This window comes from Sorghum bicolor, chromosome 10, assembly GCF_000003195.3.
Source record: "Sorghum bicolor cultivar BTx623 chromosome 10, Sorghum_bicolor_NCBIv3, whole genome shotgun sequence".
In the NCBI taxonomy this organism is placed as follows: Eukaryota; Viridiplantae; Streptophyta; class Magnoliopsida; order Poales; family Poaceae; genus Sorghum; species Sorghum bicolor.
The window spans coordinates 9,654,203-9,725,266 of NC_012879.2; the positions used below are offsets into that span (position 1 = coordinate 9,654,203).

Below are 71,064 nucleotides of genomic sequence, written 5' to 3' on the forward strand. Positions count from 1 at the left end.
CTTGGCTTGACTGGAGCCAAGAATAGAGGAGCACCGAAAGAAAAATCATCTCTAGGAGATCAGCACCGATTAGGAGCAAAAGACAGAGCCACATCATGCCACGTAAGGACGACAAGAGCCAACTTGCCAAGTCACTGCCCAACTTGCCCGGTCACATTTCAGGTACGGTACCACCGCCTTCTCCACACACTTCCTTTTACCCAGCGCACCGCTTTTCCACCGAAAAAACTGGCCTCGCGAAGGTATACCCCACGCCATCGCCCATCGCCCATCGCCCATCGGTAGCCGCCGGGTTTCCAGACCCAGAGCAAACTGCCGCAAAACGGCAAAAAAAACTCCCGCGAGACCCCGCGTAGGTAGCGTCCTTTGCGTGCCGCCGCTCTCGCGATCGCGAGGACGCAACCGCGCCGCCATCGCATCGCCACGCCACGTGACTGCGCGCGGCCCCGGTGGTGGGCGCCTGGCCGAAAGGCGGCAGTCCTTCCTCGCCCGTGCGGGGCGCGTGAATAGGGTGCTGCCGTGCCGTGGGGGCCCGCTGGGACGGTAGTGATGCGCTACGCGCGAGACTAGTCCCTCCGCTCACGCGGCCGGCCGTGGGCTCGCGCGGTCGCTGTTTCGCAGAAGCGGGGTGTCCCGCGGCGTGATTGGACGGACGGCCAGGATCGTGCGGGCTCCATTCCATTGCTGGTGACAGTCGCTGATTAAACCAGGTGGTCTGTGAAGTTGGCAATAATCGCTTTTTCATCATGGAAGACTCTGGTCTTAGTTTTAAGTTTGAAAAAAAAAAAGTCTATTTTTCCTCCCCAAATTTCATAAAAGTCTGATTTTCTTTCCTCAGCTCCAAAACCGGACAAACCATCTCTCATAATTTTTCAAACCATATGTTTTATCTTTCTAGAGTGGTTTCGAATGCGGTTTTGCTACCGCGAACGAATGGTGGTTTTGGTACAGTAACAGTGGTTTTATCTTTTTAATTTTTTTAATTATTTCGGCTAAGGCCTTGTTTAGTTCGCGAAAATTTTTGGATTTCGCTACTGTAGCACTTTCGACTTTATTTGGCAATTATTATTCAATTATAGACTAATTAGGCTCAAAAGATTCGTCTCGCAAAATACAGGTAAACTGTGCAATTAGCTATCTTTTTTATCTACATTTAATGCTTCATGTATGTGTCGCAAGATTCGATGTGACGGGGAATCTTGAAAAATATTGGGAACTAAACAAGGCCTAAATCTTTGAAAATCATAGTAACTCACAGAAAAATCATAAAATAAAAAATCTAATTTTGTTGGACTCCATGTAAGTAGATATACACAATGAATATATAATATGCTATGCTTTAGTACACAGTTTTTGCTATAAAGGTTTTGTCTTTTTTTCTTTTATATTTATTCCGACTAAATCATTGAAAATCATAGTAAATTATAGAAAAATCATAAAATAGAAAATCTATATTTTTTAGACTCCACAGGAGCATATCTACACATTAAATATATAATATAGTATGCTTTAGTATAGTTTTTTTGTTATAGCTTTAGATCTATGTTTTTCTGTAATTAATTGAAATAATTCATAGTTACAGCTTTTATAATTATTTTGTCGGACTAAAGCACACCCATATTATATGTTTATTGTGTATATATACTCATGTGGAGTCCAATAGAATTATATTTTCTATTTTGAGATTTTTTTATGATTTTTTAAAGATTCAACCAAATAAATAAAAAAGGAAAAAACAAAACCTTTATAGCAAAAACTTTGTACTAAAGCATACCATATTTTATGTTCACTGTGTAGATCTACTTATGTGAAGTCTAAAAAAATTGGATTTTTCATTTTTATGATTTTCTGATGATTTACTATGATTTTTTTAAAGATTCAACTGAAATAATTAAAAAAGAAAAAGATAAAACCACTGTCACTATAGCAAAACCACTGTTCACTGTAGCGAAACCGCCTTCGAAACTGCTCCAAAGAGGTAAACTTCACGGTTTAAAAATTGAGGAAGATAATTTACCTGATTTTAAAGTTGAAGGGGAAAAAGTGAACTTTCGTGAAAATTGAGGAAGAAAAGTAGACATTTTCCTTAAATTTTTTTAATGAGCTGCTTGCTTGTGGATCTACCATGGCCCATGGGCTCATGGGGTGGTTCCTGGAGGCACTCCTACGTTTTTGATACATGACGGCAAATAAAAATTTTGTCTGCCTTTTGCTAATCCTCGAGACTGATGCTGACAGACTCAAATAACTGAGGCCTTTTAGAACGCAGGAATTTCCCATAAATTATACAGAAATTTTGTAAGCATCAGATGATTTTCATAGAAAAAAACATAGGATACAGAAAAATTCCAGCGCGTATGCCAGGTCACTTGCTGGTAGCACGAGTGCATCATACCTCACAGCTCGTTACGATCCATTAATCGACTCGCAGGATCACGGCACTTTTCAAAGAATCCTTAACCCTAAAAGCTAGCACACCAATTGACGTCCCAGTAATCAATTCTAGTAAAAAAGAATCCATCCGGATTGTCTGGTAATGACCCTTTGAGAAGAAAAATAGTAAATGTTTACTACAGTCTATGGTGTGCTGTACATGAAGCGAAGCAACGCAAACATTACCCTCATCTTAAATTTCAGCCTTTTCCTCTTTACCGGAGGAGCCAAGCCAAGGTTTTTACAGAGGTGCTCGTCAGGCTGCAGCGTCTTGGGAACAACACCAAATGCACAGACAAGGCTTGGTGCAGGTAAACTGAGGAGTCCTTAAGTTCTGTTTCAGTTTATGAGTTCTTACAAAAGCAGACACTAAAGCCCTCGAGTTTTGATGGGTCCTGGACTCCGGCACATGAGGATTTCTATCAGCAGCCTCAATGAATCTCTCAGTAGAATGCAGAAAGATTTGCCCAATTTGCAGCCTCTTTAGTAGAATGCAGCACAGACTCTGAACCTTAACAGTTCTGATTGGCTCAGCACAATGCCCCATTAGTCTACGGCTTCACATACTTGTCGACATACCCCTGAAGAAAAATAAAACCAAGTCAGTGGAGCCAGATATTTATTGAAACAAACATGTGCTGAACAAGAAAAATAGCACGGTAGAGAGCTAATGGAGAATATGGTACCGTTGGTTTGGAAATATTAGATTTGGGGGCTGAATCACATTTTCTTAAGTAAACATGGTGATACAAAGCTCTCATTCCAGAAAAAGTATGTGAGCTCAAAACTTGCAAGCACAGAATCAGATAGTTTGAAACATTTCTATTTCTAACTTGACATGTATGCCATCCACTTATGTGGGGCCTATTGATCCAGACAGATTTTAAATCCCATGATGGAATTCAGAAACTTAAACCAAGATGTCAGTCCAAGTGATGAAACAAATTATTGCCATATGATGACCAAACAAGATAAATGTAGACAATATACTCAATTAAGTGACATTACCGAACTCCACTAAATAATTACCAAATTTCTGGATGACAACATAACACGGACTTCAGGACATCAGAGCTTAGGAGCTTAATAGCATGACACCAACTAATTGTGACTTGTGTTTCTCAGTATCAAATATCAAGGGCATGGCATAATTTCCACTTCTCCATGATGTTCACATGCCATGAACAAGACTATTGCATAATATTGTCACAGAATGCTACAAACATATGAACAGAAATAATATGTACGCAAATAACCAATATTCTAGACATGTGACGATAGACATACCATTACTAATTTGGTCACCTTCTTTTGAGAGGATTGTACATAATGTTTAATCCTGGCAGGTGTTTTCGGAATATGACTGCTAGGGACTGAATTAGAAACCTTATCAACTGTTTTCCTGACAATAGTTTTGAAAGCCTCTTTGCTCATGTTACCTTGCCTCCATGATGGCTTAAGAACTTCCTTAACAAAATCGGCAATAGCAATCTTAAAAAGTTTCATTGACCTGGAGTCTTTACCCTTCTTATTTGTGTCCAATGTTTGGTCATTGTCAGCATCACCAGGGATATCTGAGTTCCAGTCTTTAGCACCCAAAAATTCAGGACTTGCATTCTCCACCACACCTGCCTCAGTATCTGCTGCCACCTCTCCAAGTCCCTCAACTTCTGACTCAGCAACAACCCCCAGTCCATACATATTTTCACTGTCCACTTCTAGGTTCATAAGTTTTGATGCATCACGACTATCAGCAGCACTCCAGTTCTTCTCTTTACGAAGATCTACCTTGTTGATTGAACTGCTCGATGGTTCAATACTGTCAAGCAATGGATCATATGGAGCACCAGAAGCAAACTCCTGACGGAATAACTTTTGTTTAATGGGCACAGGTTCTGCAGAACTTTCATGGGCATGTGTTCTGGATCGACCAAAAGGGGACACTGTATTCATGTGTTCTGTTGTGGAAACAGAACCAATTGCATTAGGGCTTACAGGATCCCCAATATCTAGACTTGGATCTGTTTTATCAAAGGTTGATGCAAATGGATTGTAGTGGGGTTTGATAGACGATTTAGTCAAATCAACATCAGATAGGGGACCAAGATTGTTACTTCCTGGTACATTTGATGGAAATCTCTGGAAAGAGGGATAAACCAAGTTACTTCCTGAATCCAGATTCCCAGGAGGTTGGTGCTGACCATATGGAGGCTGATGAGATGAATAAGATAGACCTACACCAGAAGGCTGCTGGTTAGAAGGAATTGCTGGTGGGAGAGTATGATGATGGAAATTGAATGGTCTGGGATGAGACACATCTTGTGGAGGGTAGCTTCTCATCTGGTTCTGCAGGAACTCATTTGCTGGTGCAATAACTTTATGCTGGAACTGCATTTGAGGGAATTCTGATGTTGTAAATGTTGGTTGTCCTGGTGGCTGAATCATATTTGAGGATGACATGTGTTCAGGAGGACACAAACTCTGAGGATGAGACTGGAGAGGATCAGATGCCATGGAGCTCTTGGTAGTTTGTACAGACATATACGAGACACCTGATGCAGGTTGGCTCATAAGAATTGGGTCACCTGCTGATGAAGACACATTTAAGTCCGATCGAGATTCTTGCATCTTATGAGTACCAGCAGAAGCAGCCACTGGTTGTGAATGCTCAGAAATTAAATTGTCACTGTGACAATGCTGCCCAAGGGCAACATCAAACGCACCATTATCTCCCACTTTGCCAATTAAATCATTAGAAGAACTATCCAATTTTGATGTCAATGCCAGGCCCTCTTGCTGAGCAACTTTACCTCCTGAATCATTGCCATCACCAGCAGGATGAACCCGCTTAGCAAATGGTGGCCTGCTCTGCTTTCCAGGTGAGCAACTGAAACAAGTTTAATACTGTTAGACTCCCAAAGGGAGCAAGATATACATATCGAATGCCATAACTTATAACAAATATAAATACAGAAATACAATTACACAGATGAACTGATGCATCTATTTAAAGTTCAAGGTAAGGTACAAGGCATCGTACCTTTGGGATGGGCTGCACTTGTTTGCCCCCACTGGACTACCACTTCTACCCAGAGGTGACTTGCTCCGGGTTCGTTTCTTTTGTCTCCTCCCATGCCTTTCACTACTTTGACTTCCCTCAAATTCACTATCACTTGTATCTTCTTTGGCCAGATGCCCAAGCACATCTGTGCCATGCTTCACTGGGTTGCTCTCATCCTTCAGATGATAATTTTCAGCCTTACCATTTTGCTCAGTGCCATGAGGGGTACTCACATTTCCTTTTGCATCAACATGTTTCTGATAATCGACCTCAGTATGTGGATCACTTGAATGACTGTGCATGTTATCTTCATGCAATATCACGAGGGTGCTGGTATCCTGAGGACCAGCATCGGCCTCATTTGCACTGTCATCGGAGGCATAACCTTGTATTAGTCGGAATGCGCTCCCACCATCCTCAGTTGCATGCACAGTTTTAGCATTCTCACCACTACCAGGTGGCAAATCCTTGCCAGGGCTTGAAACATCACTGATAGACTTCGACACATCAACATTTTCAGTACATTCAGCAGTCACGAGCGAAGAATTCTCTGGGGTAAGGGGCTGCCTTGATGGAGAGTCGTCATCCCCTGGAAATTGCCATGACAAAATAAATGTTTAGAAACATGATGAAGTGAAAATTAAGCTGAAATGCCAAAGTCAGGTACAACATTCATGCACAGTGATGTTTTTCATCGTACGAACTATCAGTTGTCATTGCTGTGACGCCAAATGCAGCAGTGTGAATAAAATGCAAGTTTCAAACAGAGTAAAAGTATCACTGTACTGAGATGGGGGAGGAGGGAAAGGGGAGTGCTAACCATCCATATCCATATCTGAGTCATCAGAAACAATTAGCTGAGTAGCTGGTTCCAGAGTTTTTGCAAAACGACCACCATCAGAAGCGCCTTCTTTTGCTACGGCTTCAGTGTCCCATGACTGTGCAGCAACAGGTGCATGAGGAGGAGACTGTGATGCTGGTGGTGGTGGTGGTGGAGGAGGAAGAGGAGGAGGAGGGGGAGGAGGAGGAGAAGGCGGTGGGGCAGCAGGTCGAGGTGGCGGTGGAGGGAGGGGCGGATACTGTGGAGGGGCCTGATGCATAGCTTGTTGCGGAGGCAGCATCCCTGGCATTGGCACCGGCGCATAACCTCTCTGCTGTGGCAGCATTGGCATCTGGTGCATCTGACCATGCTGCCCAAATGGGTATGGTTGGTTCTGCGGTGGCAGCACGCCATGCTGGTACGGCCCAGGCGGAGGCCGAGGCCGCAATCCAGGGTGCTGTGGGTATGGTGCAGGCGGCGGTGGCACAGGTTGCTGGGGAAAGGACCCAGGCACCCCAGCTTGCTGCTGGGGCGGCGGCGGCGCGCCAGGGCGATAGTGTGGATTGAAGCCCCCTCCCTGCCCGTACATCTCTAGCTCCGGAATCAATCAATCCCTCGCGCGAAACTTCCTGCGAAGTTCAAATTCCAATCAGGCCTTGTCAACAGTCAGCGCGGAATTAAAACCAAAACGAAACCACAAGCGGATAACGCGGTTGGCCCGCTGAAATCACCTCGGAAATTTCCAAACCCTAGATCAAACCGAAGCAGGGATCAAACCAATCGTGGTAGCATCGGCTGCATCGCCACAGACAGAGCTACCAAAGAGGAGGACGAGGAGGAGGAGGGCGGGCTCCGCGATTACCTGCTACGAGTCCGGAAAGGAGACCCCGCAGCGTCCTGCGGGAGGCTCGGATTCGGGTCGGAGCGGAACCCCCAGCTGCTCGCGATGGCCTGCGACCCTCTGGGGGCCCCGGCGCGACGGGGCGGGATCGAGCGACGACGGCGCTAGGTCGCTGCCGGCGCTGGGTTTGGTTAGGATTGCGAGATTTTGGTTTCGCGGTGCGCCATGGGCGATATGGCCCGGTGGAGTGAGAAATTACAAAGGACGGCGGACGGGTCCGTGCTTCGTGCTCTGCTTTTGCCTTGGCTTGCCTGGACCTCCCTGGAGAGTGGAGAGGCGTAGGTAGGACCTGAGGGGTCCAGGTGGGGGCCATGGGAGCAGAGAGAGACTTAGCGTCTTCAGACCATGGCCGCGCAAACAGGATCCAACGGTCCAGATTACCTCCAGACCGGACAGTAAACGGAATGAAAATACTGTCCAAATTTTCCCAACAACGGAGCATGCTGACATAGTGTATATTCTGCTAAGTGGTAATGGGTTCACTAGTTAAGGTTTTTATGGTCAGCAAATAAACATCACTTTTACTGTATGTATGTACTTTCTAGGTGCAATGACCAAATGTCCGAATCAAACTAGGGCTCGTTCGTTTGCCAGATATTATTGAGCCCCTAAAATGATTCCAGCTGGAATTGCTTCACATTTGTATAGTTATCATCATCTGGAATTGTTCCTGGGCTAAATCCGAGGTAACCGAACTTAGCCTAAGAAAACTCCACTTATTACCGGGGAAATGAAATGCATGTAGGAAATAAGCTTAGTGCTCAACTTTATGTGGCGACTCCACGTTTCATACTCCACACAGGCTGCTTTGGGTTTATAATGAGGGAAAACGCAATGATGGGGGGATGGTGAGAGAAAATTTTTCTATGTGACACTGTTGCATAGCACAACTTTGCGACATCTTATACCGATTAACACGTGTGCATGCAGCAATTCACGTAGGTCCAGAGGGACACGTGGGTGTCGCACAGTTGCGTGTTGCGGATCTCCTAAGGTTGTGGGGATTGGAGAAAGAATAAAGGGCGAAGTAAAGGCCTCTCTCTGAACCATAGGATTCAATCCTATAGAAAATTTTCTAAGTGATCTTCTCATCTTTGAAACAAAAGGTTGGCCATCCTAAAATCCTACACAACTTCAATGGAATGGTTCAATTAACAATAATTTTGGGGGAAAATAACCTTTTGGAAACTTTATTTTTGCCTATCTCTCTTCTAATTCTTGTGTTCCTCCTGTATTCTATCTTGTGTTTTCAATCTATAATCTATAATCTATAAATCTCCTATACCTAAATAGGAGATCTCCACTATAGTAGATAGTATCTCTCTTGCTTCTCATGCTGCCACATCATCATAAATCCTGCACACACTGTCATAGCTTCATTCCTCCACTACGTGGCCACCTTATCTTCTCCACTAAATGCAGATAAAATAAAACTATACCAGATGACTCCCATGCCTTGGACCGATTATCAGTTTCAAAAATAACTCATGCGGAAGGCAAACAGCCGCGTCTGGTTTATCACTGCAATTATGGCTTCTCGCCATCTCTTCAATTCCTCTACCTCCGGCTTAAATATCCCATAAAACATTTGTGACAGCCAAACAATTTTCGCCCATAAATTAAAAAAAGTCTAAATCTCCCAACTGCGACTCAGCCATTGGTGCTGGGCGCCTTCCTTCTACGAGCATCAGAGGGCACTCACAATGCAGACTCTATCATGGAGTCTAAAGTTGTTTATTACCTCGAACAATGTCGACTTGGAGTCTAAATAAGACTTGGAGTCTTATTTTTTCTACATCTTTCTTCAATAAATACGGTGCCACATCAGCAAAATACCATAAATAATATGTAATTAATTGTCTTGGACTCTGTGATAGAGTCTTGCATTGGGAGTGCCCTAAGAGCACTCGCAATGCAGAAACCATTGTGGTTTATATAGACATTAATTGCGTGCCACCTAAGCATTTTGCTGATGTGGAGAGTAAAAATCATAGAAACTAGGTCTAAGTTAGAAACCATGTCTACACAAAATCCAAGACATGAAATGGTATGATTGGCTAAGAATGGAGAGAGAATGAATGTGATTGGATATAAAAATATTATATAGAAACTATCCATTAGGACCATAATTTCTATATATATAGTGTCTATAGAAATTAATAGGTATAGAAACTATATGTAGTTTCTAGTATTGGGAGTGTCTAAGGGTCATTCCAATCGCACATGTATCCATCTGAATTCCTATATATGATCTTTGAAAATGTTACCTCTGTTAGGAAACAAGATATGTAACAAACTTGGATTGTAACACGGCATATGACTTTGACCATGTGTACCAAGGTAGCTGCATTCGGTTAGAGTAGATATAATCTAGTTAGCCTGGTTTGTTACGATAGAATCTATCTCAACCGAATGCCTTGTAACTCAAGTTGTATTATATATATATATATATATATATATATATATATATATATATATATATATATATATAACATGAAGACGTGACAAGCCAAGATAGGCAGTCACGGTTGCCATCTCTTTTACATGGTAATCAGAGCACCTCTTCCATAGATTCATCCAACAATGGCGTCGTCCTCTTCCTCCGCCAACCATAGCCACCATTCACCCTTTGGGCCCTCCATCTCTGAGAAGCTCACACGTGACAACTTCATCCTATGGAAGGCGCAGATCATGCCGGGCATCCGGGCAGCGCAGTTCGAGGGATATCTTGATGGAACTCGCGTTGCTCTCGCCAAGACCATTGATCTGGTGTTGGAAGACAAGACCAAGACGGTCGCCGTCAACCCCGAGTACGAGAAGTGGCTCAAGGAAGACCAACAACTTCTCACTCATCTCAACAACTCCCTATCAAGGGAGATACTTGTGCAAGTGGCCACCAAGACCACGTCGGCGGCGGTCTGGGCAACGCTCGGGGACATGTTCTCTGCGCAGTCCCAGGCTCGTGTGACCAATCTGCGCATGCAGTTGGCTAACTGCAAGAAGGGTGGCCAAACTGCTCCTGCGTACTACGCCAAGGTGAAGGCTATTGGAGACAAGCTTGCTGTTGCTGGACGGCCGGTTCCTGATGAGGAACTGGTGACATTCATCCTGGTCGGCCTCGACTTCGACTACAATCCGCTGGTGTCCTCAGTGCTGGGGCGTGCAACTCCGATCTCCCTGAGCGATCTCTATGCTTAGATGGTCGCCTACGACATGTGCCTCCAGATGCTGCAAGAGAATCACAACAGCGGCAACAACTCCTCCGTCAACGCTGCTGCACGTGGACGCGGCGGAGCCTGTGGGCGCAACCGCGGTGGCTTCGGCCGTAGTGGTGGCGGTCGCGGGACTGGGAACTTGTCCAACCAGTCTAAGGCTGGAGGACAAGGAGCGCCTAGGCCAACGTGCCAGCTCTGCAAGAAGAAAGGCCACGAGGTGGTCGATTGTTGGCATCGTTTTGAGGAGGATTTCCAGCCCGACGTCAAGACTACTGGCGCAACGCACACAAACTACGGCGTCGACACCAACTGTTATGCGGACAGTGGGGCTACCAACCACATCACAGCAGAGCTGGAGAAGCTGACCGTCCGGGACAAGTACAAGGGCGTGGATAAAGTTCACACTGCTAGTGGTTTAGGTATGCAGATCAGTAATGTTGGTCGTACAATTTTACATACCCCACAAAGTTCTTTCCATCTAAGAAATATTTTGCATGTTCCCAGTGCTAACAAAAGCCTGGTTTCAGTTCATCGATTCACATCCGATAATAACTCTTACATCGAATTTCATCCTCATTATTTTCTCATCAAGGATCGAGCCACGAAGAAAATTCTCCATCACGGCAAGTGTGAGGGTGGTCTCTACCCACTGAAAGAGACTGGAGCACAACACCCTAGGCAAGCTTGTCGTGTCAGTCGACCATCTACATGGAGATGGCATAGTCGTCTTGGTCATGCGTCCCTTCCCATGGTTGAGAGAGTCATTAGAGAGAATTTGCTTCTTTGTTCAGTTAGTCATGATGTCGAGTCGGTGTGTGACTCTTGCCAAAAAGCAAAGAGTAAACAATTTCCCTATACCAGATCAGATAATAAAAGTTGTGCTCCTCTTGATTTGATCCATTCTGATGTCTGGGGTCCTGCACCTAGTTCTGTTGGAAGCTATTTATACTATGTTTCTTTTATCGATGATTATAGTAGGTACACATGGATCTACCTACTTAAACACAAATCTGAGGTGTTCAGTATCTTTAAAAACTTCCAAAACTTTGTTGAGAGGAAGTTTAACCGAAAAATTGTGCATATGCAGACAGATTAGGGTGGTGAGTACGAGCGACTAAATTCCTTCTTCAAAACGCTTGGGATCTCCCATCGGGTATCCTGTCCCCATACTCATCAACAGAATGGTAGAGCAGAGCGCAAACATCATCATATAGTAGAAGTAGGTCTATCTCTGCTTGCCCAAGCTTCCATGCCTTTGAAGTATTGGGATCAAGCTTTCCTCACTGCTACTTATCTGATTAATATTCTACCGGCCAAGATTCTTGACAATAAAACTCATGTTGAGCTCTTACTCAAGGAAAAACCAAACTATAACTCTCTTCGGGTGTTTGGGTGTGCATGCTGGCCAAATTTGAGACCATATAATACCAGAAAACTTGCCTTTCGATCCACACAGTGTGTGTTTCTGGGTTACAGTTCCGTTCATAAAGGCTTCAAATGCCTTGAGCCAAAAACAGGACGTGTTTATGTCTCAAGAGATGTAGTGTTCGATGAAGAAGTGTTTCCCTTTGCAACACTTCATTCTAATGCAGGCGCTCGCCTTCGAGAAGAAATGACCCTTTTGCCTAACTCTCTTGCTCCTGTTAATTGTGGGGATGTAACTTGTCACGCACCTAATGTTACTGATGCTGTTGTTACTAGCGATTCAGTTCAAATACAGGAACACGGTGATGTACAGGTTGTTGATGATATACCACCAGATGAGGCTATGAATCAGGCTGTCATAGAAAATCAGGACACAGGATCTGATGATAATGTACCAGCAGAAGCCGCGTCTCCGCCTGCGCAAATCTCCAAGATGCCGGCGCCACCCCGACGTCGTCGCGTGGGGGGGCAGGATCATTATCGGGATCGCAGTGTGTCCTCCCGCCACTGGACTCTGATGGATCTTCTGCAGAAGAACCATCAGAGTCGCCCGATGCAGCTCCAGTGCCTGATTCTCAGCGGCTTCGACCACACACTCGGCTTCAAAGCGGGATTGTTAAGCCCAAAATCTACACTTACGGGACTGTTAGGTATGCAAATATTGTTGCAGATGGTGAACCAAAGTCTGTTCTTGAAGCCCTGAATTGTCCCAAGTGGAAGTGTGCCATGCAAGAAGAATATAATGCTCTGCAATGAAATGGCACGTGGACCTTGGTACCACCACCACGGGGGAAAATCTGATCGTTTGCAAGTGGATCTTCAAAATCAAGAAGAGAGTTGATGGACAGATAGATCGATATAAGGCAAGGTTAGTAGCAAAGGGATTTTCGCAGAGGTATGGTATAGACTACGAGGACACATTCAGTCCTGTGGTCAAAATTGCAACTGTCAGACTAGTACTCTCATTGGCAGTAACCAGGGGGTGGTGCTTGCGACAGCTGGATATGCAGAACACGTTTCTTCATGGTGTTCTGGAAGAGGAGGTTTACATGAAGCAGCCCCCGGGGTTTGAGAATAAGAAGTGTCCCTCCTTTGTATGTAAACTTAAGAAAGCAATCTATGGCCTTAAACAAGCTCCGAGGGCATGGTACTCTAGATTGAGTTCAAAACTCCTTGATCTTGGGTTTGTGATGTCTAAGTCAGACACCTCCCTCTTCATCTATAGAAAAGGCAGCGTGGAGATATATATGTTGATCTATGTTGATGATATTATTGTTACTAGTTCATCTCATGAAGCAGTTAGGGTATTATTGCAAGCTCTTAAGCAAGACTTTGCCTTGAAGGATCTAGGAGACTTACATTATTTTCTGAGTATTGAAGTAGAGAGAAAGCAGAATGGTGATCTTCTTCTAACTCAGAGAAAATATGCAAAGGATATTTTGGCCCGAGTCGGTATACTGAATTGTAAACCTGTTTCTACTCCCTTGTCATCTACTGAGAAGTTGTCACAACGTGATGGTGATATATTAGGAGTTGGAGATAGTACAAGGTATAGAAGTGTTGTTGGAGCATTGCAATACATCACTCTCACACGACCTGATTTAGCTTTTGCAGTAAACAAGGTTTGCCAATACTTACATTCTCCCACAACTGTTCATTGGTCAGCAGTAAAGCGCATCATAAGATATTTGAAGTGTTCAATGAATATTGGCCTATTGATTCGGAAAAGGTCTCCTACTATTGTGAGTGTGTTTTCAGATGCTGATTGGGCTGGTTGTCGAGATGACAGGAGGTCAACTGGTGGATTCGTTGTCTTTCTTGGCTCAAATATAATCTCATGGAGTGCCAGAAAACAACCCACAGTTTCTAGATCAAGTACTGAGGCAGAATATAAGTCCATGGCAAATGCAACAGCTGAAATGATTTGGGTTCAGCAACTACTTGGTGAATTGGGAGTAAAACTTAAAGTTACGCCTCGGCTCTGGTGTGATAATTTGGGGGCAACATATCTTGCTGCAAATCCGGTGTTTCACACTAGAGCTAAGCACATTGAAATTGATTTTCACTTTGTGTGAGAGAGGGTTACAAGGAAACAACTAGTTGTGAGGTTTCTACCAACCGAAGATCAAGTAGCCGATGGTTTTACCAAAGCGCTGCCTCGTGTGAAGTTTGAAGAGTTCAAGAACAATCTTAATCTTGTAGAAAAGACAAGTATAGATTGAGTGGGGGTGTTAGAAAACAAGATATGTAACAAACTTGGATTGTAACACGGCATATGACTTGACCGTGTGTACCAAGGTAGCTGCATTCGGTTAGAGTAGATATAATCTAGTTAGCCTGGTTTGTTACGATAGAATCTATCTCAACCGAATGGCTTGTAACTCAAGTTGTATTTTATTATATATATATATATATATATATATATCAACATGAAGACGTGACAAGCCAAGATAGGCAGTAACGGTTGCCATCTCTTTTACAGCCTCCACTCGAATGGCAACTCGGCGAGCCGCCAAGCCCATCGGCGATGTTGCTGGCCACTCGACAGGCTACAACAGGAAGCCTTCACCACCATGAGCAGCCTCTGGAGCACGACGGTGACCATGCACAAGGCCTCATACCATTCTGCACGGTGCTGCTGCAGCAGCAGCAGCACGACAGGGAGCACATGTTCCTGCTGCTCAAAAGCTGTTAATATTTTGAATTGGGTCTTGTTTAGTTGTGAAAAGTTTTTAGATTTTAACATTATGGTATTTTCGTTTTTATTTTATAAACATTAACTAATCATGGAGTAACTGGGCGTAAAAGATTTGTCTCGTGATTTACACAAACTATACAATTAGTTTTTATTTTCATCTATATTTAATGTTCCAAACAAGTGCCGCAAGATTCGATGTGACGAGAAATCTTGAATTTTTTTTTTATTTTTGAGGTGAACTAAACAGGGCCTTGGTAGGTTTGCATCTTCACCCGAGATGAGTTGCTAGAGTGTGCAGGAACTACAAGATTACCCAAATAAATAAATTATTTATAATGTATTCCGTATTTTGCATCTGAATCTCATCTAAATGTTGGTCAAATTTAATGGTAAATGAGTTAGCTGAGAGGGAAGTGCATTTGATCATGGTGCGTGTTAATATTTGAACTGTCCATATGCAAACAATTTAGGCCTTGTTTAGTTCTTAAAAATTTTCAAGATTCTCTATCATATCGAATCTTGCGGCACAATGCATGGTGCATTAAATATACATAAAAATAAAAACTAATTATACAGTTCGTCTGTAAATCGCGAGACGAATCTTTTAAGCCTAGTTACTCCATGATTGGACAATGTTTGTCAAATAAAAACGAAAGTGCTACAGTGTCGAAATCCAAAAATTTTTGCAAGCTGTGAACAAGGCCTTATTACCCGGGCCGAGAGTATCCTATCTCTGTTCAACCTGAATGTAAGGTTCTTTTTTAGGCATTTGTATTTCAAGTTTCACTGTCTCGACAAGGATCAGATCAAAGCTGTTGGGTTGTCTAATTTCATCAGAAAAAAATATTGATTACATATGTTACTACTATTATCCTACAAAATTTTCCTATCTCTGACCCCTAATAATATTTATGTCATAATCTATTATTCTAATCAAATATTATACTACTTAACGTTTTCTTCATTCATCATATACACATCTAAAATTTGTTGTAAGAAAATTCCTGCAGTAATGCGCGAGGAATTATCTAATTATCAAATTCTTATAAAGAAAAATCCCACTATCCATTTCTCTTGACATACAATGCATCCAACTCAGCAGTTCACTCCCAATCCCGCTATGTATTTCTCTTAAAATGCAAAGCGTACACCTCAGTAGTCCACTATCATGTGCCACTACCAGTTTCTCTTGACATATAAGGTATCCACCTTAGCAATCTACTATCGTTTGCATTAAAGTTCACTAGCACAAGAATTATGATATCCACATCAGTACACACACATCATCCACTACAGATACAATTTTCATAATTATGCTAATAAAAGAGTTATATATTTATATTTCTCTTTTATACCCGTGGCAATACGCGAGGAATTCTCCTAGTTCTTGTAGAATTGTAAGTGCTATGTAACTCTGGTCATATGTTTTAGATACCTTGTGTTCCAAAGGGACCCTAAATATCTTTCTCCTTCCTTTTTTTGTAAAAGTTTTTTTTTCATCATTCATTAGATAAAAATTATAACCTTAACGGTTTAGAAACCCACCATCTATTAAATTTAGAAAACCACGCGGCTTACGTCGAAAGAGAGAGACCGCTAAAAGCCCTAGTTTGGTTTTAGATAATTAATGAAACCTAAAGTACTAACCTCTGTGCTAAGTATGTGGATTAGATGAGGTTGGTACATACCAAGTGATAGAGCAAGAGATGTTTATGGTGATGATGGTGATGGTGCTCAACTTGGAAAATAAGAAAAATAAAAATAAAACCTATTTGGAGATCAAAGGAAAGGTATTCTTAGGGGTTTTGGTTTCGGTGATCAAGACACCATAGAGGGTGTGATTATGTTTAAGGTAGATAGTCGTACTATAAAGAGAGAAATTCTTTGGCTAAGCGGTTATCGAGCGCCACTAGGTGATATTGTTCATGTCCATGCATTTAGAACCTACTGAGCTAACTTAACTCCTTCGAAGAAAATGATTGTGAAAACGCTAACACACTTGCACATGTTGGTACGCACATGGTGGTGTTGGCACACTTTAAGAAGGATGTGGAGTTTAAAGGATAGAGAGGGGTTTGGGTTTGACGCTTTTGTGAAAATAAAATGTATATTTTCTATTACGCTGGTGGAGAGTTTGGAGAAGTCATGGGAGTATTTTTTTCACTGAAAAGCACTCACCGAACGCTAGGTGTGCCGGCGTCGGATGCTGGCCCAGCGTTCGATGTATAGTGGTTGAGCAGCGTAGTGTTGAACTGTGCATCAGAGCGTCCACGGTGAGTGTCGGACAGGCTCCAACACTGTTCCTGCGTCCGGTGAGTACTGACGTCAGCGAGTGCGCGAGCGAGCTTCTCTAGGTGCGATTGTCGGATGCCAGGGAGCGTCCGATGAGACAACGTCTCTAGGTGCGATCGTCGGATGCTAGGGAGCGTTCGATGAGGCAGCATCGGAGGTCCAACGCTTGTGCATTTTGCAGAGCTCCCTGAGTAGTGTCTAGTGTTGAGGGGTGCGTCCGGTGTGTACCACCTAACACGTTCGATGTTTTGAACTTATGAACTCGATCGTTTAAGTGACCATTAGAGATCGACGCACGAGATTTAAAAACTAGACACGTGGTTGTTTTCTGAGCGTCGGACGCTGGGTTCTGGCGTCTAACAGCTAACCGTCTGTGCGTCCGATGCCCCTGTTTTATGTGCATGAGAGAGCCAACGAGTCTATTTGTTTGGGGGTGTCTATAAATAGCGTTTGGCTGACTTGAGACTCACTCTCTTGGCATTCTAGCATACTTGACAACCTTGTGAGCCTAAGCTAACTTCTCCCACTCATTTTCTTTATAGATTAACCATCTTTGTGAGATTGAGAGTGATTTAAAGTACATTTGCTTGAGTGATTGCATCTAGTGGCACTTGGGGATCGATTTGGCTGCGTTTTTCTTATTACTCTTGGTGGTTGCCGCCACCTAAACGGCTTGGAGCAGTGGAGGAGTGTTGGCATAAGTTGGTGATTGTTCGTGACCATCTTCCGGTAATTTGAGGGGTTTTGTGCCTTCCTTGACAGATAGCCAAAGACAACTTTAGTGGATTGCGCGTGTCATTGAGCTACCTCGGTGTCCTAGTGAGGATGAGGTTTGTGCAACACCTCTTAGCCGCTGAACCAGCAAGTGTTGGTCGACACAATGAGGATATAGTGTGCCGACAAGCACGTGAACCTTGGGAGAAAAATCGATGTCTCAATTGTGATTAATTGGTATTCTCCCAATGCTTGATTGTTTGTATTGGTGCTTGGTTCATCCCCTATACAAGGGTATAAATCTCTCATCCTCTCTTTTACTTTCCCCGCAAGTAGTGTAATTAGTTAGTTGCTACTTTAGCCTTGTGTAGTAAACTCACTGTATAGCTTGTAGATACTTAGTATTTGTGTGGCTAGTGACAATAGCAACTAGAATTGTTGGATAGATGGTTTACAAATACCCCATTAGAGCTAGAGAAAAAAAACTTTACTTTGTTATTTACTAACCTCTTGCGCTAGTGAGTTTGCAGAATTTTTAAATAGGCTATTCACCCCCTCCTCTAGCCATATTATGACTTTTCAAGTGGTATCGGAGCCGTGGTCACCGTTTTATGAAGGAACAACCTCAGTGTTTAAATTATGGCTCAAATAGTGTTCAACCATATTGAGGACAAACCACCATTTTTGATGGCTTGTTCTGGCCGTTAGGATAACGAGCTAGCTCGACTCGGCTCATTACCTTAACGAGACAGAAAGTCGGCTTGACTTGGCTCATTACGAGTTTAAGCTGGCTCGTTAAACTCACGAGCTAGGTATAAAAAATATACAAAATCTAATATTTGTATTTATTTAAAGCATAAAATAGTAATCTATACCTAATACTGTATTAGGAGGCAAAATTTCAGCCGTATTTTTTCGTCTGTATTTTCGTCTGGCTTATCTGTATCCATCTCGCTCGTTCTCCGTCATCGTACAGTCTACGACCCGTACGTCCTTGGCTTATATATATTTCTTCCGCCCGCCGGCGCCGCCGAGCTCTGTCCTCGAGGCCGGTCTCGCAGCAACGCTGTCCGAGTACCCAGAGTGGGCGGGGCGCTTGGCTTTGACGCGCGTGGCAACCGCGCCATCCTGCTTAATGGCGCAGGCGCGTGCGGTTCGTCGAGGCCATGGCCGACGTCCCGCTCGACAGCGTCATGCCACTGCAGCCGGCGACTCCCGAGACGCTGAGCCTGCACCCAAGCGGTGACGGTGAGGACAACGCCGCCGTCGATGTCGACGGAGTGCTCATGCTTGTGCAGGTCACGCGGTTCACTTGCGGCTCCTTCGTCGTGGGCTGGGCACTGCCGCGCAGCATCCTGCGCATCTCGTGCCCGACGGCCTCGCCTTCCGTAGCTTCGTGAACGCCTGGGGCCGGCCAGGCCACGCGCGGCGCCGCCGTCGACCCCATGCCCGTGCACGACTGCGTGTCCTTGTTCGTGCCTCGGGACCCGCCCTGTGTCGAGTTCGAGAACCGCGGCGCCGAGTACAAGTACAAAGCACCCCGCCGGCGCAAGCAGGGAGTCAAGGAGCAATGTCGACGACAACAAGGTGGTGATGCATAGGGTGAACTTCAGCCGAGAGTTCGTCGCCGAGCTCAAGAAACGGGCATCGGCGGGCACGCCGCGGCAGTGGCGGCCGTACAGCGCGCTGCAGTGCGTGGCGGCGCACCTATGGCGGTGCGTCATAAAGGTCGACGGGTGCACGGGTACCGAGCTCCACATCTCCGTGAACGGGAGCGCACGGATGCATCATCCGCGAGTGCCCGAAGGGTACACCGGCAACGTCGTGCTCTGGGCGCGGCCGACGACGACCGTGGGCGACATGGTTAGGAGACCCCTCCCGGCCTCCGGGGAGTCGTGGAGGTGGTGTCCAAGGCGGTGCCCACCATGGACGACGCCTATTTCAGGTCCTTCATAGACTTCGCAAGCTCCAGGGTAGTGGAGGAAGAAGGGCTGATGCCGACATTAGAGGTAGACCCGTTGGAGACGATGCTGAGCCCAAACGCGTCGAGGTGGAAACCCTGCTGGGGCTCCCGTTCCAGGACTTCGACTTTGTTCTGTGGGCCGCCATTCTTCTTCATGCCAAATTACCCGCCGGTGGAGGACGGTATTTTCATAGTGTCGTCTTTCTCCGGCGATGGCAATATCGACGCCTACGTGCCTCTCTTCAACCAAGCAATGGACATCTTCAAAAACTGCTGCCACTCCCTGTCTGCAGCAGACACACGACTTTAGGCATGTTCACTTTCGTGTTGCAAAATCGAGTCAGAAATCATCAAGTAGTTACTATTACTCGTTCGGGTTTTATTTATATGTCGTATTATCTTTGTTTTAAGTCAAACATTTATGTCTTTGACTATTTGATTTTAAAATATTCTAGAGATTCTTGACATACGATTTATCTAGATAATAAAGCAAAAGAGACAAAATTTCAGCAAAAATTTTTCGTCTGGACTAATTTTTATTTGGCCTCTCTCCTGAACTAGCTTGGACTCGCTCAGTAAAGGGTGGCAATACTCCGGCTGGCCAGCTCCTTCTCTCGTCTGCCCCCTCCCGTTCTACTGCTTTTCCCTTGCGCGCATCGCAGTTTCTCCCCAACCCTCGCCGCGTGCCCACTCTCGCGCCGCCGCACTCTCCTCCTTTTCTCCTCTTTTGGCATCAGGCCCCTCTCCTGTTACCGCGGCGCTTCCTTCGTAGCGATGGCGGCAGCGCCGCCGGTGGCCAAGAAAGTGCCGCACCAGCTCGTCGAGCATGGCGACATCCACGTCGACAACTACTACTGGCTCCGCGATGACTCCCGATCTGACCCGGATGTCCTGCACACCTCTGCACCGGAGAACAACTACACCGTCGACATCATGTCCGGTCAGTTGGGGACTTGTAACGCCAGATGCATTTGCTTTAGAACGACACTTTTAGTTATATATACCTTTTAGTTATTTGATTTTTTTTTGTTATATGTTGTCTACTATAAGCATAGGTATTATATTGTTTAATTTTACAGTATTATTATCTTATCATGCGATTCATGTGTTTGTAGTACAAAGTTTAGATGTCCTGTAGCGGGCACGCTACCTAGTAATATAAAAATAATATATCTAATAGTCTTAAATTGAACAAAATAATCATGTGAACTAACATATCAATCATTTGTAAAGTATAAGACACAAAGTAATTTAAAACTAATATAAATTATAATGACTTTTTTCTAAAACCATAGATCGTTTGGTTTATGAGTGGCTCACAAGCTAGCTCATTATAGCTAATGAGCGACTCGTTATAATAATAATGAACCGAGTCTGAGCGAGCCACGTGCCTGGGGCATCCAAATTTTGGGCTCTAGTCTAATATATACTGTAGTTACGTAGCCCATAGGTCGAGCAGACAGCCCATACTCAATTAGCCCTAAGACGAGGCCTGTCAGCCCATCAGCCCACCACCAACTCGTGGCCCTTCGTCTATCTCTACAACGGCAGTCATCACTCAGATCGTAGCGGGCCGCGCCGACAGCCTCGAAACGGCGAAACGTTCCAAGGGTTTTAGGCAGCAGCAGCCGGAGGGAGATGGGTGAGCGGGCGAAGGAATGGCTCCTCGCCGCCGGCGCCGGCGTCGCCGTCGGCGCGCTCTCTGCCGCCGTCATGAATCACCTCTCGAGGTAACCGGCCCTACTTCCCTCCCCCTTCCCCGTTCCGCACGGCAAGCTGGGACCGGGGTGCCACAGAGCGTTCTGCTGACGCTTTTGCTTCGTTTCGATGTCGCAGATCCAAGCGGAGAGAGGGGTACGCGCGCAACCTGCTGGAATCCAATAGAATGACGACTGGTACGCTTGCGTTTAGCTCCTGTTGGCAGTTTAGCAATAGGATAGCGTGTACTAGTTGTAGATTCTGTCCTCTTGGAAAATGATAGCAATTTAAGATAGGTTTGTGTTTTTGTTGTTGCAAATCACTGATTCTTAGCGATGTTGGTTGTGTATTCCGAAGTTATGGTATCTTATATTGTTCGCTTCTTCAATCAGGGAACGCTCAGTCCACGAGGCATCTGGGTGCTGTTGGTAGCTTGGATCTTCTCTCTGATGAAGTGGTCTCCGAACAGCTTACAAGGTTTGCACGTTTTGGTCCCTAACTACAAACCATCTCTTGCTGTCTGCTTGATTGACCCAGTTACTTGTTGTTTGATATTTATACTCTGCAACCAGATAATTCCACATTTTGTTGATATAGATATATACAAATTTGGGATAACTGCATTGCTTGATATGCTACTTATTGCTGCCATCAATCAATTATGTTTTTCATCATTTGATTCTATATTCCTGTGTAGAAAGTGAAATATTGTGTTCTATTGTTTTTGTGCATAGCTTACTATTACCACTTACCAGTTCACCTGTTTCTTGATTTTCACTATAAACAAAACATTTGCCACATCTTCTAATGTTCTGAGTACCTTAAGCCGAATATGCTCAGGCTATTACTGTTTTCATGCTGTGTTTGTGATTACCAAAATCTGTTACTTTTCTGTAATTGTAGGAATATACAATTTTTTGGCATTGACTCTCAGAAGAAAGTGACTAAATCCTATGTTGTGGTCATTGGTCTTGGAGGGGTTGGCAGTCATGCAGCTTCAATGCTCCTGAGATCTGGTGTTGGCAGGTTGCTTCTTGTGGATTTTGATCAGGTGTGGATTGTGTGTGTTCCAGAGGTGGATACCTCGTATAGTTATGAAAACATGGAAACATGGATGCACTTCGTTTATCTTTTTGTTCTCTATAAGTAATTAGAAATATGTCTAGCTAAACATAGTTCGTGGTTTAACAACCAAAAAACTTGTTTGGTTATGACGGATTTAACTAGGACTGAGAAAAATCTTGATTTGACTAAGATTCATATTATATACTACCAATCTTAGTTATTTTAACTTAAAACAAATTCATCTCATGTTCTCAATGGTTAAAGTCCCATCTGAGCAAGGTATTATAAACTTATTTGAAGAGAACAACTGCAAACTAGTTTTCTTATAAAGAATTAAACCAACCTTTTCTAAAGTCATTTCTGATTAACCACATGGTTCATACAACAACTTAAGCAGTTCAGACTCTTAGTTCTTTTTTAGAGAATTGTCAAGGCATTAAGAATTTATTTGATCTCATTTTATGGAATGCATGGTCGTATGCTGGATTCATTTTCGAAACTCTAACCACATCAGATCTAGAATCATGGAATCATCTAGTTGGTTCCCTTGCATTATTAGTTAAAACTAGGATAATATATAACCATGCAAAGTATACTAAGTAGCTTTTACAGCTGTATCAAATGGGTGGGTGAACATTACAATTTTTTAAGTGACATCTTGCATTTATAATAGGTGGGCATTAACAAGGCACTCATGATATGTTGAAAGGTATCACTCTCATCACTAAATCGGCATGCTGTGGCAACCAGAGATGATGTTGGAACTTCAAAAGCATTATGCCTCAAGAAGCATTTTTCAATGATATACCCAGAGTGCCAAATAGATGCAAAAGTGCAATTGTATGATGCATCGTCTGAGGCGGAAATTCTTTCTGGACAGCCTGACTTTGTTCTTGATTGCATAGATAACATTGATACCAAGGTAACAAATACTAGCATTCAAACTTCAACTTTCATTTTTCCGTATATGCAACCCCCTATTTTATGTTACCCCCACCCTCCTTTTTGTACTGGTAGTTATAGGTTGCAAGTTTTTGTACTGGTAGTTATAGATTTAGAAGTTGTGGTTGGCTCGCATGTGATTTAACTCCTTAACGAAAAATGTCCTCTGCATGTTTTGTGGAAATATTGAAATGCATAGGTCCTTCCATGCATTTCATGCTTAGATACAATATATTCAGGTATGGCTGTGCTTTAAATCTTTTTCTGGATGTTCTGTTTTGCTTTGCTTCGGACGAAAATGTTTGTTTCTTATTAAAACTCAATACTCCATGTAACACCACATGCTTTCAGTTTGGTATAAGTCTTGGCAGTATAGTAGTTCCACTGTTTGAAAAACTAGTTCCTATGTAAACTCAAATTTCTCTTACCTCTGTATCTGATGATCAAGGTACACAAAGCCACCCTGCATAGACAGTTGAAACCTGTTTTTTTAGCCCGAATGGCTTCATTGAACATTACTTACGAATATATCATTTGTAAGCTTGTCAATGTTTGTCTTCATTGTTTGTAATCGTTCAAATATTCTTGCCCCTTAGGTGGCACTCCTTGCAGCTTGCGTGCGCAGAGGTTTGAAGGTACTTTCTGCAATGGGGGCTGGAGCACGAGCTGATCCCACCAGAATTCGTGTTGCAGATTTAAGAGAATCAAGCAATGATTCCCTCTCTCGATCGGTTAGTTTGATACTTCTTCCAAAAACTCTGTCCCATTGTAAGTTGCCATTTCATTTATTAGCTAACTGGCATGTCAACATGTGCTGCAAATGAGTGTTGTGATTGCTACTTTTAGGTGAGGTACAGGCTCAAGAAAGAACATGGAATTGAGGGTGGAATACCAGTAGTTTTTTCATTGGAAAAGCCAAAGGCAAAGCTGCTTCCTTTTCAAGCTTCAAAAGAAGAGGAAACTCCATCAGATTACCAGGTCAGCTCCCCTAGGACTTGTATTACCACCCTCCTGCTACATGTTTGTTCCATTTTCTGAGCAAGAAGTTTTTGTTACAAAGAGTTAATTAAATTCCTCTAGAACACCCAGTTGCTTATATATTACAGGAGTGCATGATGTGTGTGTACATAACTATTGACAACATGCTATGCATTATTCCACAGATTGTGCCAGGATTCAGGGTTCGCATTATACCAGTACTGGGAACCATCCCTGCAATATTTGGTCAAGTTATGGCCTCCTATGTGATTACTCAGCTTGCTGGATTAGATTTTCAAACTGAACCAGTTGTTAACCTGGATTTGGATCATTACCGTATACTTCATCAGCGTCTTATTGAGCATGAAGAGCTGATTTATGGGACAGCCGAGCAAGTTCTGGTACTATGTTTCTTGCTATGTAATGTCATATCCTGGAAACAAGATATTTTCTTCGAGCATTATGTAGTTGAGGTGTTATTTATTTATGTTGATTGTCACCAGCACATGTGAAAAAGGAATTCTTCACCTTCACTTGTTTTGATATCCTTTTGTACGTTTGTAACATTTTCTTTTACAATCTAAAGGTAGATGCTGAAGAGGTAATGTACATTGTCAAAGAATTGTGGCGAGGTCGAAGTGCTAGAGACCAAAGTCAGAAGGACACTGGTCGGAAAATGTGGAGATCTGTCAATGAACTAATGCTTGTTCGGTATGCTTCCTTCTCTAACTGAGCGTGGCTTGACTCTTGAGATCATTTTGCTTTTTGTGGCACTACCTAAGTTCCCAGCATATCTGATTTGGTAGAGCAAAATCAAAATCCAACTTGCATTATCTCTAGCATAGGGTGACTGTATCTTTTAAGTTGTGCAATATGAATTATAACGTGGCTAATTAGCTATGTTAGCTTGTAACTCTGAAGTGGCCTGGCATTGGTAATGTCTTGAATTTTGCCGAGATTTTTTTTTTGACATTAATTCCTGTAATTACTTTGTTATAGGTGGGACAAATCAAAGGCTGCTGGCATCTCAAACTTAATACTTCTCAAGTTTAGTGAGGTAACAAGTCACGAATACTCATGGAACATTGAAGTTGAATTCCAAGATGGCATATGTTGCAGACGATAGGACTGGAGGCTTTTCATGTTCATTGGTTCACCTTCTCCTATTTATGCAGGCTGACGCCCATGAATCCACCACACTGGAGCGAATACAAGAAGAAGAACCTGAATTCTACTCTATGGTTTCACGTGTCCTGAAACGAGCTGAGATGGAGTTTGCCTTATGACTCAACGAGTAGCGAGGGTTGATGATCTTCCCTCTTGGAGGACTCTCACGGTTGCTATTCAGTGGTGGCCTTGGAACAATGGATCAGCATTCAGTTTGGTCATTTGGTGGGATTCATATTTGCGAGTACTTGATCGGTATGCTATGGTGAAAACGACGTGCAAAAGTTTCTTCCTGTGGCAGCCGAAACATCAGCTCTCTGTTATCATAGAGTTGTGCACTTGTGGCCATCTATGTATGGGTTATTTTTCTGCACGATCCGTGTGACGCCAAATCTGATATTTTGTTTTTAGTCTGCGTGGCTGATGCAATTTTGATGTAATCTGATACCACGAACGTAGCCGCTTCTTGAATCACCGATCACCGATGATATTGACATTTGATGATATTGATATATCACTCATATGCACGGAAATTCTTGGGCAGAGACCGAAGGCAGGTCTTGCAGTGGAGACACAGAACGGGTCTGCTGCCGTTTTTTCGTCAGGCCAGCTGAAAGCCTCTTTCGCTCTGCCGTCCGCAGCGCCGTCCACTGATTTTCGCGACCAGGTCTCGGGTTTATTCACTTAAAAAATCAAAACCTTTTTGAGATTCTTCGTCATATTGAATCTTACGGCATATGTATGGAGCATTAAATATAGTCGAAAATAAAAATTAATTATACAGTTTGTAAATCGTGGATGAATCTTTTAAGCTTAGTTAGTCTATGATTAGACAATAATTGCTAAATAAAAACAAAATCATTACAATATTCAAAATCAAATTTTTTTGAAAATATATATGTGATGCGTGTGGCAGTCATGGCTCCCAGCAGCATTAATCTTGTGTCGTATGAGGCACTGCTGGTTTATGTTTTGGGACCATGCCTTGAGTGGCTGACCGCTGACCTGACCTGACCTGACGACGGTCGCCGGTCGCCGGTCTGGTCGGGTTCCAAAGGATTTGGGATTCTACTACCGTGTAGCGGTGTGGGCGATGGTGCCGTGATGTGAAACCGATCTTTGGTTCTGAAACGGTAGTTGGTCTCGCCTCGACGTGACCGCGTGAGAGATCGCACGTTCCCGTTTACTAGATTTACCCATTTCCTTCTTTTTCACGAGTGAGAAACACACAGTACACGTGTACCTATGAAACATTGTTTTTTTTTCCTTCCTTCCCCCTTATGAATTATGCTTTTTTTTTTGCTGCTAGTATTATTCGAATCGATTACTAGAGGGTGTTTGGTTCTACGCCACCACCCATGCCACAGTTGTGGCGGTCACAATTATTTTAGCCACTGCTTTGGTTGGTGAGTTGTTTTAGGTAGCAACATTTTTTACATAGCAAAACTTGCAGCATTCTTGTCACATTAGCCATGACAGAAAGTACTGTTCGCTGATTTGTTGGGAGAGAAAAACACTGCTGAATGAGGCAAATCTCAAAGGAACAGGCAAACAGTTTGTAACGTGGATTTTGTCCGCCTCAATAGTGGTGTCGCCACAGTTGCTGTGGCACTTCATAGTTGACAGCTTGACACCCAAACAGTCTCTGGAGCTCTATAGTGCTTTCGCAAGTTGTAACTATCGTGAAGCACCTTTCTCTACCTCTCAAGTCTCAAGGTATGTATGTTTTTTTTTGTCCGCCACCGATGTTGAATACAGAGCCGTCAAGTGAAGATTTAATATCATATATGGCTGCGAAACAAGTACATGGTCCTTTCTGCAGCTACAAATCTTTTTTCCTGCTCCAAGAATTAGTTTAAAAGATTAAATCGATTTTTTGAATTAACCATGTAGACATACAAATTTCAAGTGCATATGAAATTAGAACCAACATGTCCTTGAGACCTAAAAGTAAAATTGTCAATTGGAGTTACAACCATTTTGGTCTGAAAAAAAGGAATTACAGCCATTTTGAGGTTGAGTTTTGCTCTTGCCGGTCATGACTAGTAAGGTTTGAATCTGGTCATCACTTATAAGAGACAATCCTCAATGCATATATATTACATCTGTTATCATGCATATTTCAATTAGCATAATTTGATCTTACTTTTGCATTGCGTCCAAGCAAGAAGACAGTTTTTTGATCTTTTTGTTTTTCTGGTTCTGTTGTCATTAATCACTAAAAAGGGGATACTATAAGAAATATATACCATAGTGAGGGCCTAGTTATTTTGGTGGTTGATTGACAACACAAACATCAGGACTAACAACGTTAGCTAGTATACAGGATACACAAGTCCTAGGGATGTAAAGATGGGGGCACCTGTTTGATGACACGACAGACATATGATTTATGTTGAAACCCACATGCTGGAATTTTCATTTGAGTTTACCATGTTTTCTCAGCGTTGATGTATACTAGAAGTACAGAGCTAATTATCAGACCATGTTAAAACCGCATGTTAAATTGATAAGTATACAAAGGAAGAATTGTCTTCAAATTCAAGTCAAACATTTACCTCTGAAAAATTCAGACAAGGAAAAAAAATGTCAACCAACTGTGGTGATGTACATAACTCAACGCCATGACAAGGTCATACATATACTTCGTACATAGGTACATCAAAAATAATTTAGTCAATTCTTAGAACCATGCATCCTAGGTCAAATTATATATATTTGACTAACTATAAAAAAAGATAACATCTATAACACAAAATAAATACATATAAATATACATTTCATGATTTATTTAGTGATACTAGTTTGATCTATTGTTGCTCTTTTTTATAAATTTAGTCAAACTTAAAATAGTTTGACTTAAGATAATTCTATAAGTTCATTTAGTTTGGAGGAAGTATTATTTTTCTATACCTATGGATTTAGATCTCTATAACAAAAAGAACTACCTTGTCAAAAAAAAAAGAACTATGTTAAGACGTACAGCTTATAAGCTGCTTATGGCCAAAATAAGCTAAAATGAACAGCCAAACGCTATGCTTTTCAGCAGCTTATTCTGGTCACGCTTATTCTCACTGCTCCCATTTGTATTAAAAGATCAGACCAACTTATTTTGATCGCTGCTTTTACTCTATTTGCATTGTACAACTTATGTGGGAAGCGCTTATCAGATAAGCTTTTACCAAACAGGTTCATTGATGTAGACTTATTGAGGGTACTCTACCACATGCACGAATTACAATTCCACTTGTAATAAATAAGGAATTATTTTTAATTTCCTATAGGAAAGGAAAAAGTCTACATAATCTTCAAACTATCTAGGGTGGACTATTTCACCCTCCGAAATCTAAAATCGTATATTCTATTCTCTGAACTTTTCAAACCGGTCAAATAACCACCTCATACGGTTTTCAAGGGTGTTTTTGTCTTTTTATTTTTTATTTATTTTCACTGAATCTTTAAAAAATTATAATAAATCACAAAAAATCATAAAATAAAAAATCTAATATTGTTGGACTCCTCATGAGTAGATCTACACAGTGAATATATAATACGGTATGCTTTAGCATAAAGTTTTTGATGTAGCTTTAGATCTTTGTTTTTCTATAATTAATTAGAATAATTTATATATGTAATTTTTATGGTCCAATTGTGGTAATTTTTATGGTAGGCTATTATTGTCTGGTTGAACTATAGTAAAAATTTTATATCCATTGGATCATGTATATATAACTTAGTTATAGATTTATTTAGCTTTATTCTTGTTAAATCTATGTTTTATCTATAACTAAGTTATACATGATTCAATGGATATTAAATTTTTATTGTAGCTCAAGCATATAATAATGAGCCCATCATAAGAATTTCACCATAGTTGGACCATAAGTAACCCGATAGAAATATTAGAAAAATAATTTTACTGTCAGTATTTCATGGTATTTCACCAATAGTTTCTAGCAGTGAGTTCCACGAGAGAGTTGACTTTATATGGCTCATTTATCTTCTGTGCTAGTCTTCCAGGTCCTCTCTAGCCATTTTCAGCCAAAGGTTTCATGAACAGGGATGTACGTGCATTCATGTATGTTGGGGGCTCAACCGTGCCTTCACCCTCAGCTGCGTCAAAGAGAAAGGAATTAGCTCGATCGCAATAGCCAAACCTCCGTACCCCTGACCTTCGGACGAAGAGGGACGAAGGTCCCGAGCGAACTTAACACTGATGCAGATCGGTTTGGTGAGTCGTGTGTGTAGGAACCAACCTGGAGCAGAGGATCACAGGGGACGGGTCCATCCTTCGGCCCTTGCTTGATGAAGGACGTGCTGAACCCGAGCAAGGATGAGCCGAAGAACCCTAAGGAGGCGGACGGAGATCCCTCGGTAGCCATACGACGGAGGATCTACAAGCCTTGGCGAAGGTTAGGCGAAGGTTCCAGCTACGACAATACCAGGGCTCCAACGCGGTAGCTTGTAAAGAGCCTGCAGTTCGAAATTACTCAAGTAGCCCTGTGGGTTGTAAACTGCGGTGATGGAATATGCTGGAATATTCCACCACTGTCACGGAGTATTTTTGTAACGGATTCCGGTCAGGATCCGCGCCCTATATAAAGGGGTTATAAATGCTCTTGCAGAAGTTAGTTGAAACCGATTTATTGATACTGTGCTCGTCCTAAGGTTTCGAGTCTGAACAGTAAACTCAATCTACTCAATCTACTTGCGGAGCGAGCGATTGATCACACCGACTGGGGGTGCCTCAGCCACTTCCAACAATGTACGGCTGTGTGCTTTGACACCAAAACCGTTTGAAAATTTTGGGTAGGTAACGTGAATTGGGAAGCTTCGAGGACTTTGAGTCTGAACAGTAGTAGCGGCTAGTCAGGCCAATAGGAGGCGACTGGAATAAAAATTATGATTTGAATCAAGTAGCAACTAGCAACTAGTTGAGCTGGCTAATACTAATTTCTTCTAAGTCAAAGTTTCTTATACCTAGCTAAACTTATTAAAATTATTAGTGTTACTGACACTAAATAGATCTACTATAGAAAAATAGTTTACACCGTAAATATCATAATGTTCATTTGATATTATAGATATTGATGATAATTTTATATAAATATAGTCAAATCTAAGATTGTTTAGCTTGGGCAAAACTAAAATAATACTCTTTATAGGATGGATGTAGTATTTCATGGCTAATAGCTGGCTACCTATCCAGGAGCTAAAAATTGGATGGTTATCCATAATTCCTTTCATCTTATAGAGCTACTATTGGTAGAGTGCTGGATAAAGATACCTGGGAGGGCAAAAGTGTTTGTTTGTAACTAATGAGATAGTTGTTAGCTGACAATTAACAGTTCCTATTAATAACTTAGTTAAATAACCTTTAGATTGAGAAACCTACTAGAGAACGGATTACTGAAAAATAATTTGATATTGTTTTTGAGGAATCAAATAGTTCGATATTGCATCTGCAACATCTCAATACTCTCACCAATAATCTATGATATGAGCCCTCAAAAAATAACCTATGATATGGTTCTTGATAGACAAGACATTTCGATGTAAATGGCACCACTCAAGGATAGGAGGTCAAACCTTTGCCCCTCAAGAAGGGGTAAGGTTGATTTTAATCATTATAACATGTTTAAGTCTCTGAATTGCAATACCTTTCCGATATTTTTGAACATAAATGCTTAATAGTGCTCCCTCCACCTTGCTATGTTGTCACTACTTCGGGGGGGGGGGGGGGGGGGAAGTGGTGGGGTGTAGGGGCGGGGAGGGAGGAGGGCAACAAGTAAAAGAACAGAACTGGTCTCTTTATTTTTCAAGCTAGGATTTTTACTTAGCTAGTTATGAGTATTTTGCAGGCTAGGAATTTTACTTAGGTATAATGGACTTTCACTGTAATTAATTGGAATTACAACTTCTACTTCTAAACCTACAAAAATAGGTTATCCAAGCATTTTTTTCCAATCACAGTACATACGTAGATACTCTCTCAGTCCCTATTTAATTGTCGCTATTGGTGTGCGTGCCACAAGTTTGACTCGATTTATAGAAAATATATGCAACATTTATATCTCTAAATAAATTTATTAGAAAAACTGGATTCAAAGATCTTTCTAATGATAATAATTATGTATCATAAATATTAACATTTTTTAATATATATGTAATTAAAGTTATTTCTCGGTAAGCGTAAACGACAGTTATTTAAGGATGGAGGGAGTACTTATATATGCACACGCACTCATCTCTATGAATAGATAAATATACATCCTACCCCATAAACATTTTTAAAATATTGAGTCCGAACTCAAGATTGATGAAGGCATCATAGATGTCTCATTTTATAGACACATCAAAATAAGAGCCCTTGAGGAACCTAACCAGATGAGCCACTCTAATTTCATGGCTACCAAAACGTACAATACGATTTGATTCGATCCAATTCTAGAGAGCCCATTTTGCTTTATTTTACAATGTACTACGTAGCTAATTCTACTGTTGAATGTTGACTTTCATACTATATGCAAAGGTCAAATATGTAATCCGCATTCCGCAGTATTTCAATAATAATGGTCAGAAGCTCTACATCCATGCCCTCATTTGTTCATAGGCAAGGCATTCGGAGTTTCGGACGTACATAGCACATCACAGGGACATACATGGAGCTCCGGCCTTCGGCGGCGCCCTAGTTTTGACTAGGCTATTACGTTCCGGTAAGTTGTCTGTAATGTTGTTGATTTTCTGATGGTATCAAATAATTTGAACTATATGTAGCATTTTCAGTGCCACAAGATTGAAGCGCTCTACATACTACAGTCGACACCTGCGTGTCCTGAACGAATAAACTAGTGGTTGATTGAAGCTGTCCAGAAAGACAACCCAATGCAGGCGGTGCCCATCAAGAAGGGGTAAATCTTGGCCCTCAAAAAAATAATGAAAGAAAGTGGTTTTGGTTCCATTCAAGAATGCGACAAAGAAAATAAAAATCGCAGTCAACCTAGGCTAACCCTGTGTTCAGTTCCCACTGTCATCACCTCTCCCTTCTCCTCTGCTGTATTTCTCCCTATATAAACTCGTTCCCAGCTGCCACAAGTTTCAGCCTCCAATCACCAACCTTGCTTGATTGTTTGACATCTTGAGCAACTTCGGATCCGTCCGGGCAAGTTTCTTGACAAGTTCATCATACTCGAACAATGGCGCGCATATAAGTAGACTAGGATCGTTGCATCACAAATCACATCATCGGATCGGAACAAGACATGGCTAGGAGCAGAGAGGTGACCGGCGGCTGGGGGAGGATGGCTGGAGGCGACGGCGCTGCGGCGGCGGCGGCGGCCGTGGAGAAGGCGGTGAGGTGCCTCGGCAGGGGCGTCGACATGACGGGAGACCTGAGACTGAAGCACTGCAAGGATGCGGGGGGCTGCCTGGTCCTGAGGACCGGCGAGAAGGCGGCGGCGGCGGCGGAGAAGGTCGTCGTGCCGGGCTTTGGAGTCGTCGCCGATGTGCCCGCCGACGTCAAGTGCGGCAAGGGCGACCGGATCAGGTTCAAGTCCGACGTGCTCGAGTTCAACAAGGTTTGCTGTTGATACTTGAATAGCAGCTTCATTTTGATTTTTTTTTGAGAATATTTGAGGATTCAAATTTTTTTTTGATAATAAAGTGGGAAATTCGGCTCCAAATAAGTCAAATTTCAATGAATGTTGCGTATCCATGAACTAAAAAAATTGCTCAAGTTTGGAAAAAATGATACAAAGTCATTATTTCTTCCTTCTGCTGTCAAGTTTCTTTCACACTGGAAGAAAAAAAATTGCCATCAGGTAGAAAAACAGCAACTTTTTTTTTTTTTTTTTTTTTGCGAATTTAGCCTCTCATTCATTCGTTCATTCATTCATCCAGAGGGTACAGAATTATAGTCTTCGGTCATCAAGTGCTCAATGCAAGTTGGGGCTACATGCCACTCACCCAACCTGATGACACTTGTGACTTGCTTAGCTAATAAATGGGCAACTCGGTTACAGGAAAGTGACATAATTTATTTCCATCTTGACGAAGCCGAATAGCCGATCAACGAGAAAGAAATGATGTTTTTTTTTTTTCTGTCAGTCAGTAGTTTTTTTTTCTTTCACGATAAATCAGTAAATCATACTTTCAGCCATAGCTTTTTAGATCAGTGAAATAATAAGCATACATTGCAATGTTGAGCTGCTGCAGATGTCTGAGGTGTTCAACCACCGGAATTCGCTGACGGGGAAGATCCCGTCGGGGCTCTTCAACTCGTGCTTCGACCTGGAGAGCAGCTCCTGGGCCGACGACGCCTCCGCCACCAAGTGCCTCGCCTTCGACGGCTACTTCATCTCCCTCCTCGACCTCCGCCTCGACTGCCGCCCGCTCGCCCTCGCCGACCACGTCGTCCGTGACGTGCCGGCGGCGTGGGACCCGTCAGCCATAGCAAGGTACGGACGACTACAGTTCAGTCTTCTCTCATGTTGCCGCGCGCACATCGACCACAATTCAGTCTTCTCTCATGATGTTACCATTACCACCCTGACCCTGGCTCTAGTTTTCTATTCTTCCTTCAGACATTGGCAGGCTACCTATCCACTCAAGAATTTGACATGACTTTTCAGAAAACATGCATTAACATTGAAAAGACATAGTATTTTTTATTATAGTGAAATGAGGGTGGGCCAATTAATATGAACTCACGTTTTTACAGTGAAATTGAGGTGATCAAGCTAGTGCAGTGCTATGCTTGACTTGACTTAACCTCGTCTTGTGACCAAGTAATAAATAATGGTTTTGTCCTTTTTTTAATTTCCAAGAGTGCAAAACCGTCCACCACACGTTTGCCATGCGGTGTGAAAAATCGTATGCATGCATTAGTGGGAAAAGGACCAGACCAGGCAATAAGCAGCAGCAGCAGCCGGCAGCAAATTGAAGGGTGCATACAAAGCTAGCTACCTGCCTGCAGGACTTAGACTTGTTCAAACCTTCCAGGTCCCCAACACATGGAGTATATGTCTGCACATCAGCATGAATCAACTCTAAGCTGTCACATCAGTGTGTATAGGACTATAAACAAGAAGAAGCAAACAAGAAAGTATATTTCTATCAAAATTTATTTCTACCACAATTGAGGCACTGACTAAACAAAAACAACTCAAGCCATGAACCGATGGACGCACAATCCATTGAAGACTAATTTCGCTCTTTCTGAAAATTGTGAGCAGTTTCATCGAGAAGTATGGGACCCACATCATTGTTGGGCTGGGTTTGGGTGGCCAGGATGTGGTGTATGTGAAGCAGGACAACTCGTCTCCACTGTCCCCATCTGAGATCAAGGAGCACTTGGACAGGCTAGGTGACCAGCTCTTCACTGGGACATGCACTCTGCCCCCTTCAAACCGCAAAAACAGGGACCACAAATTTAAGGTTAGCAAATCATGAATGTTCATTTCTGTCCAGATCAGACTTTAATTAGGGATTCAATAACATCCACCCATCACAATATGATATATCATGAACATGAACTGAAATGTGCTGGAACTCCTATTACTTGGATGGCAACAGGTCCCTGAGGCCTTTAATGTATTTGATGCCCAAGTGACACAGCAAAGACTTCACGGAATGATTACTCCAGTGTCCTGCAAAGAGGTATTTAGTTCAGCATTTTGATAAATTACAGAAGCTAACAGCGAGTAAGGAGAGATGTTGAGTCCAGGAATTTCTAATAAGTTTGGACTGAGCTGATGCAGGGTGTGACGGTGATATACTCCAAGAGGGGAGGGAATGCAGCGGCGAGCGACCACTCAGAGTGGCTGCTAACTGTGCCCACAATGCCAGATGCAATAAACTTCAAGCTTGTGCCCATCACATCCCTTCTCAAAGGAGTAACTGGCGTGGGCTTCCTCTCTCATGCCATCAACCTATATCTCAGATGTAAGTAAGGTCTTTCTCTCACACATAAACCAAATCCATCGGCTAAGTGGTTATTTTTGTTTCTTTATCCGTCCATGCTATGTTGCAAACACTAAAAAAGTTTATCATCATGCTTCTGTTCCATAACAGACAAACCTCAAATAGAAGATTTGAGGTACTTCCTGGACTTCCAGCACCACAGATTGTGGGCTCCAGTACTCAGTGATCTACCACTTGGTCCCTGCTCAAACCGACAAGGTGCCAGTCCAGCCTTGAACTTCAGCCTTGTAGGTTCAAAGCTATATGTCAGCTCAAGCGAGGTAAACTATGCTTGCTCATTACTACGTTCAAACATCTAAAGTCTCATAAACTAAAAATGCTCACATTAACCATGTGTGGCAAACCGCAAACAGGTGATTGTTCCAAGATTACCAGTCACCGGGATGAGATTACATCTGGAGGGCAAGAAAAATAACCGGTAAGCAGAACTTACTTATTCCAGTCCAGTTCTCTGGTTTTCTCTGAATCCTGGCTGAACACACTGCATAAAACTAACCTGGAACCCTTCATGCCAACATCTTATCATCAGGTTAGGCATCCACCTGCAACATTTGTCAAACAACCCAACGTTCATCGATGAAAGATCAGCCAAGCCGCCGATATGGCGGGGATCGGAGATGATCTCCGACGAGCGATACTATGAGCCGGTCCAGTGGAGAATGTTTGCCCACGTCTGCACAGTGCCGGTGAAGTACGACCCTCGCTGGGCCAGCGCCGGCTCGCCGTCGGCGGCGTACATCGTCTCCGGCGCCCAGCTGCACGTGAAGGTCCACGACTCGACCAACATCCTGCACCTCAGGCTCCTGTACACGCAGCTGCCGGGGCACGCCGTGGTGCAGTCCAAATGGGCGCACAACACGGCGAGGCTGTCGGGGAAAGGGAGCTTCCTGTCCAAGTCGTTGGCGGCGTCCTTGGGCGCCGGCGGCGTTGACAAGGAGCAGCAGCACCCGGCGAGGATTCACATCGACTCCGCCGTGTTCGCCGGAGGACCACCGGTGCCGGTCGGGACCCAGAGGCTGCTCAAGTTTGTCGAGACGTCTCAGGTGACCATGGGCCCACAGGACAGTCCTGGATACTGGCTGGTCACTGGCGCCAAGCTGGATGTTGAAAAGGGGAAGATCTCGCTTCACGTCAAGTTTTCCCTGCTTGCTCCAGTTTCTTGACATGATGTCTTCTTCTGCTAGGAGAAAACAGTTGTAGAATCAAACCTGACTCCCTTCCAAAATTTACCCTTTCCAAAAAAAAAAATTATAACAAGGAACCAGATCTGCAGAAGGCCAAAATTAGGGGACTCCTTGTGCAGTGATTGTATCAAGTCATAACTTACCTTGATAGTTAAGCCTGCTCCATGGTCTCTGTATCCCAGGAATTGTCATGACCCAAAAGGTATTCCCTTGAGCCAAAAATACTTGTCATATTTGATTTTACACTGCCTTCCATACAAATTTTTTCTACTAATTTCTTGTAGAATATATTCTTAAAATACTTCAAATTTATAAGATTTTGCAAGTATCTTTTTTTTCATACAATTCTACACATGCATTTTCAAACTAAATAACTTAAATCACAAATCCTAAAACATTTAAACCCTAATATGAACAGCTCGATTACCAGGCTATGTGTTTCTTACTGAGCAGAAGTAGCAAGTTCTGTTTCAATACTCTATATGAACTCGACGTATTGCTCTTAAAAATTTAATAAAAGACTCTTTATTAAAAAAGTGAACAGCTCGCTTGAGAGGCACCATTGTAGTAGACGGGATAGGGGATCGGAGTATAAAAATCAAGTATGATGTACCAGCTAAAAGGCAGCTTGTAGATGCAGGTCGAGATATTGAAATGAATTTCTACATTGTCTTTTGCTCCATTATTTGTGAACATTCAGTTTTCTTTGTGGAAGATCCATACTTGCTATGATACTTTAAATTGACTGCAGACTGTCCATTCGATTAGATCTGGATGGCTATGATCACCTAATACCTCACATAGAAAGTAATAAGGTAAAAATATATTTATACAATTTTTAGTTTAGAAAATAGGATTATCATAAAATAAAAAACCATCTGTTGGGTCTGATTACCTTTCATGCATTGTGATAAATTAAATTCACACTTTTCCATAGTTCACGGTGATATATTTAATGTGGCAGGTAACATTTTTAATGAAATGTAATTATTTAGTAAATAACATGCCAATACAAATGAAAATTCAGCAAAGTGCAACAGTTGCATATCAGATATTTCAATTTTTCCAAGAGGTTACGTTGGCACGCTTGTCAACGACAAAAAAACATGCATCTAACAGTTATCATGGAATGTATGTATCACTTGTCATCAACAAACATCTATGTGACTGAAAACCATTCTATATCAACATTCAACAGCCATCAGATATGGCTGTATTGTCTTGTTATTTTGATAGAGCAAATACCACAAAATTTGACTGGTACAGTTGAATTATTTAGCATAATATGCCAATACAAATGAAAAATTCAGCAAAGTGCAACAGTTGCATGTCAGATACTTGAATTTTCCAAGAGGTTGGCTCGCTTGGACAGCAGGATTATTGCAAAATTCCTTCAGTGCTAGCAGCAGAAATACCATAAATGTGCATTTCAGGTGCCCACAGGTTGCTTAGTCAGGGTAAGGTGTAGGGGCCTCCAAAAAAAGGTTTGCTGAAGTTCTGCAAATCTTTAGCAATAAGTAACACCTACCTCTTCTCAACTGCAGACCTGAGCAGTTCAGTCATGGGAAATGGGCAGTTTGCCACAAGGTGCTTGTAACCCTCTGTTGCCAAAACAGCCTAAAGATTTGCAGGAGAATCAACAATGAATTTGATGCACCTGGTCTTTAGCCTGGAGCAGCTGTGCTGCTCCGCGAGAGCCAAATTCGTGGCAACCATGCCCACGTTGATGCCACTGCAAAGCTTGTCTTCACACATGCGCTTAAGCCTGTCCAGTCCAAACCTATCGGCAGCTGAAAGAAGATGTTGTGCAATGGCCATCGACTCTTGACGCCCAATTTCGGTGCCATGCTGTTGAGCGAGCTCGGGGCATGTGTCGGTGTAGATGAAATGGAGCATAGCCTTGAAGCTGCTGGTTCGATGGCCTTGATATCGACGACATCCGAGCTGCTCTCTTTCATGGGCGGCCCAAAGAATTCGTCCATGAAGACGGGAGATCTAGCGGCGAGTATGATCTTGTGCCTTAGAATCGACGTATAGAAATATGAAGTAAACGAAATCAATCACAGCGGAGACACACGATTTACGTGGAAAACCCCTCCAATGCGAAGGGAAAAAACCACGGGCACCAGCCAGCAACTCTTCTCACTATTTTCAAGTGTCGGGTTACAAGTTACAACATCATACGGTGGCTTACAAGAGAATGAAATATATTGTCATCTTGGTGGAACTCTATTCTGAGCAAATGACTATTCATAGCCTATGCATGCCATCCAACAATATTACTCCATGGCTGTGCGCAAGGAGTGTGACGAAGATCACGCATCTCTCTTGAAGACCATGACCTTGCGAATGTCATGCAACCACATTTCTTTTGCCAACCATAGCCATACAATGTGCATGCAATTCCTTCACGCACATATGCTATTCATAGAGAAAGCATCACGTTGAATTTGGAACACTTCAACAAACTCCACCTTGAGACAAATTCATATTGTATCATAAATCAACACCTTCATCTTGAACATAACAGAGAAAAATATTGCTGGCGTCAAATAGCCTCTTAGGCTAATCCACTAAACCAACTAAGCTTGAGCACAGCTCAAACTTAGCAACAGGGACAGGTTTAGTCATCATATCAGCAGGATTATCATGAGTAATGATCTTGCATACCTTCAGCTTACCTTCTTCAATTACATCACACACAAAATGATACTTGATATCTATGTGTTTAGTTCTCTCATGGAACATCTGATCTTTAGTGAGGTAAATTGCACTTTGACTATCACAATGCAAACTTATGCAAGATTCAACTCCACACAGCTCAGCGTACAAACCTTTTAGCCAAATTAATTCTTTGCACGCTTCACAAATAGCCATATATTCTGCTTCAGTAGTAGACAAAGCAACAACAGACTGTAAAGTAGCCCTCCAACTCACAACACAACTGCCAACAGTAAACACATAACCTGTAAGTGATCTTCGCCTGTCCAGATCAGCAGCATAATCTAAATCCACATAACCAATGAGACCTTTATCAGTTCTTCCAAACTTCAAACTGGAATCTGCTGTGCCTCTGAGGTACCTGAAAATCCACTGAACTGCCCTCCAATGTTCTTTACCAGGATTAGACATATATCTGCTAACAAGACTCATAGCATATGATAAATCTGGACGAGAGCAAACCATGGCATACATCAAAGACCCAACAACACTAGAATAAGGAACCCTTGACATGTAATTAGTCTCTGCATCTGTACTAGGACACTGAGCAGCTGACAACTTAAAGTGAGGTGCAAACAGCCTTAGCATTCTGCATGTTGAAACGCTGAAGAACTTTCTTGATATAATTTTATTGACTTAGAAATAGCAAACCAGATTTTCTGTCTCTACTAATTTCCATACCAAGAATTTTCTTAGCACTACCAAGATCTTTTATATCAAACTCACTACTCAATAACTTCTTTAACTTAGTGATTTCAATCTTACTCTTGGCAGCAATCAACATATCATCAACATATAACAACAAATATATAGGTGATCCATTAACATGCTTGATGTATACACAGCTATCATATTTAGATCTTTTAAAACTGTGTGACAACATAAATGAATCAAACCTCTTGTTCCACTGATGAGGGGACTGTTTCAAACCATACAAGGATCGCTTCAACTTGCACACATATTTCTCCTTACCAGGCACTATGAACCCTTCTGGTTGGTCCATGTATATGCCCTCCTCAAGCTCTCCATGCAAAAACGCAGTCTTCACATCTAACTGCTCAAGCTCAAGATCATGTGAAGCAACAATACTTAGGAAAGTACGAATTGAACTATATTTTACCACTAGAGAGAATACATCATTATAGTCAACACCCGGAATTTGACTATATCCTTTGGCTACTAACCTTGCCTTGTACTTTGGAGGCTCACTTGGAGATAAACCCTCCTTTCTCTTGAAGATCCATTTGCAGTTGATGGTCTTTTTTTTCTTAGGCAAAGGTACTACCTCCCATGTACTGTTCTTCTCAAGAGACTGCATCTCCTCATGCATAGCAGAAATCCAATTCTCACTATCACCACAACGAACAACCTCTTTGTAGGTTGCTGGCTCATGAACATTCTCCACCTGTTCAGCACAACTCAAAGCATAGTAAGACAAATTACATTCTTCAATCAGACGTTTGGGAGGTACAACTGTCCTTTTTGACTTGCGTTGAGCAATAGGTAAATCCTCCTCTTGCTGCAAAATAGGAGGAGTTTGTTGAACATCATCATCAGCAATATCATTAGCATGGTCATCATGCTCATCAATAGGCTCCACCAGCACACCTGTATCATCATCAACATGCTCCACCTGCATGCGCATACACTGCAGCTATTTCTGGAACATGATCTGAGGGCAAACTGTCAGTAAACATCACAGATTCGTTGAAAACAACACTTCTGCTCATAAAAGTTTTTCCTGTATCGGGATTCCACAGTTTATAACCCTTGACTCCCGAGCTATAACCAAGAAAAAGACACTTAACAGCTCTAGGCTCTAATTTTCCATTATCAACATGAGCATAAGCAGTGCATCCAAAAACTTTCAACTGTGAATAATCTGCAGGTGTACCAGACCATACCTCAATAGGAGTTTTCTTATTAAGTGGAATAGAAGGCGACCTGTTTATCAAGTAACAGGCAGTATTTGCAGCCTCAGCCCAAAACTGCTTGCTCATCCTGGCATTAGACAGCATGCAACAGGCCTTGGATATGATGGTTCTGTTCATACTTCAGCCACACCATTCTGTTGTGGAGTATGGGGTATGGTGTGATGCCGAACAATACCTTCCTGTCTGCAATAATCATTAAAGGCATGCGAACAAAATTCTCCACCATTATCAGTACGAAGCAATTTTACCTTCCTTTCAGTTTGCCTTTCTATCATTACTTTCTAGTTCTTAAAAGCATCAAAAGTATCATCTTTAAGTTTCAGAAAATAAGGCCAAACCCTTCTAGAGTAATCATCAATAATTGTAAGCATGTAACGAGCACCACCAAGTGAGGGTTTCTTAGAAGGACCCCACAAATCAGTATGAACATAATCAAGAGTACCTTTTGTGGTGTGAACCGAAGTGTTAAAGTGTACCCTTTTATGCTTCCCGAAAATACAATGCTCACAAAACTTCATTTTACTCGGAGTGCAGCCCTTCAACAAGTTTCTCTTCACCAATTCTGCCATACCAAGTTTACTCATATGTCCCAAACGCATATGCCAAAGGTTAGTCTTACTAGGTTCATCACTAGTAACAGCGGAAGCAATAGAATCAGAACCAGGTAAAGTACACCCTCTAAGGACATATAAATGTGCAGAATTCAGATCACCTTTTAGACAAACAAGAGAACCTTTAGAACGCCATTTGAACCGGAATATTTGTAACCTTCTGCATCTAGCGTGCTCAATGAGATAAGATTTCTAGACATCCCTCGAATATACCTGACATTCTTCAGTGTGCGTGTCATGCCATCATCAGTCTTGATCTGAACTGATCTTATTCCCACGATCTCACATGGGTTATCATCTCCCATCCGCACAACATTCCCTTTCTGCACAGGCTCATATGAACTAAACCAATTTCTGTTAGTGCAAATATGAAATGAACATGCGGAATCAAGAATCCATTCATCATGACTTGCAACACAACCAGCAAATACTACCAGACAATCTCCAGAATCATCATCAGAAGCAGCAGCAGCAACAACAGAGACCTTACCAGCCGACTTGTTGTTTTTCTTCTCCTTATTCTTTAGTTTTCTGCAGTCCTCAACATTATGATTTTTCAACTTGCAGTAAACACAAAATTTTTTATTACCAGGCGGCTTGGACTTTGAACGGCCTCTTCCATCGTAGCTCTTGTCACGACTGTCATTGGAGTATCTATGCTCAGATCTGCCTCTCACATGCAAAGCTTCGCCCTTGGAGGACGACGACCCGTCATACTGCACCATGCCTTTCATCTTCTCCCTAGACTGGAGAGCCTCATAAACTTCCTTTAGGGTTAGTTCATCACGGCTTAAAAGTATGATGTCATGGAAATTTGCATACGAATTTGGCAATGAACATATAAGTAAAAGACCGAAGTCCTCATCATCATACTTCACCTCCATCGACACTAGATCAGCCACGATCTTCTTGAATTCAGCGATGTGGGTCATCACCGAATCCTCCTCCTTCATCTTTAGAGTGAATAGCTTCATCTTCATCTGCATCTTACTGGTTAGATCCTTGGACATACAGATCGATTCCAGTTTCAGCCATAGTTCTGCACAAGTTTTCTCCTTCAAACACTCCTGCAAAATATCATTATGAAGATATAGCTGGATTAGTGCGAGCGCCTTCTGATCCTTGCGGGTCTCCTCAGGAGTCCACTCGGCCTTCCTCTTGCTGAAATTATCCAGCGCCTCATCATAGTCATGAGTCTGTGCCAGAATCTCCCGCATCTTGACTTGCCATAGCGAGAACCGTGTGTCGTAGTTTAACAGCGGAAGATCGAACTTCATCGACGTCGACATGAACCCTAACAGCAACCAAAGCTCCGGTACCACTTGTTAGAATCGACGTATAGAAATATGAAGTAAACGAAATCAATCACAGCGGAGACACACGATTTACGTGGAAAACCCCTCCAATGCGAAGGGGAAAAACCACGGACGCCAGCCAGCAACTCTTCTCACTATTTTCAAGTGTCGGGTTACAAGTTACAACACCATACGGTGGCTTACAAGAGAATGAAATATATTGTCATCTTGGTGGAACTTTATTCTGAGCAAATGACTATTCATAGCCTACGCATGTCATCCAACAATATTACTCCATGGCTGTGCGCAAGGAGTATGACGAAGATCACGCATCTCTCTTGAAGACCATGACCTTGCGAATGTCATGCAACCACATTTCTTTTGCCAACCATAGCCATACAATGTGCATGCAATTCCTTCACGCACATATGCTATTCATAGAGAAAGCATCACGTTGAATTTGGAACACTTCAACAGTGTGCCATGAAAGATTCACCTGAAACGAAGAGTGTGATGTCAGTCCCCTTTTGGCTTTGCAGTAGTTCACCAAGCTGTCGGTGCAAATCGGTTGACGGTAATCCAGCACTGGGGTGAACATTAGCTCCTGCTCCCCGCGGGCTTTTCCAAACACTGATTGCGCATTCCACAGAGAAGGAATCATTTTTAAGATAACCCAATTTTTGTAGTTCCTCATGTGTTAGAAGCAAGATTGGTGGTCCTAACGCCCATCTTCGGCGGGGAAGACGCACTGGATGACATCGTTCAGATCCTTGGTTGCCAAGTACAACAATTCCCTATCAAGTACCTGGGACTCCCTCTAAGCACCAAAACCATACCAAAAGCACAGGTGCATTCTATAGTGGAAGCGGTGACCAAGAAGTTGCCACCAAGTCATGGCTCCTTGATGGCTCGAAGTGGGCGCCTAGTGTGGATCAAATCGGTCCTGCGAGCCGTGCCGATATATGCGATGATGGCTGACAGCCTCCCGGCCTGGCGCTGAAGGAGATTGACAATGCCTGTAGGAGATTTCTTTGGGTGGGCAATGACGCTTCCGTCCGTGGCAAGTGCATGGTAGCCTGGACAACAGTCTGTAGACCGACAAAGCTTGGCGGCCTTGGAATCAACGACCTCAAGCTGCAGGGGTTTGCGCTGCAAGCGCGATGGTTGTGGCTGCAGCGGACTGACCATGATCGAGCCTGGAGTCAGCTGCCACTACATACAGCACCCGAGGTGAAAGCATTCTTCAGAGCCTCAACTTTGATGTTGCTAAGGGATGACTGTCAGGCCCTGTTCTGGGAGGACAAGTGGATAGATGAAGAATGTATCCTTGACATTGCGCCCCTCATACAGCAGAAGGTCCATAAACCTAAGCGCTCCTGCCAAACAGTAAAGGAAGCATAGGAGATGGGTAAGGGAGATTGAAGGTGGGCTATCCCAAACAGCCCTACAGGAGTACTTGGCTCTCTGGCACATCATGGAGGATGTCCAGCTAACCGAGGCCCCGGACATGTTAGTTTGGAGATGGACGCCAAATGGCAGCTACTCAGCAAGCTCGGCATACAAAATGCTCCATCATGGTGCAACGGCTTTCCGAGGTCACCGTCTCGTCTGGAAGACTTGGGCACCGCTCCGAGTGAGGTTCTTCCTCTGGCTCACATTACGGCATCGGCACTGGACAGCAGACAGGCGAGCTCGGCACGGACTGGAAGCCAGAGATGTTTGCTTCCTGTGCGACCAAGCCTCTGAGACGATCGATCATATCGTCGCCGCCTACCCCGACACTAGGGAGCTCTGGCACCACATCCTACAAGCTCTTCAACAGTTACCTGCAGGAACTGCCTCTTCACTCATCTGGAGGAGGCGTATCTGCGCTTTGGCAAGCGGACAACAGCGCAAGGGGCTTGACACTCTTTTTGTGCTAGTATCTTGGCATGTGTGGAAGGAGCGGAACGCCAGGTGTTTTCAAGATGCCTCAGCCACCATCAACGATCTGCTGCAGCTCATCACGATGGAAGTCGATCGTTGGATCAACGCGGGCGCCACCGGCCTTGCAGTCTTAGCTAGGAGTTAACCTTTCCCTCCGGTTTGCGCCACGGTCGTTTTTTGTTTCAATCATGTAGCCCAGTTTGAGCAGCCAGCCAGCCGGTCTGGTCAGTCGGTCTTTGTACTTAATTTTGTTCCTTCTTAATGGAAATGATACGCAGATCTCCTGCGTATTCGAGAAAAAACTCCTCTAGCTTTGTGTATCTGTAGGTGGCACGCTGATCTCCGAATTTTGGGAGAATTCCGGTCGCATCAACTAACTGACCTCTAGTTGCCTTCACCCCTTTCTCACACACTTTGCTACGTAGCCCAAGCCGAAATGCTATCCACTCTTTGCTCAAATCAGGATGAAATGGATGGTAACGAACTTCCCAGTCATATCCAGCCGCGTCATATGTCCCATAGGAGATATACTCTGATTTATACAACGCCACAGATCTGAGGTACTCTTTGTTTACTGAATATCTATCTACCTTCACCAGGTGAACTTTGTATTCTGTCTCCGTGAGGTCTTTCGGAAACTGCATGGTGGGCATCCAATGAAAATTGAGGATTGCTTGGGCAGTTCAGCGAGGAGTATTTGCAATGTACAGATAGAATCCCAACAGCTGGAGTTGCCTATTTCAGTCTTTCAGATGATGTCAACTCAAACACAACACGTGGTGCTACCTGAAAACAAAAATTAACGTCTGTTTTTATATATGGAAGCGATAAAACCAAGTACAAGTAATGCCAGTGATTTCAACAAACAAAAACAGAAGAGTTCATGATAGTATAACAAAACACTCATCATCCCTGCTGGCTCATCTCTGCACCGGACCATTGGAACCAGCACTGATAGGCAACAAGGCATCGCTACCGGTAGCAAAACTAAACTAGCATGGACATGGGACGCTTTGGAAATTAGTAATTGAATTACAGTTTGTTTATTTTTTTAATCTGTACACATTAACTTGTGGCTTCTGATGAGATATAAAATTTTCTAGTTGATTCTTTTGATTAGAAGCTGTCTAGATGCCAAATATTTGATCAAGTTTCAGATATGAGGATAGAGAGGGGAAAAAATGCAAGAAAACTTTACCGTGACGCATGAGGTGGTTGGTTACAGACTAGCAAAGATGAGTATTCTGTAGTATGTATAACACTGATATATCCGGATGAGGGCCAAGACATTGTTGTCAATTTCTACGGGATGCAAAAACATTTTTGTACAGGTAGTTTAAATATTTATGTCAAAAACATGAAGTTAAAAAATCTTTACCTCCACAATTATCCTAACAATGACAAACTCTGCAGTTAAAAAAAAAAAGAAATGAATCGCCAGCATATGGCTTCTGGTGCAGGGTTGGCAGTTTGGGCCGGAGACCTTGCAACAAAGCATGCTTACACAGATTTTTCCGTTTGATGCTAAACTGTACCAACCAATTTGCTCCCACACTTTGGGAATGATAATATATTATCAGTCATGAGGGCCGGAAGACCCCTACCACACGCAGAATAAAAATACCCCAACATGCATAGGTGCATATATTGTGAGGTGTCATCAGCTCAAAGCGTGCATAGCCACTCCCTATGATACATGCGAGGAACCTACGGGATATACTCTGACACTAGATTCCGAGACACTTGAGTAATGCATGAGTAGGTGTGTGGCCATCAGAGGCTATGCCGAAAGACATGGCGATGCAGTGCGCTCAGTTGTGAGATAAAAGACGCTGCAACAATGTGCCTGAAGACGGTTGGAGAGTAGGTGCACCGGCGCCATTGGAGCTCAACAATTGTCCCTGACGTGTACACAACGAAGTCCATACCGCTCCTATATATATATGACTCAAGCTCTCTCTTCCTTCTCTGCTCTCTTTCATCTTCAGTGAGACCTTTAATAGGAGCGTCATGGGCTTTATTGCTGAACACATCAGGTACAACCGTTGAATTCCAGCGGTGCCACCACATCGCCGGTCTTTCATGCTCTCCAACCGTCTCCAGGCACACTGTTGTGGCGTCTTATATTTCACAGCTGCACACCGCATCACATAGTCTTATCTCCGTCTTTTTTTTTATGGAACTGGAGGGGCCTCAGCCCCTACAGGTGATTTTATTAACACATTAAGAAAAGTTTACAAACAAACACGCACGCTCCCAAGGGCGAGAAGGAAAAGGAGGAACAAGAAGTTCAAGAGGAACAGGAGCCTAAGAATAAGACTAAGGCCTCCGACGACCACACCTACTCATACATTATTCAAGCGCCTCGGGACCTGGCATCAGAATGTATCCCGTAGGCTCCTTACATGCATCATTAGGAGAGGCTCTTAATACATGTTTTAAACCGATGATGTCTCATAATACATCTGTCTGTGCATGTTAAGATTTTTTTTTATTTGGCGTGGGATAGGGGTCTTCCTGCCCTCAAATATTCATTATCAATCCCCGAGTGTGGGATCCACTGTGTGGCATTGGCTGAACTGGTGTGCCGAAGTGCAGGCGCCACTTGATCCTAACACTTGGCATTCGCTGGATCGGAAATAGTGAAAGATCCCCCGTTGTGTTTGTGTCCAGAAGGAATCGTGCCGCCCTAAAACATCCCCCCAAAGGTAAAGCTACTTGGCGAAAAATGCTCCTACTCCTGTCTCCGAGTACTGGCTCCTCACCACAATCCAAAGGATCGACATCAAAGAGTTGATGAGGATGGATAATGTACCTTCGGCGGCGAACGACGGCGAGACACGATGGTCGCACGGCGCAGGATGCTGGCCTGCCAGAGCTGACCTCGACGGCCTCCGCCACGGCGCCGCAAGCAGACTGGAACTCTGGAAGGAGAGAGGGATCAGGGCCTCAGGCTCAGGGGCATGCTGGGGCATATATCTGCCGAGGCTAAACAGTCTGCGAGGAATTACTGCACGAGAAGAACGGATCTCTATTGACTAGTATTGCTCTTCCTTCCTTTTGTTTCTTTTGTTTTGTCGCTTTCTCTTCATTTTTCACTCTTGCGATCTAGCAACTGTAGTGTTTTTTTTCCTAACCACGCCGCAGAAGTTGACACATTATGAAAAATATTTTCATCATATACCTTTAATATGATAAATGTAAATAATCTCATGTGTAAATTTTGTCAAACTTAGACCTGTTTGGGATGACTCTGCTTAGCATTGGATTTTTTCCCCTTTAGTTTCATGAACAACTTTTTGATGGAGTTGAAGACATTTTGATAAAACTATTTGACAAAATAGCTTTATGCGGTCTTTAAAATATGTTCTCATAGGACTTTATGTACGGCCCACTATATTGACGTGAAGCCCTTATTTAGCTTCACCCACCACATATCTTTTATGAGAGTGCGATTTAAGGTGCTCCTTAAGTGAAGTCATTTGCTTTTACAAAATGGCTTCAGGAGCTAATCGAGAAGCTGTGGGAAACATGGTTTTAATATAACCTAAACAATGACAAAACTGGAATGTCATTTTTTTTGGAATGATTAGTTTTTTTAAGCACATAGTATATATCTGACATGTACATATATGTATACTCAGGCCTTGTTTAGATCAAAAAGTTTTTAGATTTTGACACTATAGCACTTTCGTTTTTATTTGACAAATATTGTCCAATCATGGAGTAACTAGGTTTAAAAGATTCGTCTCGCGATTTACAGACAAACTGTGCAATTAGTTTTTGTTTTCATCTATATTTAATGCTTCATGCATGTGCCGCAAAATTTGATGTGACGGAAAAATCTTGAAGAGTTTTTAGTTTTGGGGGTCAACTAAACAAGGCCATGTAAACTCAAGCAAGCTTACCTTATGTCTTTGAACTTAAAAGAACTAGGAGGATTCCCCGCGTGTTGCCGCAGGTATGAAGGATGAATACAAATATATAACTCTTTTATTAAAATAATCATAAAAATTGTATCCATAGTGGATAATGTGTCTCGCTGATGCGGATGTCATAATTCTTGTGCTAGTTAACTTTAATGCAAATGATAATAGATTGCTGAGGTGAACACCTTACATGTCAGGAGAAATTGATAGTGGCAAATGATAGTGGACTGCTGAGGTGGACGCATTGCATGTCAAGAGAAACAGATAGTGGGGTTTTGCTTTATAAGAGTTATAGATACGTCGACAGATATTGAAATTTTAATAGTCACCACATACATCTCATTATTGACTGACATTGTCTACTAATTAATGTTTCTTCAATTTTTTAGTTCCGTGATAATTATAGGATTTCTAACGGGTGGGCAGATTTTCCCACAGGAAAGAGCTTTGTAAAACCATAAAAACTTTGAACGGGCTATTTGTTTATATCTATTAATTTATTGTCACCCATAAAATCTAGTAGTTCACATTCACCCTTACATGATGGAAAAAGTGGGACAATATCATGACTGCATTTTCGAACATTTTATTATGTTCCTTCAACATTGCATGCCCAAAAAATATTATCGCCCCAATTCTCGGAACACTTTATTTCTGTACATGTAACATACTAATATGGTTATTTCATTGATATTTTTCCCTATAGACTGGAGCACTGCAAATTTGATGGAATTATAGGATGCAGTGTTTCTTTTTTTTTTTGAAACGAAACCGGCAGGGGAGCTGCCTATTGTATTAATGAGAAGGAGCCTAGACAGGCACCATACAACCATATACAGAAAAGTACAGATGCAGTGTTTCTTAAATTTTTAATGTAAAGAGCAATTAGGACATCTAATGGTGCATTTTAATTGCACAATAATTTTGAAACGGTTCTAGAAGGCCTAAAGGAAAGTGACCTAATGGAACTGGGTAAATCAAAATATGATTCTTTTTAGAAAAATCACTCAATAGCAAGCGAATAATAATAAAAAGAATTAACTTTATCATACCCAAATCTAAAAAGGTCCAATTCCAAATTGTAATGGCCATTTCCCAAGGATACAAATGAAATACAGGAGCCAAAGGGCTTATCGGTTTGAGCTGAAAGGTCAATTTGTTTTAGGCCCCTGGAACACAGAATTTTCATAAAAAAACATGCAGAATTCATGAAAGAAAACACAGGATTAGGGTCCACGGCATGGAATACTCCTGGTGGCCACTTCAAGCTTGTTGCAACGTACCATGGCAGAATAGGCATATTGTCATATTGACAATACTAAAAATTTGATCATACTATATATACTATTTTGTGAGCTTGTATGTCATGTCAAAATGTTTAGTGGATTGTTTCACAAAACAAGAAATCTATGAGTATAATTGGTTCGTTTCCTATACAAGTTTGGCTAGCAAAACTCAGCCAGGCTAGTCTAAACCTACCTCTAGCAAGCCAAGACATGTGTTGTTAGGTTGCATGCGCTGCCGAGCCTGGCTATGATAAGTTTGTGTTTGGTTGGTTGGCTTGGTTTGCATACAGTCACCTCTTCCTTGAGTTGGTGAGTTCACCCCCCCCCCCCTTGAGACATTTTCTCAAACACGTAGTGGGCATGCTCTAGCTCAATGACGTTCATGACGAGGGAGGCGATCCTAGCGTTGTCCGCACACATGTTGGCGAGCTTGTTGAGTATGGAGGGCAACCGTTTGAAGGGGTGGTCGGAGCATACGGACACCAGGCGGCTGCAAAGCTGGCCGGGGTGTCGAGGATGTTGGAGAGGTCGAGGCGGGGTTCGATGAGGACATCCGCAAGGCGCTTGTAGTAGATCTCGTCGAGGATGTCGTCAACACCATGCGCGGTGTCCTGGAGGAGATTGAACCAAGCGAGGAGCGTGGGGCGGGCGGCGTTGGGCGCACTCCACCGTGGAGGCATGCACGTGGAGGCGAAGGAGGTAGTCCTTGAGGCGCTCGAGGTTGGCGGAGGCGGACTCCAAGAGGGGGAGGTAGTGAAGGAGGTCGTCAGCATAGGAGCGGAGTTGGCTGCTTAGGTTGTCAAGGAATGACGATACCAACCACCCCGCAGCGGCCGCCGCAGCCGAACACACCATGGGAGTCTCTGTGGCTTCGTTCCGTGAGTGGGCGGATGTGGAGGAAGACCTTGAGGCAATCCTCCTACGGCAGACAAGGAACAGAGGCGGCAAACGCAGCTTCATCCTCGAGCAGGCGAGAAAGGGAGGAGGGGCTTAGCGCGGCGAGAGGTGACAGGAACTAGAGGAGGGCTAGCTCAGGCCTAGCTGGAATGGAACGGTTGATTCCATCATTCAATCCTAGCCAGGTATCTTTGTACTGATTGCTAATCCTAACCAAGCCCCAATCCATCTCCAAGCAACCAAACAGGTAACAATTGGCTCCAGGAAGCCAGGGCCAGGGTTGCCCACTCAACTAAACACACTCTATATGGAAAACTGTCAACAAGCTACAACCTCCTAGACTAGTTTCACAGAACCATGACTACTTATGTCTTCAGTCTTCACTGTTCACGATCAGCAACACAAGTCCTCATACGGTCATACGAATCCAGGGTCCACAGTCCACACGTACACTTGGGTGACATGTGAATCCGCGCAAAATTGTAGCTCTACAAAATTATCTGAAACCGTAACTCTTGACAATGACAGTAGACAGATATATGCAAAGATAGCTCTAGTATCGAAACAAGACCTACTAGATGCATATATGCAGATTGTGTCACCACTTGTCAACAGAACTTAGACAAGCCAGAAGCCATGTTAAAAAATTCCAACCCAAACACAGGGCAAACAGAGCAGCGCAAACAAGCATGTGAGAGGATACAATATTCACAACCTGGGCAACGGGTGTCCTGTGTAACTGAGCACTCAAGCTACATTACAGATTGGGCATGCGAAGATCCCCAGCCTATACAAGCATCAGGTGCACTGCCTGGACTAATAAAAAGAAACGAGGGCGCGCCACAAGGTTAGACACATAGGCTCAGTTTCACTCTCACAATGGTCTCATAAGATCCGAGCCTACTCTTACCCTGATCTAGGTATTGTTGGGTCATCTCACTGTGCTATGATTTTAGCCACAAAATTAATAGGATAGGAATGGAACAAATGGTGGAACAGAAAAGGATCTATCCAAGAATGCTGCTTGGTGTTAGTGCTGCCATCACTGGAAGTTGCGCATCGACCCACTTCGTGGTGCGTTTCTGCAGGCATAGAACAGAATTCAATGAGGACTTTTTTTTTTTGTTGGGGTTTAAGACATTTTGCGCCAGCTTGCAGCAGTCTATAAGAAAAACATCAATGCTTTCAAAAGATTGCACTGTATGAAAACAAAGGTTCTTCAAACCAAAGATAGAGTTGTTGATGGTACTTATATTTATCACAATCAATAGGACATTATTATTGAGGATCACACGTATCGCAAATTGTTGTGCATGGCATGATAAAATGGAGAGCTAAAAACTAAGAGAATATCTGAAACTAAAAGTGAAAGTGTCATGAAATAAAACTAACATCTATGGATAGTGTAAAAATGATATGTAGGATACTTACTGCTCAACCTCTTCCAAGATATATATTTGGCTACCTATTTTACCTACTTATGATCAAACAGTATCCCAAGCATTGAGCATTTCAATAATGAGAAGCTCAAACTTCTATAAAAAAATTGTAGCATTCCTGAAAATGTACCTTCCAGGAAGCAGCTGTGAACTACCAGAGCCTTTTGTACCAAGCCGCTTGGCTCTGATTTCTTGTTCTTTACTGGCACGCATTGCTGCAACTTCTTTCTCCATGGCTGCAACCTCTCGTCTGACCTTTTTAGCCTCCACTTCCATTGCTTTGGTTAAGGTGTCTACTTTCTTTGCTAACATCTGCCAGACAACAATAGATAAGCAAACTTCATAATAATCAGTATATAACTAACTATCCACGAAAGTGCACAAATAAGAGAAGAAAAGGACGCATACCTCAATAGCATCATCTTTATCTTTTAGAATCTGATCCTTTTCATGGCATGTCTTTCTCAAAGAAATTACCTCTTTTTGCAGCATATCATATAGGAAACCAGAAACTGTCTCAGCTGAATTATTATTTGTGGCTTCGTTACTTTTCTCATCTGCATTGCTGACTGCACTATCATTAGTTCTCTCATCCATATCGCCCTTCCAACTATCATTAGTCTCTTTATCTCTAACAGCATCTGTAGATCTGTTGAGTAAATGAGCTCCATTTCCATGGACCTTTCCCCTATCTAGTGACCTAGTTCCGCCATCAAATGACTTTGAAGTGCCTTTAGCATGCTTCAGGACCAAGCTGCTGTTTGACGAAAGAGACGATCTTGAATGAAAAGAAGGAGATCTCCTTGACAATAAGCCATTTGGAGACAACTTTGATATGTTATCAGCTCCACCAAGTGATAACCGGCGAGAAGGGCCATTGCTAAAGCTCTTTCCTTCAGTAGGTGGACGACTAGAGCCACTTGGTGGCCCCCTTAGTCCATCTTCTAGTACTTTCAGACGTAACTGATATTTTTCCTGAGTAAGGTGCAGAAGTTTAGCTCATATTAACTCATTTAACAAATGCTAGATTGCATTATAATATGAAAGCTGTAACAGGTTCCATCTATATGTCAAGCTAGAAAGCTAGTAGGCAAGCAATCAGCAGAACACAACCTGGCTGCTCAACTGTAACAAACAAGTTATATGTACCTTCAGTTGAGCTTCAGATCGTGCTGTACGTTCTGCAACAGCAAGCTTGTCACGAAGTTGTTGCATCTCCCCCTGTAGAAACAAGAAATTATCAAAAGGATGGTACCTATCATATGATACTCGAGAAAAGAACCTTTTCCAATAGGTGGTACATTTAGTTTCACCAGAGAACATGCATATTTTTGCAGAGTTGAATGCTAACAAAGTACATTGGTAAAGAAAAGGCCAGTTCAATCATCATACCTGCAAGAATCTACGCTCTTCAAGCCACTGTTTAACTGGCATCACCTTGTCATTAGAATCTTTCCACTCATTGGCAACAACAGAAGCAACCCTGTTTGCTGTAACTTTTGCACGTGCAAGTTCACGGTCAAGTGTTCTCTTTTCTTCCTAATAAAATCATAAACATAAGCATGAATCAAGTGTTCATGTGAAAAGGGTAAAAAAAATTGACATGGATTTGATGGCAAAAGAAGTAACCAATCTAAGGATAGTTTCTTACATTTATTTCTTGAAATCTGCGCTGGTAATCTCGAACAACATTAGCTGTTGCACCACCTTGAAGAACAGCCTCTTCCAACTCTCTCACAGTTTGGCTAAGCTTTTCAACTTCTGCAATCTTTTGGCGATGCAGCTTGTCTAAGATTTTATTTTCTTCCTACAATGCAAAAAAATCAATCAATCAGGCACTAAACTAATTCAATTGGAATGCCAAGTTATTGTCTTTTCATGATGGAGAATAAACTGCATGCACCCACTTACATGGCAAATCTCAATTTGCTTGATCAACTCTTGGTTCTTGTTTTGCAAATCGTCAACCATAGCAGCTTTTGCCATAGCAATTTGCACGGTCCTCTCTGCTTCTAGCAGAGCTGCTTCCTTTTGTTTTGTTAGACGATCCAAAGCTCTGTTGTCATCCTGGAGCTTTGCAATCTGAAAACAAGGTTTAACTTGTCATACACTTTGTCCGCAGGAAATAAATGACAAATTAGAAAAGGGTAGTTAGATGATCCAGGGTGACTGGAGGTGTGAAATATTTGCAAATGTAACAGAAACCTAAGAAAGACATCTGCATAAACACAAATAAAGAACAACTGACTATAAAGACCAAGCATTACCTCCTGGCGAGAAAGCTTTAGCTCAGCTTCAAGTGGTGCAAGAATGGCTTCAATTGGTGGCATGTCATCATCTTTCTGGGCTGCATGTACTCTTCGCAAAGTTGCTTCTGCTGCAAACTGGGCAGCCAATGCAGCTTTTTTCTCATCATTTATCTTTTTAACTTCAAGATTCTGCAGGTATTTTTTTGGGCTTGGTTAACTTCAATCAATCAATAGAGGAAACAAGCAAAAAGTAAGGACAAGATATGGTACTTTGCTTTCGAGGAGAGATTCTGTCAGCTTGAGTTTCTCAGCCATCTTCTCCAATTCATCTGTAAGCTGCCGCCAAAATACAATCACATTAAAATAAAAGGGAGTTATTTGCGTCCAATTTTCCTTTTTTACTAAAAAAATACATATAGCAAGTAATTCAGCAGCATATTTCTTTCAAAGTGAAGGAATTTAAAACACATATGAGCTGGAACATCAGTTATTTCATTTCTTGAATGTGCCATTCTTCCAGTGACCCAAGTGCAAAGGCACAAAATAAGTATATTTCATCATGAAGTAAATTTTGACTACTGTCCTGACTCCTGACAATCACTTTGTTCTTAGCTACCAAATAATACTTGAAAACATCACTGCATTAAACAAAATTCAATCATAGACTCAGTCTCTCCCAGAAAAGCAACCTTGCACATCAAGATCATTAAACAAACTATCAATAATTATGAATAGCACACCTTAGAAAATTACAACACACTTTCTTTGGCATGAAAGCAGCGTACTGCATGTACGTCCAGGAAAAAATACTTCTAATTGAAATTATCAGCATCGAACCAAGAGAGGTAACAAAATTCTGGTGTTAAATATAATTTTGTCATTTCAATTAAAGCACACAGACCAATTTAAAAGAGGCATTATGTTGGTTAATTAATTAATAACAAGTGGCAACAGAATATGTAAATTTCAAAAACAGCCAACAAGTATGTGGATTTTAAACCTTGGATTGGTAATACCGTGAAGGGTACCTGTCTGTACATATGCTATGACTGAGTTGATTAGACACATCAGAATCATAAATGAACTAATGAAGGGAAACCGAGCTCCAAGAAATATATTTGGGGATCTAGGAATATCGTGGAAATATGATGATGCAGCAGAATGTATACATGCCCAAGTGTTCTCTTGGTATCAGGTTAGTTAAAAAAATGCACGAACTCATAAGAGGACCATGGTAGTTTGAGGCTGAAGAAACCATAGTATAATCTTAAAAATATCTCAGAAGCAAATGGTTATGAGTTGTAACAACTGTTAAAAGGATACAAGCCCTCTTAGGAAAAGATACAAGCACTAGATCACTGTACCATGGGGCCATGACACACAGGCTCTACAAGATTCTGAGCCAATGTTTCCTTAACAGAATTTGGCTGGGTTGACCAGATTTGGCAAGTATCTGTTTTTCTACATAAATTCGACAAGGTTCCCATGCCAAGTGAAACCATAGTATATTGTCTTGCCAATGTTTGGACAACCTATGGGTTTATTGGTGACAAACTTCTGGCAATGCTAAATTCCATAAGGTTTGGTGGGCCATATTTTGCTTCAAACCAAATATACTATAAAGATCCCAAAAGGGTACCAAGGCCACATGACAGAAAGACAATGCTGCAGGTAACAAATTAGCTCCAAGAATGTGGGAAAATGAAGAAAACAGTTAACATGATCACAGCATTGTCTGGGAACAAATTTAATTTATGAATTTTTTTGTAGAAAAATTACTTTGGACAGCCCTAAAAACACGAGGTCTTGACAAAAACAAGTTTTCTGAAGCAAATAACAGAAGAACAGAAAAAAGATGGAGGAAAGGAATAATCATATTTGCCTCAAGACTGGCAAGAAATTTCTATCCTGCAGTTACATAAGTTAGGTCAAAAGTCAAAGCTACCAAACTGAGTAAGACAACTGACTGTTGCTAAATGCCGAAACACATCCAATTCGTTGGACTCAAACTACAGTCGGGCACACCTAGTTTTGTTTTTATCTTTTTCTTCTTCTGAGGAATCTGGTCAAACCTAGCTCACTCGCTCACCACAAGCTGGCTATTTTCCACAATCAACATCACTTCGAGATGCAACCCCGAAGGGAATAGACACACTAAAATAGCAACAGACGATTCTTCCTTTCTCTCTCATCAATCTCCTTTTCGGGGCATTTCTCTCCCTCTCTCTCAAGGGATTGAAGACTATATATATTATCCACATAGTAGCACGATAGACAGATTGTACTAGAAAGCAATTGGGGATTACCTCCTCGACGGCCTTCTCCCGCGCCCTCTCCGACAGGCGCAGCGCGCGTATCTCCGTCTGCGCCTCCCCGAGCTCCCTCTCCTTGTCTGACACCAGCCAAAAAAAAACCGCAGGCAAATAAACACTCCCTCCACGACAAAAAACCCTAGAAACCGCTGCAATGAGGAAAAATCAAAGCACGAAATGAAGAGACACGGGCCATGAAACCGACCCCTGAGCTCGTTCTCGAGGCGGGTGAGCTCGACCCTGACGGGATCCGAGCCGTGCATCAGCGCGATGAACTCGTCGGCGTCGAGGCTGGCCCGCACGGGCCCCCTCCGGCGCGCGGGGCCCCTGGGCGCCGCCGCATTCCCGTCTTCGCCGCCGTCGGTCATACCAGATCTGAGCCCGCGTCGCCGCGCGCCCCCAGCTCCCCAACCCGCCGGCCTCGGGGTGGCACCGGCACTGCGCCTCCGGCGCCGGAATCCAGCAAAGGGTTTCCGCCCGCAACCCGGCCCCGCCGGATCAGGGAAACCCTAGCTCGGCGCCCGCTCCTCCGCCCGCGTCACTGTGCCCCGCCCCCCGCGGCTGTGTGCGAGAGAGTGCGTGTTGGTCTAGCAGTAGCAGCTGCGGACTGCGGTTGCGGTTGTCTTGTGCAGCTGTTAAGTGGCGGGTTTAAAAAAAAATAAACACACTCGGGTGGGGAAGGGGGGAAGGGGACGGGACGGGTGTAGCTTTTTGGATTTATCTTAAGAGTAGGGATTAGACAGGGATTAGGTCCGAGCTTATCAGTAATCACGAGTTCACGACAGGACTAGCCACATTTCGACGACCCACTTTTTGTTTTTGATGCTCTCCTCTAGGCTGCAGCTTTACGTCCGGCCTGAGCTTCGTTTTTTTTTTTACCGTGGCTTCCAACATAACCACGGGTTTAAAAAGCACGATTTGAATCTTTGATAGTTAGAGCATCTAGGCCTTGTTTGGATGCAGTCGGATTCGCATCAATCCATATGTTTTGGGGTAGATTGGAGTGGAACTTAAACTAAATTCCACCCTAATCCATCTTAATACATGTGGATTGAGGTGAATCCGACAACATCCAAACAAAGCCCTAAGAGCATCTCCAAAGGCTTTGCAAACAGACTTTGCATTGCCCTATTTGCAAAAAAAAAGTAGAAAATATCCCTCCAATGGTTTTGCAAATAAGGTTTGCAATTTAGTTAACTTTGCAAATAGAGGTTGACGCTTTGCATATATGCAAACCTTCTCACCACTTTGCATCTACAATTTCGGCCTTCCACGTCGGACTCCGTCCCCCCGGCCCCCCACCCCGCGTGATTTCTCTACGCTCGTCCGTCCTCCCTGCCGCGCACGCCAGCCCTCTAGCTGTCGCGCGTGCCCGCCGTCACTCCAGCGCGGCCACGGCGCAAGAACGGAGGTGGACCTTCCCTCGGAGGAGGACGGAGGTGGACGGAGCCGAACTGACGCAAACGACGACGGCGACGAACGACGAACATGGCCTGGGCTGGGCGGTGACTAGCGCGAAGACCTGAGCTGGGCAGCAACTGGCGGCGACCTGGCGGGCGGCGACTGGCACGCACGACGTACGTCAAAATGGCGCGAAGGGAAAAAACGCGCGGACGTGATCGGTGAAAAAAAATTCAGAGGTGAGGTTCACACTTTGGGTTTGCCAAGTCTAAATGCAAAGTCCATTGGAGTTGGACTATTTTTAGACTTTGCAAATGAGTTTGGGACTTTGCAAACAACACCAAATGCAAAATTTATTTGCAAAGTCCCTTGGAGATGCTCTAAGCGGTGGCGCAGCCAAGGGGCTCTGAATTACTCTCCTATATATTGATTTACTCTTTATTCTTCTAAGATTTTTTCACCTAGAGATTAGCATGTCAATAGTGTATTTCCACGTGATTGAATCATTTTCTCAAGCGCAGAAAGATTGAGAGTTGAGATAGAGAGTTGTTGCTTGCTAAAAAGTTTAGATTGAGACTGGGTTTTAGAAACTCTTGGAGATACTTGTACTATGTGTCATTAACTTTTCAATTAAATTTAAATAAGATTTGGAAATGTGTAAGGCTACTCGGTTGCACTTTTTACAGGGCAAAGTAAAATTTGCTTTTAAGGGCATATGCCCTCACAATGTGGATCACAAGATTTACTTTGAGATTCGTGCCTAGCAGGAGAGAGACAATTTTCTATTCTCTCTCCTATTGAGCACGAATGTGAGTGCGAATCTTATGGTCCACATTGCGAGGACATATGCCCTTATGGACAGAAAAACGGTATTCCTTTTTACAACACTACGACTGCAATTGTTTACTATAGCATTAACTAGAAGCGAGCATGCTTTATAGCGTATAGTTATTTTGTCAATGATAGGATCTATTAATATTAATATCATTTGTACGAGAATTGAAATTCCCACTCCCCAAGGCCAATCTAAATCTATTGTAATACTTTTTATATGAATGGGTGAAAGGATCTTGATGTCGCCTAGGAGATCTGTGGGGGTATAAACCCCTATACACTTACGGCCAGACTTCAACCAGGAAGCTTGGCCCACTACGAGACGAGTTCAAGGCTTGATCTGACAGCTCGGAGTTTCGCGCAAGGAAACAAGACGTGGAGATCAAGCAGGATTCTAGCCGGTTGGAATAGGAATTGATATCGAATTATCTATGGCAATTGTAACCGACTAGGATTAGTTTCCAGATCTGTAACCCTGCCCTCCAGACTATATAAGGAGGGGCAAGGGACCCCCCTAGGACATCATATTCTCTCAGCACAAATCAATACAACCAGACGCAGGACGTAGGTATTACGCCAACTCGGCGGCCGAACCTGGATAAAAAGCTTGTCCGTGTCTTGCGTCACCGTCGAGTTCGTAGTTCGCGCACCGTCTACCGATAAACTACTACCGTGGGTATACCCCAAGGTAGACTGCCGACCAGCTTTCGTCGACAGTGGCGCGCCAGGTAGGGGGTGTGCGTGCAACTTTTCCGGCGGACAAGATGGTCACGATCCCAGCTTCCGCGACCGTGCCCGAAGGCCTCACGTTCACCGTCGGCCAGATCACGTGGACGACGTGCAGCGGCGGCTTCGCGACCACGGTTCCGGAAGAGATCCAGATCCAATCTGAGATCACGCCGTCTCCGACCACACGCATGACGGCACCAAGCTCCCGACCACCGTTCCCGCTCTACAAGGGAAAGGAGATCGACTGCTCGGACCTCCTCCAAGCGCTCGATCGCGCTGACTCCAAGCTACTCGAAGTCTCCCAACTAATAGATGGAGTTCTGCGCCGGCCCGACCAAGCTGCTCGAGCGGATTTTTCGAAATCCCGCCGGCCAACTCGTGTCGCCACACACGAACGGCTGGGAACGTCCCTGACGATAACCTCAACCCCCTCAGGACGATCCGTCGAGCTCAAAAAGGAAGACTATCCTCGCAGCCTGAACAACTCGGCCTCTGTTTACTCACAGCATGTCCAATCCGTTTTCGGCAAAGCGGGCTGGTCGCCGACGAGGAACAATCGCCACCATGTCAACATGGTGACAATCCGAGAGCCACGGGACGGCCAGGTTTCCAGCACCAACTCAAGCACCGGCTCCGTCCCCACCGAGGTTATAAACACCGAAGACGAGGGCTACGACCTGGATTTTCCTTCACACCCTCCGGGTTTCGACCGATTCCCGATATCCCCCCCCCCGACGAGGGGATATCGTGTTCAATGTCAGCGCCGACGAACCAGCTGTTGACGGAGAAACAGATGACCAGAGGCAACTCCGCGAACAGCGTAACGCCGATCGCGCCCGACGACGTGCGGACGAGCAACAACAGATGCCACCAAGTAACCTCAACGATGCCTTTGACATGGTCGGGGACCAGCCGGTCTACAAAACGCCAAGCGCCAACGTGGCTGTCGCCATGGCCAACCTGGATCGGCTTCCTGACACCCCTGAGTGCCAGGGAGTCCGGACCAGCATCCGAGCACACCTGATCGCCGCAATGGGACAGACAGCCACTCTGCTCAAGAGAGTCCAGGACGTCTCTTATACGGAAGCCGCCTCCGACCAGACTAATCGTAGCCGGGCCTCGCCCAGCAGGCGTCACCGCAGCCGCTCCCCCGACAACCGTCGAGGGGACTCACGGCGCGACGATGGTGGTCGGGACGCCGATGGCCGCCACCAGCAGAACCGCGTACGCGGCCAAGAAGAAGAAGATCAACACAGGGATCTCGGCCACAACATCCCTCCCAAAGATGCCCGGGACCGCATCAACAGGCGCGCCGCAGAGAGAGCAGTCCACGAAAACCTGCGCCGCATCGAGTACGATGCGACCCACGGTCCTCCGGGCCTAAGGCAGTTCTCCTCACACCTCCGCCAGGTCGTGTGGCCCCGCAATTTCAAGCTCGAAAAACTTAAAAAATACGACGGCAAGGAAAATCCAGAGAACTGGATCACTCTCTACGAAATCGCCGTCCGATCAGCGGCAGGAGATGAGCACGTCATGGCTAACTACTTCCCCGTAGTCCTCGACCAGGCTGGTCATCAGTGGCTTCTCGGCTTGCCCGAGGACTCCTTCGACTCTTGGGAAGAGTTACGACAGGCTTTCATCGACAACTTCATCGCCACATGCGAGCAGCCCGGAAACAAGTATGACCTTGAAAGGATAAGAGACAGGAAGAATGAACCTCTGCGCGATTACATCCGACGATTCTCGGATATGCGCCTCAAAATCCCGAAGATTTCTCATGACGAGGCCATATCAGCCTTTATCAAGGGCTTGCGTTTCCATGAAGCGCTGAGGAACAAGCTGTTGCGTAAGCGCCCATCAACGGTAGCAGAGCTCCTCGCCACGGCTAAAAATTACGCCGATGCTGATGACGCAGAAAAACTAATCCGAGACGACGCGAGAGGCCCCGACCAGCCTTCTCGGCGAGATGACGGTCGTGGTCGCTACGACAACAGAAATCACCGCCGCTCCGACAACCGCGATCACCGAGAGGGTTGGGATCGGCGGCGCGACAGCCGCGACGACTTCAGAGGAAAGCGCCCTCGTGAATACGACCACGAAGTGAATACGGTCAAACGTCCCAGCGGACGACGGGACTACCAAGACGACTACAACAAAACGTTGAAGGGACCGTGCCAGCTACACCCAAAGTCTAACCATACCATGGAAGAGTGCCGCGTCCTCAAAAGTATCTATACACGGCGGGCCGCCCAAGAGGACTCCGCCAAGAAAAATAACAAACGCGACGGGCACGACCACGAAGATGAGGATGAGGACCAGGACAGGGACCCCCGACACCAATACGTTAGCCCCACCGACGTGGTCCACTCCATTTTCGGGGGCAAGGTCTCCACTGAGTCCAAGCGAGAAAGAAAGCTGTTAAAGAGAGCCTGCCTCAACATAGACAGCACGGACGGGTTGATCGCAGATCTGAAATTTCCCGCCTGGTCCCACAGGGAGATCTCGTTCAGCAGGAAGGACCAGTGGGCCGCTATCCCAGAACCGGGACGTTTCCCACTGATTCTTGATCCCTGCATCAATAGCATCAGATTCGAGCGCGTGCTCGTGGACGGGGGAAGCTCCATCGACATCCTTTTCCGCAACAGCCTCCCCGCCCTCAAGATATCACCGGCACAACTAAAACCTTACGACGCCCAATTCTGGGGGGTTTTGCCAGGTCAAAGTTCGGTGCCCCTCGGACAGATAACATTGCCTGTCCAATTCGGCACACCCGATCACTTCCGGACGGAGTTCATCAACTTCGTAGTCGCGGATTTCGACGGGACCTACCACGCCATACTGGGCCGCCCGTCGCTGACAAAGTTCATGGCAGTCCCGCACTACTCATACCTAGTCCTTAAGATGCCCACGGAGAAGGGCGTCCTAACCATCAGAGGCAACGTCTACACTGCGTACACTTGCGAAGAAGAAAGCTTCAAGATCACCGAGGCAATTGACCTCTCAATCCGCATGGCAGAAACAGCAAACCAAGCCGCACAGCTGCCTCCCGACCAGCTCCGATTACCTGAGCAGGAAACAGCCAGAAAGAATTCGAAATCCAAGGAGCACAAAGAAGTGCAGCTGGTCGAAGGCAACCCCGAGAAGACAGCCCTCATCGGGGCTAACCTGGATCCAAAATAGGAATACGCGCTCGTCAGGTTTCTAAGGGACAACGTGAGCGTTTTCGCATGGAAACCCGCAGACATGCCCGGTGTCCCACGAAACCTGATCGAGCACTCCTTAAACGTCTCGAAGACCGCAAGACCAATCAAGCAAAAACTGCGACGGTTCGCTCGTGACAAAAAGGAGGCTATTAGGACAGAAATAACACGGCTTCTAGCAGCCGGATTCATAAAAGAGGTGTATCATCCCGATTGGCTCGCCAATCCGGTTCTTGTACGCAAAAAGAATAATGAATGGAGAATGTGCGTTGACTACACCGATCTCAACAAACACTGTCCTAAAGATCCTTTTGGTCTTCCTCGCATCGACGAGGTGGTCGACTCAACGGCCGGATGCGAACTCCTCTCCTTTCTAGATTGCTACTCTGGTTATCACCAGATTTCGTTAAAGGAAGAAGATCAGATCAAAACATCCTTCATCACACCCTTCGGCGCATACTGTTACACTACCATGTCTTTCGGACTTAAAAACGCCGGGGCCACTTATCAAAGGGCCATCCAGCAATGCCTCCACGACGAGATTCGCGATGACCTCGTCGAGGCCTATGTGGACGACGTGGTCGTAAAAACAAGGGACGCGAGCACCCTAATCGACAACTTAGACCGAACCTTCAAGGCACTCAATAGGTACAAGTGGAAGCTCAACCCCAAGAAATGCATTTTCGGCGTTCCTTCCGGTCTACTGCTCGGCAACGTCGTCAGTCGCGACGGCATACGACCAAACCCTTCAAAAGTCAAAGCCGTACTCGACATGCGACCACCGAAGAACGTCAAGGATATTCAGAAGCTAACCGGATGCATGGCCGCCCTCAGTCGTTTCATCTCAAGGCTGGGAGAAAAAGGCCTCCCTTTCTTCAAACTACTGAAAGCGTCAGAAAAATTCTCTTGGACAGAGGAAGCCGACGCTGCGTTCACTCAGCTTAAGACCTTCCTCACTTCACCGCCTGTCCTCACAGCGCCTCAGCCCAATGAAGACCTACTCCTTTACATTGCTGCAACCGACAGGGTTGTTTCCACGGCAATAGTGGTCGAGCGAGATGAACCAGGTCACGTCTTCAAGGTCCAGAGACCCGTTTACTTCATAAGCGAAGTTTTAAACGAATCCAAGGCCAGGTACCCACAAATACAGAAGCTTATATACGCCATCCTGATAACGTCAAGAAAGCTGAAGCACTACTTCGACGGCCATCGAGTCCTGGTGACAACCAGCTTTCCTCTCGGGGACATCCTGCGCAACAAAGACGCCAATGGCAGAATCGTGAAATGGGCAATGGAATTATGTCCATTTTCCCTAGAGTTCCAGAGTCGCACCACTGTCAAGTCTCAAGCCCTGGTCGATTTCATTGCCGAATGGACGGATCTCAACGAGCCTTCTGTTCCAGATGTCTCAGACCACTCGTCAATGTTCTTTGACGGGTCCTTGAACATCAACGGTGCAGGCGCTGGGATATTGTTCGTATCACCCAACAAGGACAAACTCCGCTACGTCCTTCGGATCCTTTTTCCGGCGTCAAACAATGTCGCCGAATACGAAGCATGCTTGCATGGCGTACGACTAGCCGTTGAACTAGGGGTCAAGCGCCTCTATGTCTACGGCGACTCCGCTTTGGTCATCAACCAGCTCAACAAGGAGTGGGATGCAACCCACGAGAAGATGGATCTCTACTGCAAAGAAATTCGCAAATGGGAAACTAACTTCTATGGCATAGAGTACATCCACGTGGTCCGGGATAAGAACCAAGCAGCAGATGCGTTGTCAAAGTTAGGCTCGTCTCGGGCCCAAATCCCGCGGGGTATTTTCGTCCAGGACATCCATGAGCCGAGCGTAAGCTCCCCCCTGGTCGACAAGCAACCCACCGAGGCAATGCTCATAGATGACGTCACTCCGACAACCGGTGGGCGTGACTGGCGTATCCCGTTCATCAAATACATATCAGACGGGACAGGCTTTCAGGACAAAACAGAGAACGAGCGTCTCATCCGACGATCAAAGAACTACATCCTGGTCGACGGAAAACTCATGCGGAAAAACGCAAGCTCCGAAGTACTGCTCAAGTGCATACCCCAAGATGATGGTATCAAGCTCTTGGAGGACATACACGCCGGATCCTGCGGCAACCACGCCGCATCTAGAACGCTGGTCGGAAAGGCTTTCCGAGCAGGTTTTTATTGGCCAACCGCGGTCGGCGACGCAGAAAAACTGGTTCGGCATTGCGAAGGATGTCAGTTTTTTGCTAAGAGGACCCACGTACCTGCCCATGAAATTCAAACCATCCCGTCGTCTTGGCCCTTTGCTTGCTGGGGGCTTGACATGATCGGACCATTTAAACCAGCCCCGGGCAATTTCAAGTTTGTCTTCGTGTTAATCGACAAGTTCTCCAAGTGGATTGAATACATGCCCCTGGTCAAGGCAACCTCCGAGAAGGCTGTGGAGTTCCTCAATCAAATCATACACAGATTCGGCATCCCGAACAGCATAATCACCGACCTGGGCACTCAGTTCACTGGCACCACTTTTTGGAATTTCTGCGATGACAGAGGCATAGTCATAAAATATGTGTCAGTGGCACATCCACGTGCCAACGGTCAAGTTGAACGTGCTAACGGAATGATCGTTGATGCCCTAAAGAAAAGGTTGTACACCGAAAACGACAGAGCACCCGGTCGATGGATGAAAGAATTGCCGGCAGTGGTCTGGGGCCTCCGAACTCAGACCAGTCGAAACACAGGGGTGTCTCCCTACTTCATGGTGTATGGTGCAGAGGCGGTCTTGCCGTCTGACATACACTTCGGATCTCCTAGAATCGAGCACTTCGACCAGGCGACCGCCGACAACGCCAGAGGACTCGAAATTAATTGCATGGAGGAAAAGCGTTTAGTTTCGTGTCTCCGAACAGCAAAATATCTCGCAGCAGTCAGGCGATACTACAACAGGAATGTCAAGGACCGTTCTTTCGTGGTCGGTGATCTGGTGCTTCGATGGAAAACAAGCCAGGAGGGAATGCACAAGCTATCCACTCCCTGGGAAGGACCCTTCGTGGTGACCGAGGTCACACGACCTACGTCCTACAGATTGGCATACCCAGACGGAACACGAGTGCCTAACTCTTGGCACATCGACAAACTGCGACGTTTCTATCCATAAAGATTTTTAATGACTTTCTTTTGTAAGTATCTTATAATTTTTGATAATGAAATTCTCTATTTTTGGCCCATACCTTGTCACACACAGCACTCGGCAAAACTCCTACAACGGATGCTCTTAGCGACAACCAAGACAAATACGGTGACACGTCACTCAGATATTCTTACAGCGCTCAAAACAACAGTCATGACAAAAAGCAAACTTTATTACAAACTTTACATACAAAGTTTACAATAAATACCCTGACGGGCAGACACTAGTCTATTCCTACAGACTACTTTATTGGCCTAGCTGCTCGGGCTGATCACCCGCCTGGCCCTGCTGCCCGGACGAAGGGGTCGGGGCCACCGGCGCCTGGCTGGTCGAGACCGCAGGCGTCGACCGCCCATCTCCCGCAACGGACGCGCCCGACAACTCCCTGGCCGACCTATCTGAGCTCGGCTGGTCTGGGGGAGTGGCCGTTCCGCACAGATTGATGTCGCCGATCACTATCGACGACAAGTCCAGCAGACTACCCCGAAGTTCGTCCGCTTCCTGTGGGCCGACTTCCTTCGGGTACCCCTTCTCCAGCCTGCTCAAGTCGACCAGGGGGTAGTGGGCGCGCACCATGCTGAGGACGTGCGCGCCGGCAAACTCCCCGGCGTCCTTCACAAACTGCTGGAGCCAGTCCCACGCCCGTTGCGCCTTCTCGACCGGGGTCAGCTGCGGCGCGCGGGGCTGGCTCTCCGGGAGCTCAGGACTGATCAGGTCCAGGACCGGGGACACTCCTTTCCAGATCCTGCAACAGTTGACCTTCCAGGAGTCCCGGTCCTTGATCAGGTCATCCAGGTGCTTTTTGGTGTTCACCTTGAGCACTGCAAACGAAACGAAACGTTACTTTCGGCATACCAGACAAATAAAGGGGCAGGCAGCAACCAGCAAGGCGGCACCCATTACCAGATAGCTCCCGGTCTTTTCGACCCAATTCCTCTTCTGCTCGCCGCCCGGCCTCCAGCGCACCGGCGAGCTGTTGGCTGAGCTGCTCCTTCTCTTGTCGGAGGCTCGCCACCTCCTCCTCCAAATCTGCGTGAATCCTAAACTGGTCAGCAAAGCAAACTATACAAGCACGCGAAGCTGCTCGGAGCGTGTGACTAACCTTCTTGCAGCCGGTACTGATCGGCCAAACGACGAGCGAGGTCGAGACGACGCTCCTTTTCGGCACTCATCTCGACCACCTTCTCCCCGACCTCCGCCCGCAACCGGTCTACCTCCGCGGCAAGGGCCTTGTTCTCGGCCACGACGCCTTCTATCTGGTCGAAGCACCGTTTCCGGTACTTCGCCGTTTTCATTACGTCCTACAAAGCAAGCATATAACGACCATGCAAGACAAGGTAAAAGAATGCGCAGCAGCACAAAAAGTCGCTTACCTTGACTTCGTCGACGAGGCGCTTGGCTGCGCGCTCCACCCTGGCGGCCTCTTCGGACTCGGCGAGCTCCTCATGCCCGATAAAGTGATCCCCGCGTTGGCGCCACACATACACGTGTTGGCGGCCATCACGGGGACGACCCTCGATCTCTTCTACCTCGTCATCGGAGGCCGCCCGGGTTTCCTCCTCCTGTGCTGCGTCACCCCCGGTGGTGGTCCCAGGCATCACTGGCCCTTGGACCAGACCTGGGGAGCCCGCAGCCGAAGAGGCTCCTGCTCGGGGCGGCGGGGGGACTTCACTCCCCCCGGCAGGAGGAGCGGTCGGAGATCTTCCCTTCCCTGAGGAGTCAGTTGGGGGAGCCTCTCCAGCCCTGGTCGGGCTGCTTGTTGTAGTCGGCGCCGCGCTCGGGAGCCCCTCGGTGCTCCCAGGCGCGACTGCAGCTGATGGCTGCTCTGTGGTCTGGGGGGCCGCATCCCCAGAACCGCGGGCAGGCTCGCCCGTTCCCTGGCCGGCAGTTTGGCCAGGGTCGACATCCGATGCCGCACTACAGGAACAAAAATTAAAAAAAAAAGAACAAAAAAAAGAGGAGTCCAAAATACGTAAGTCGAACACTTACAGGTCTGACCGACGGTGGGTCGCGGTGAACCTCCTCCTCGCCCGGCCGGTCGGCACCTGTGCCCCCATCTCGACAACCTGCGGGGCAGCGGCGCCGCTGGCCACTCGATCAGTGGCGACCGGCGCAGTGTCCGGGCGGCTCCGAGGCCGTCGGACCAACGACGGTGCAGCCTCCTCGTCGTCGTCGTCGTCGTCGACGATCCGCACGAGCCGACGACGCTTCGGTGCTTGGCTGCTCTCCGCCGGTAGATCTGCCGGCAGCTCCGGCGTCGGCAAGGGATCTGCCGGCAATGGCCTTTTCCCCGCTACCCTCTCCTCGGAGGTCGGGACGGGGCGGGCTCGGTCTTCCTCACTGCTGGTGTAATGAGTACACCGAGCAGCGTCCTCCTCTGGCGGGACCTCTCCCGCAGGATTTTCCATCCCCGGCGCCAGTGACACATACACTGCGCACCGGTCGACATCACCGACCTGCAAAAGCAACAGAGATGAGACAACTGCAGACGACATACGAATGATCAAACAGAATCTGCTACATACCTTTGGTGCTGGTCGTCCTAACTTGAAGGCTTGCACCCGATCACTGCCACGGATGAAGCCCCCATCCGCGAAGTTAAACAGCTCGTTCAACAGCTGTTGTACCTCCGCTTTCTCCAAGATCTCCGACCGCATCCTGGTCGGGTCTGCGCTTCCGGCATACTCGTACGCCGAGTGCACCCTCTTCTGGCAGGGCATCACCCGGCGGCAAATGAAGTTGCCGACCACGCCAAGCCCGTCTAGGCGCGACCAGTCGATCAGCTTCATGAGATCCGCCACTGGACCGTCGAACTCCGGGCGGTCGGTCCAGCTCGCCCTCTTCTCGGGAACGTATCCCACGTCGCAGAACGTGGAGCTGCCCGGTTCCTCCCTGACGTAGAACCACTTCCTGTACCATTCGGTCAAGGAAGTGTTCCATGGGCAGTGCAGGTAACGATTCTTCATCCCATCACGAAGGTTGAGGTATACTCCACCTGCAACCTTGGAGCCTCCAACTGCTCCCTTCTTCCTCAAGCAGAAAAGATACCGGAAAAGATCGAAGTGCGGCTCTATGCCAACATAGGCCTCGCACAGGTGGATGAAGGTGGAAATAAGGAGAATTGAGTTCGGGTGCAGATTGCAAATCCCGATCTCATAGTACAAAAGAAGACCTTGAAGAAAAGGATGAACAGGAACACCAAAGCCTCTCTTAACGAAATCTTCAAAAACGACGATCTCACCGGCGCGAGGGTCGGGGTAGCTCTCCCCCTCCGGTGCCCTCCAGCCGCCGAGCTCTGCGCCGTGCAGAAGCCCCATATCGACGAGGTCACCAAGAGATTTGGTGGTGCTGCGAGACTTCTTCCACTCCTTGGCCATCAGTTCGGCCCTCTTCCTGGAGTCGCTCTTCGCCATTAGAGGTGCGAATGTGGGCTGGAGTTAGGAAGATGCAGGAGATTGGAGAAGATGAGAGCGGAAGGTTTGAAGGCAATGGCAGGCGAAGCGGTATAGGCGGACCTATTAGGCCCTTATAAACCCGCGACTCCACCTCTCCCACTTCCTGTATTCTCGGGAAGTGGGCAGGCCGTGCGGCGGACGCGGCGTTTCGGTTTATAATGATTATAGACAATTAATGCGGCGGAGTTTTCGTACCAATTAATGGTTTCCTTTTCTCAAACCATGCAAAGAGCGGTTGTACAGTTGCCAGGCGCAACTTTTCATGCATCCGTCTGACATATCGTCGGGAGACCTCGTCACGACAACTTTAATTGGAAAGATCTTTTCAAAAGTAAGAAGACATATACGCCAGTGAGTCAACAATCCGGGGGCTGCACCGACCACCGAGCACTCGACGCTCGGGGACTGGTCGCCCAGTCTATCAGCTCGGAACTTGAAGGACTGCACCGACCACCGAGCACTCGACGCTCGGGGACTGGTCGCCCAGTCTATCAACTCAGAACTTCAAGGACTGCACCGACCACCGAGCACTCGACGCTCGGGGACTGGTCGCCCAGTCTATTAGCTCGGAACTTCAATGACTGCACCGACCACCGAGCACTCGACGCTCGGGGATTGGTCGCTCATTCTATGAGCTCAAAGCTTTAAAGCATGCACCGGCCACTGAGCACTCGACGCTCGGGGACTGGTCGTACAGTATAGCAACATATAATTCCAAGAAGCACACTAAGTGCTTGGGGACTGGTCGATTGGTCTTTTCAATTGCAAGCGAGCATGACATGCTCGGGGACTGGTAAATTCACTTTAGACCTTGCTACAAGGCTCATAATTCGCCTTCCAGCAAGCTCGGGGACTACATCGGTACGATGCATCTAGCGATGCATCTCAGTCTCAAAACTACTTTGGGGAATTTTCTTTTGACCCTGTCACCACGTGCCTGCGTCACCTACTACCAGGCTCGGGGACTAAGTGGGCACACTTCACCTAGCGGTGAATTTGCTTGCTTTTTTGATGCTTTTACCTTTCAAAAAGGTAAAGTGGGCACACTTCACCAGGAAAGAAATTTTTTTTAAGAGCACCATGCATTCTTCGAACAACCTGCTTCTTCGA

The 71,064-nt window shown here is 44.9% G+C and overlaps 4 protein-coding genes, 1 long non-coding RNA gene and 1 pseudogene across 8 annotated transcripts; 3 read left to right on the forward strand and 3 right to left on the reverse strand.

Annotated features, from left to right (window-relative positions):
* On the reverse strand, positions 2,337–7,455 carry LOC8065727. Of its 2 annotated transcripts, none has more exons than XM_021449463.1 (5): positions 7,177–7,455; positions 6,315–6,943; positions 5,474–6,083; positions 3,721–5,320; positions 2,337–3,014 (listed from the first exon to the last, which is right to left on the reverse strand). In XM_021449463.1, exons 2-5 carry the CDS (start codon positions 6,901–6,903, stop codon positions 2,985–2,987), a joined length of 2,829 nt encoding a protein of 942 aa, XP_021305138.1. In that variant the 5' UTR covers positions 6,904–6,943; positions 7,177–7,455; the 3' UTR covers positions 2,337–2,984. The 2 variants fall into 2 exon arrangements, with proteins under 2 accessions (XP_021305138.1, XP_002438162.2); XM_002438117.2 differs by lacking the exon at positions 7,177–7,455 and adding an exon at positions 7,046–7,173 and having other exon boundaries at positions 2,544–3,014.
* LOC8065728 lies at positions 10,414–19,832 on the forward strand (annotated as a pseudogene).
* LOC8061504 (tRNA threonylcarbamoyladenosine dehydratase) lies at positions 21,098–25,905 on the forward strand. Its single transcript, XM_021448869.1, has 11 exons — positions 21,098–21,252; positions 21,359–21,417; positions 21,613–21,697; positions 22,124–22,271; positions 22,995–23,207; positions 23,824–23,958; positions 24,074–24,205; positions 24,391–24,606; positions 24,792–24,916; positions 25,205–25,262; positions 25,381–25,905. Exons 1-11 carry the CDS (start codon positions 21,161–21,163, stop codon positions 25,489–25,491), a joined length of 1,374 nt encoding a protein of 457 aa, XP_021304544.1. The 5' UTR covers positions 21,098–21,160; the 3' UTR covers positions 25,492–25,905.
* On the forward strand, positions 32,323–36,601 carry LOC8061505 (MACPF domain-containing protein At1g14780). Its single transcript, XM_021448792.1, has 8 exons — positions 32,323–32,949; positions 33,587–33,828; positions 34,606–34,807; positions 34,946–35,029; positions 35,131–35,314; positions 35,444–35,613; positions 35,707–35,771; positions 35,883–36,601. The coding sequence occupies exons 1-8, from the start codon at positions 32,635–32,637 to the stop codon at positions 36,514–36,516; spliced, it is 1,896 nt and encodes a 631-aa protein (XP_021304467.1). The 5' UTR covers positions 32,323–32,634; the 3' UTR covers positions 36,517–36,601.
* Positions 33,889–35,876, reverse strand: LOC110430800. 3 transcript variants are annotated; one of them, XR_002448165.1, is made up of 5 exons: positions 35,787–35,876; positions 34,932–35,019; positions 34,631–34,772; positions 34,082–34,396; positions 33,889–33,969 (listed from the first exon to the last, which is right to left on the reverse strand). It is a non-coding gene; the product is annotated as an uncharacterized LOC110430800 (long non-coding RNA). The 3 variants fall into 3 exon arrangements; XR_002448163.1 differs by lacking the exon at positions 33,889–33,969 and having other exon boundaries at positions 34,000–34,396; XR_002448164.1 differs by lacking the exons at positions 33,889–33,969; positions 34,082–34,396 and having other exon boundaries at positions 34,459–34,772.
* LOC8061507 (microtubule-associated protein 70-3) lies at positions 51,745–57,740 on the reverse strand. Its single transcript, XM_002438118.2, has 11 exons — positions 57,342–57,740; positions 57,131–57,216; positions 55,095–55,160; positions 54,843–55,013; positions 54,487–54,657; positions 54,227–54,382; positions 53,968–54,114; positions 53,725–53,796; positions 52,984–53,550; positions 52,706–52,887; positions 51,745–52,218 (listed from the first exon to the last, which is right to left on the reverse strand). The coding sequence occupies exons 1-11, from the start codon at positions 57,502–57,504 to the stop codon at positions 52,179–52,181; spliced, it is 1,821 nt and encodes a 606-aa protein (XP_002438163.1). The 5' UTR covers positions 57,505–57,740; the 3' UTR covers positions 51,745–52,178.

Coding starts and splice junctions, on each gene's coding strand:
- LOC8065727 (XM_021449463.1), bottom strand. CDS start 6,903: ATGTACGGGCAGGGAGGGGGCTTCAATCCACACTATCGCCCTGGCGCG. Junction 5,321..5,473: donor AAGTGCAGCCCATCCCAAAG/GTACGATGCCTT, acceptor AACTTGTTTCAG/TTGCTCACCTGGAAAGCAGA. Junction 3,015..3,720: donor AGGTGACCAAATTAGTAATG/GTATGTCTATCG, acceptor ATTTTTCTTCAG/GGGTATGTCGACAAGTATGT.
- LOC8061504 (XM_021448869.1), top strand. CDS start 21,161: ATGGGTGAGCGGGCGAAGGAATGGCTCCTCGCCGCCGGCGCCGGCGTC. Junction 21,253..21,358: donor GTCATGAATCACCTCTCGAG/GTAACCGGCCCT, acceptor TCGATGTCGCAG/ATCCAAGCGGAGAGAGGGGT. Junction 22,272..22,994: donor TTCTTGTGGATTTTGATCAG/GTGTGGATTGTG, acceptor ATATGTTGAAAG/GTATCACTCTCATCACTAAA.
- LOC8061505 (XM_021448792.1), top strand. CDS start 32,635: ATGGCTAGGAGCAGAGAGGTGACCGGCGGCTGGGGGAGGATGGCTGGA. Junction 34,808..34,945: donor ACAGGGACCACAAATTTAAG/GTTAGCAAATCA, acceptor GGATGGCAACAG/GTCCCTGAGGCCTTTAATGT. Junction 35,772..35,882: donor GAGGGCAAGAAAAATAACCG/GTAAGCAGAACT, acceptor TCTTATCATCAG/GTTAGGCATCCACCTGCAAC.
- LOC8061507 (XM_002438118.2), bottom strand. CDS start 57,504: ATGACCGACGGCGGCGAAGACGGGAATGCGGCGGCGCCCAGGGGCCCC. Junction 54,115..54,226: donor GCAGATTTCAAGAAATAAAT/GTAAGAAACTAT, acceptor TGATTTTATTAG/GAAGAAAAGAGAACACTTGA. Junction 53,797..53,967: donor AAGAGCGTAGATTCTTGCAG/GTATGATGATTG, acceptor TTGTTTCTACAG/GGGGAGATGCAACAACTTCG.